Source organism: Blennius ocellaris (genome assembly GCF_963422515.1).
Source record: "Blennius ocellaris genome assembly, chromosome: 23".
Classification (NCBI taxonomy): domain Eukaryota; kingdom Metazoa; phylum Chordata; class Actinopteri; order Blenniiformes; family Blenniidae; genus Blennius; species Blennius ocellaris.
The window spans coordinates 14,515,923-14,586,064 of NC_137672.1; the positions used below are offsets into that span (position 1 = coordinate 14,515,923).

Here is a 70,142-nt window from a genome sequence, read left to right on the forward strand (position 1 = left end):
AGACAGACACCATGTTTGAGAGAGTCACCTCGTGCGGAGGAGTGCAGGGGGGAGACCGGCACGGCAAAGCGGTGAGGGAGTTACACTTTCCACGGCTGACGAGGGAGACACTGCGTCGTATTATAAAACAACTGCTTCCCGGATGCGGCGCCAAGAAAAAGCGAGTGGGAACGCAGAAACACAGGCTGGCGGAGGCACGCGAGGGAAGTGGATGAACTTTCAACAATCTGGCAAAAAAAAAAAAAAACAACAAAGTCGCGCTTTTTAAGCCACGGGTGAAGGAGAAACTCGCAGCGAAGCAAAACGCAGAAAAGTTGCTGGAAGAGATGTGAAATCTTCTATTCGCGATCGTAAATAAACCAAAAGCTGTAGAAATGGAGTGAGGGCCGAGACGTTGACTAAAACTCACGTCAAACTGGACGTGACGATTGGATGAAGGATTATTTGCAGCCAGTCCAAACATATAAGCAGATTTACTCAAAGTCGGGGAAGCAAGTCGAGTCTTTTTCCTCATGTTCTTTGTTTTTAATGCAAATTCAAACATGAGGATATATTTCCTCTGTGCAGGGAGTTCTAATCCGGGCCTGCAGATGTAAACAAGAGTCAAAGACTGCAGGAGCACTTGTTGCCCTCGTTCTGCCTGCAGATGTCAAACAAGGTCACAACGATCGAGTCGAACATGACAACAATGTGAAAAGTTGCAATTTTCGAGCTCATTTGAGTTTTTCATCATGGCGAAACAAAAACTGCTCCGAATCCCAACAACTGACATCCTGACGGGTCAACGTGAAGGTGATCGATGGTTTAACGGGAGGAAGTAAAGAGAGCAACAGTAAAATAAAGACCAGCGACCCTGAGGAAGTCTTTTTTTCAAAAAGAAGGTGTCTGACTGGGTTTTAGGTTTGTTTAATGTTTCTTCAGCATTACTGTAACAGCACCTAATTTCAACAGTAACTTATTACTTCTATGATCAAATAACACAGCTTTAACATTATTAATGTTGTGTTTCCACACATTTATTGGCTTTTTCTCGAATTAAAACCGATACTGGTTTACAAGATAGAAGATATCTAATGGTGCATAACATCTTTCATGAATATACCTGTTTTACTTTATTGCTTCTCTTTCTTGTGGTTTTCAGATAATAATGTCAATGTCTTTCAGCACCAGGTCCCATCAGACTTCACTGATGACTGATTTACTCAAATAGGCCAAAATATCAAGTGAGCAGAATTATTTAACTTCTCCAGAGAGAATCAGCTGACAGCTTAATAACATCCTAAATGAAAGACACAAATAGAAGGAATCCTTGACTCTATTAGCAAAGTAACCATGTTTTACTTTAAGTAGAAACTTCAACAACAAGTCCAGGTTTTGGTTAGAAGATTTGTTCCGAAGAAAACTGCATTACAGGATGTATCATTATAATGTAGACTTTCATCTGTACACTTCATCACTATTTTTTTTTTTTTTTTTTTTAAACCTTGTTTTGTTCAAAACATGCCTTCATGAAACATTTAATAAAAGAGGATACATGAAGATGATTTGGAGCAAATCCAAGTCCAAAAACATCGTATTTAGAAAATCACATTTACATATACTTTTTCTTTCCCTCATTAAATGTGATGCATAAAATACTATTAATGACTTGATTACAGTTTGATGTGTGAGCTTCTTATTTCTAACACGGTTTATCTCCAAATCCAACCAGTCAACCCACAAAAACAACACTGGAAAATGTGCATTTTCCCCCACAAAATATTGCAATAAAAAAAATACCATATTTTTTAATTGATGACAGGTGTGTTTAGTGTGAGAATGCTAACAGGCTAATGCTAACGACCAATGGTTGGAATCAACTGGAGAAGAATTAAAAACTCACCTGTTGAGTTGTGATTGAGAGACACGTGTCAGCGAGGAGTGTGTGTACACTGAGTACATGAGTGTGTGTGAGAGAGAGAGGGAGAGAGAGAGAGAGAGAGAGAGAGAGAGAGAGAGAGAGAGAGAAGGGGAGGAGACCAGTAGAGTGCACAAGTGTGTGCGTGTGTTTCACAATGCGTCACAGTCAAACATTAAAGAAGAGAAAAACACCATCTATCTCAATGACAAAATGACAAAAACCAGCATACGCTTGAACTGTAAACTTAACCTATTTTACCTGAGCGCTTAAACCACATCATATTACACTTAAATATGTTCTGCAGAAATATTAAATACAGTTAAATATTGCAACAATGCTGTTATTTACAATTTAAAGGGAAAGTTAAAGGCGAAAAGTCGAGTTTGAGATGAAAAGCGCCATTGAAGTGAAATCTATTTGCAATTTAGTGAATAATGATAAAGATAACAATAATAAAAAGATGTGATGTGAACACACAGTAACTTGCAGCCTAAACCAGTGATCTAAATTCTGTTAAACAAAAGAAAAGGCAATTTTACACAAACTTACATATGTGATTCGACTAACAAGTCAAAAGATGTCGTCTTGTAATTGTTCTTGAACCAACATTGCTTGAGCAATATAAGGACAACTAGTTTTCCTAAAGGGCCACATGATAAATTAGTGATACTCTTGAGACATAAGTTGACTTGCGTTTTGTTCAATAAGAATCATCTCCTGATAAAAAGGATGTTGTTTTTTTTTTTACATGATTTTTGTGAGTTACTGTTCCTCTGTGTCATGTTGTCTTTCCCAGCCTTTGTCTGGAAACCATGACTACATTTTTTCCCTACATTTCAAGTTCAGCAAATGAGTAAATGAGAACTATATTTTTCATCAATCATCCTCTTTTCCCACTGTGAAACATTAATTGTGTAAGGCGCTTGACACAAGCAATAATATAATAATGTCTGATAATGTGAAGAATTACATTTTAGATGGAATAAAACCAATAATTACACTCGGTCAAGGAGAGGTGAAGGGCTCCATATGGGATTTGGGCTAAATGCTAAATTCAAGATACTTTATTGGTTAAAAAAAACCCCAACAGAAATAACAAAATATGTTAATATTCACACATTTTGTGGAGGAGCTGTTAAAGCATAAAGCAGATTTCTGCTCTGCAATCAAGTCCTGAAAAAGCTTTCAGAGAGCTGAGCCCATATGAGGCTCCACATACGTCACTTCACATTGACAACTTCAATCCACATCAAGGAACTAATGGACACAAAACCGAGCGAGTCGTTCATAAGAGACGCTCGAGGCAGGAAGAACATGCAAACTCAGCAAGGCTTCCGGCCAAAACCCCGGGGTTATTCTGTGGCGGGAGCCGCTGCTCCGCCGTACAGCAGCTTCCCTGCAGCAGCTAGAAGAATCAACATAACACACATGGATGTGTACATGAGGTGAAGACGCTCAGTTTCCAGGTGTTTACAGCAGTTTCCTCCCTCCCCACCGCCGAGAGCATATTACCACTCGGAGCCATTATCTCTGCTCTGCCCCATGTGAAAGGTCACGTCACGTCATGCCGCCGGTGTGCGAGGTGTGTCAGACTCAGACTGAGAGCCAGTCATGAGTGTGCACGGCGGAGGTTTGGTTTCGCAGCGGCGTGGGGGCGCGACCCAGAGGTGCTGTGACGGGCTCTGGTTCCCGGTATCACTGACTTCAAATCTCCCCCCGTGACACCGCAGCAGCAACACGGCGGCCCCGTATTGTCTCAGGACTCGCTTCGGTTTCACTTGTTTGACATTTTTCATCAAAAGACTGGATTTCACCCGCATTTTCGAATATTTTCTCGTTCCCACCACACACACACACACACGTACAGAAAGTTCGACTGACGTCCTGGATATTTGCTGCACAACCTTTGTGAAACAGAGTTGAAAGTTTTCACTTTTTATACTGTGAGTTGCTATACTGAGTGTTGTTTTAAGCACTTTTGTTTATTTTAGCCACACATTTGCACTTTATAGCAAATAAACTTCAGCCAACTAAACATTCAACTGTGCCGAACTACAAGGAGGAACTTATAGTGATTAAAAACTAACCAAGGATATATTGTGTATTCTATTATTAGAAATACTTCACCTAATCTCAACATGATTACATCCTTTGTTTTAATCCTATTTTCATTCTTTACCTTCAATTGAGATTAACTGAGAATGCTGCCACATTTTATATCCTTAATGAATGACTGAAAATGATCACTATCCCTCTAACTAGGTCTATTGTTGATGAGCAAACTGCACAAAATAAAGATTTTTAATACTTCAATTATGCAATAACAATTATTGGTCTTTCAAAATCATTGGACATTGAACTAACTCCAGACCACTGCTCTCCACAATATATACGGTTTTGCATTTGGTGACTATGCAATCTAACCTTTAATAATGTTCATGGCTTTAGAATAAAAAGAACTATATTGGATCCATTCGGTCAAAGTTGTAGATCAATTGGTAGTTTTTTTTATTCCCTCGTGTTGGATATTTATATTAAATGTTTAGTTAAAACAGAATAGAAATCACTTTTTTTTTTACTCTTAAATGAGAAAAGAAAGCCAATTTATACAGAAATACATATATTAACCTCAAAGCCATTAAATTAAGTGAATCTACTGTTCATACATCAGTGAGTACTATTGTAGCTGGTAAATAATGTTAAACTCTTCTGGATTTTAATGTCACAACAGACACGTTATAGTGCAATTCATACAATATAGGCTTGGAGTTTTCATTCATAATACGGAGGTTTTTTTTTGTCATTTTTCTTAATCGCATGTAAAACTACAGCGACTGCAGATGAAGGTAGGTTAGAATATATTCATTTATGTTCCTGTGGATAGTTTTGCTATCATACATAAGCTTTTAAATTAAACATCCTCATGAAACAAGTTGTGTTTTCTGTGTAAAGTAACAGGAAAACAGTCCAATTCAACCAAATCTTGAGTTCATTCAAGTGAGGGAAGCGACGCAGAGGCGTCGGTCGAGCTGCAGGCGTTTCTGACGTCGAAACGCTTTTCACTTGCCGAGTTTGGAGCCGCGATGTTCTTTTTGTGGGATTAAAAACCTCTCGAAGTGTCATATGAATTTATAACGAGACAGGATGGTGATAAAACATAGATGTGCTTCCTTTCGTTAACATCTGCGACACACTTTCGCGCACCTGTACGCACCGAAACGCAGCGGGCGTCTCCTCCGATATCATCTCCAGCGCCGACTAAAATATAGACTGATGATATCATCTACACCTCAGTGACAAACACACAACGCCAGCGTAGGTACAGAACTTTTATTCTTTTCCACTTTAGTTCATTTCTTCCACTGAAAAGCAAAAACGGCCAAAAAATAAAATAAAACACATTGAAATTTAAAATAAAATGCCCAGAGAGCAAAGATTGGAATGTCTTTCATATGTGTGGAGATTGAAGTCAACATTCTTTTTTTTTTTTTAAATATAAGAACAAATTCTCAGATATTTGATAAAAAATAAAAACCCAAACGAAAAAGTTCTTAAAAATGACTCAAAATCCAAATAGAATGTTAATAGCCTGTGTTTTGCATTCGTGTGGAAGATTTCCTTTGACCCCAGTTCGTCGCTACAAAATAAAAAGTTCTGTTTAATTGCAGTGAGGCCAATCATGTTCTAAAAAAGAAAAGTCACCTTGCTGTGACTTTACTAGTTTGGCGCCATCCTCAGCCCGTGTAGGGGAACTGCAGGAGGACGGCCTGTCCGGGTTTCAGCGTGACTTTATCCAGGTCTATGCTGGAATCCACTGCCAGGTCCTCGTCTGTCGAGATCTTGACCGTTGCCGTCGCCGGCAGCTCGACTCCTTCTGCAGAGACAAAGACCGACGGTTTAGGGGGAAACGGGGGGGGGGGGGGGGGGGGGTGACTGGAGCAGCTTGATGCGACGGGTTTGGCGACGCGGGCGACTTACCTGTAACTGGCAGTGTTAGCTTCAGCGTCTCTGTTTGGTCGCCCCAGTTGACCGCCGTTATGTATCGCTCGCTCTGATCCCACAATCGGAGGAAGGCGAGCGACGAGGGGGCCGAGTACAGGGGGTAGTAGTGTCCGTGGAGGAGCGAGCGCTCTTTTACTCGCAGGTCACTGAGCGCTCTGAACCACTTCCGAAGAGCGACACGCTCCTTACGGGTCGCCTGCGAATGACGTTAAAAAGCCATCTGGGTTAGATTTTCTTTTTGGGGTAGGGTGTGTGTGTGTGTTTTGCGCCGAGAGTCAATGTTGTTTCCCCCGTTACCTCCGCAGCCGCGTCCGCGGGATTCTCCTCGGTCGGTTCCTTCTCTATATCCCACACCATGGCAGGATGCGCCACGCCCGGCTCGGCCTGCAGGCCGATCTCGTCTCCGTATGTGAAGACCGGCGTTCCCGGCATGGTGAACAGGAGGAGGTGGTAGAGGCGGATCAGGGCCGAGGAGTTGGCCAGGTTGGCCAGGTTGTCCTGCTGGGCGGCGCCGAGACCCCAGCCGATGCTGCTCTGCTGAGAGTGGAGGTCGTCCATGGCCTGGATGCGCCCCACACCTGCAAGACAGTCAAGAAAGAAAAAAATGAATAAAGTCTAAAAAATAAATAAATAAGAAAACATTGAAGTATGGCGAATGACAAAAGTAGCGTACCTGAAGTTTTACTGCTGAGCACGTCAGACAGGACCAGATCTGTACCGGTGGTGTTCACCAGTATCGACACTTCTGAAGAGGACATGTTGCGAACAACTCCCATCAGCACCCTGGGGGGGGGGGGGGGAACGAACGTGGTCAGTTCAGCCTCGTCGCCGCAGAACGCCTCATCACGAAACATAACATTTGTGGCTTTGAAATTGCCTGCAATAGTCTCAACTCCAGCAACTTCCAATTTGGAAAACCACACTTTCAGCCTGTTGTTCCTGAAATCGACCACAAGAGGTCGCTACAACACAAGGTGCTGCTGAAGCACTGGCCGCTCTCTGCATGAGGCTGCAGCTGACCTGTTTCCAGACAAACCCTCTGCACACTGGAATGCTTTTGATCGCCATGTTCACCTCATTAAACAATTGCACAGTGTTCAGATTCCCCAATGACCTTTTCCTCCTTCCGTTTTTTTAAGGGAAATTACGTCATCTGGGACTTGACAAACAACAAATGTCAAATGAAGTTCCTTCAAGTCACTTGGTTTCCCCCCCCCCCCCCTCAAGAGCTGTAAATGGTTGCAAGCCTTCCAATAATGCAGTTGTAATTACTTCTTCTTGGCCTCCTCAGTGCGGTTTCCCTGAACAGCAGCGCGCAGCTTGGACCAGTCCAGCGAGGTGGAAGGAATTGTGAGGTCAGATATCTTGATACCATCCACCCCCAAATCTAGCCAGTGCTCAGCTGCAACCTAGAAAGAGGGAGAAAAAGAAATAATAAAAAAAAAGAGGCACAGTCATTTCAGCAGCTCCTGCAAGCAATAAGAAAGATCAATACGATAAAACGCCGCTAATGAATGAAAAGACGAGACGTATTCATCGCATACCGTGACTTTATCCATTATCTCGTCAAGGCTGGATGAGAACCAGTGGTCGGTACCTTCGTAGTTTGGAGTCAGGTCAAGCACCACATAAATACCTGAAGAAGAGTCGAGAGGAAAGCTGAGTGAAGCCAGCACTGCGGGAATCTTCACATCATGCTGAAAATCGCAGCCCCTGCGGCTGGAGAGCGAGCTCCCTACCTTTCTTGTGGGCCTTCTCCAGGATGGCGACCAGATCTTGTTCGCTCCCCTGACTCGCGTCGATCGCTTTCAGGTCGAGGGTGCTCTTCTCGTTGGGCTGCACCGTGTGAAGGGGCCCGAGCACCAAACCTTTCACCTTTAGCTGGTTCATGTTATCCAGCTTGGCGGCGAAACCTTTGGAGAGGAGAAAGAATGAAATGCTGTCAGTGAATCCCCACGTCGGGCAGAAACAACCGAGCGCTGATGTGCGAAGAGCGGCGGTGTCAAGGGGTCGGGAACGGTGGGGGGGGGGGGGGACGACAAAGTGAGGAAGCGACAGGTTGATCACTGAGGCTCTTTTAGCTTCAAAATGACTGAAGGCGGGAGCATGTGAGCGGCCCCGCTCACATCCTCTGGACGCCATGTGAAGCCCGAGCACAAGCAGATTCTTTATGCGGAAACAATAAAGTCACGTGGGGTTTTCGGAACTCCGCTGGAAGGCCGACAGCTTTAGTAAAGCACTTGAGGAACAGCGGTACAATTTGTTCCGTCTGGTCACAAACCCTTTATTCCTGCATAGAGGAAATTGACCAGAGGAGCAAAAGCTCCAATGGCAATTAAGCAGAAAAGTGTGTAAAATATTGCGCAAGCTCTGTAAATAAGAGATATGAAACAAATGAGTTGGCGTTTTTTTTTTTTTCGTGACCTTTGAACCTTTAGTCATTCTGAGCCAGCTTCGTAAGCAGTTTGCTATCGTAAGCAGCCGATACAGACCATGCAGGAGGAAGGAAAAGACAGACGTGGTCACAAGATGAGTCTCATGAGAATGAGCTGTTGGGGAGGGGGAAAAAAAAAAGTTAAACGAAATAAAATGCTGTACCTTCCAATCCCTCAGAGAAGGCATGAATGTCAGGGACTTGGTACATGGGTCCTTCGTTCCACCAGTTCATCTCTGGGATGGGTTTGCAGCGGGGGGCCTTGACGATGATCACGATGGCTCCGGCCAGCATGCCGACCCAGCCCAGCCAAAACAGGATGAGGAGCACCCAGCGTGTTCGCACCCATCTAAAACGCAAAGGATCGGTGTGAGAACGTCCCACCGTTATATCCGACAGGCGTTTAAGAGAAAACAGACTGTGGCGGTCCTCACCCGGGCGTGCCAGCGACCTTCATCAGCTCGTCTTTGGACAGGCCAGTGAAGGTCACCTCATCTTCGGGGATTTTGAGCTTGACACTGCCGTTCTTCTCGCCGGTAGCCGCGGGGCCGTCGCCCGTCATGGGCTGCTTCTCCGGGTCCAGCTCATTCAGCTCCACTTCTTTCAAGTCGATCTCCGTTTCCTTACTCATGATTGGATCAGATTTCTGCAGAGCTGGACAAAAGCAGGCGGGAAGACCGGTTGTCAGGTTGGTTTTAACCGCGTCAGATAGATGTCCTGCAGGCCATATGGGATATTACATTACATTGTTCGGCAAGTAGGTTTTGAGGTCCCTGGTGAGTGTGCAGACCTCTTATAACATGAAACCAAAGGCCGGGGTCATTAAAAATAGCCAAGCTGAAATGCATGCTAAGGAACAGCGTTCTAAATCCATATTAGACTTTAAATAAATGCTGGGTGATGTCTTAATGAGTTCATCAGGTTGTCTGACGTAACCGAGGCTGAAACTTACAACTCAGTCAACTACCATTACAAACACTTTTTTTTTTCTGAAACAAATTCTACACTTACTTGCATGAAATGATCCAAAATTAAATAATTTACCATATCTGATTTGTTAGTCGTTAAACCACTTTATAAACGCAACAGGTTAATTTGTTCTATAATTCCATCAACCGGAAGTGATATATTTAGTCGTTTTTGAACAGAAGACGATCACCAGCGCAGATAAAAAGTCTGAAACAATAACTTTAAGCAAAACCTTGTTTAACAAAAGGTAGATATAAATCAATTGATTTCCTTCGAAGATGATGAAATTATCCCCAGTGCTACGTCACCAGACGCACGAGGCTGCCTCGCACCTAAAACGTGCCGCAAATAACCACCGGAACTCCTTAACCCAGGTTTACTAGGGGTCAAATCCTCATAAACTTCACTTTTACCTGTTAAAAAAAAGCGAAGTCCGCCTGCGTTTCCTTTGTCTCCTAATGTCGTTTCTCCCTGGATGTAATCCCCCAAAGAGCTTGAGCGTGTGTATTTGTAGTTGCCGATTTATCTCCGCCCACCCGGGACGACCCACACGTGACACTGTACACAAAGCCCCGCCCCTTTTCCCGGAACCCCAGAGCGCGTCGGTGATGAGAAGTTGGAAACTTTTCAGTGAATCGAATCTTTTGTCTCCTCCCCCTGAACAGTAAAATGAGATGAATTGTGAATATTTAACAAGAAGATGTGACAATGTTAATGATTCACAATGACAAATTTAATAAATAAATAAACACATGTAAGTGCATACAACATAACATGAATCAACAAACAAATTAACAACTGACAAGCACACTGGTAATGTTTTCAAAGAGGACAAATAGCCACATTCACATTGATTTACAGTTTAGTTATTTGATTTAAAAAAAAAAAAGAGAGAATCACCTTATTGTGCTGCATTTGTTTACAAGTTTTTATACTGTGTAGAAATGTCAACCTGACTTAGGGTTGTTTCATGAAACAGATGTAGATACCTGCACAGCAATAAAGTAAAAAATAAAACCATAATCAAAACTATAATGTGCGTTTGGGAGGAAGCTGGTAAAATACATACATACATACATACATACATACATACATACATACATACATACATACAAGAAAACAGTTCAACTGTTCATTGCCAACAAAAGCTTCATTTTTGAAAATACAAAGAGTGCCACATGGGCAGCTTTCAACATGGATTTAAAGTCTTGAAATGTCCATGAAAGGATTTTGTTGAGTGACATTTTAAGGCTTAAAATGCAACCATGTGCTGCTAGCTTAAAGGTCTCCCCTCATAATACTAGTTATTAGTGATTCCTCCCTGCTTGCACATTATACTACAATCCTGATGGAAGTTTTCCTCCAGAGTACTGGCTCTGTAAGGCCCGACTCATTCATGAACTTCACATCACTGGACCTCACAAACAAAATGTTCTGAGTAAGACCTGTCAGTGCTACTCCATTCATAGGTCTGGATTTAAAGTCCTCGTGAAAGTTACTAAATCCAATATACAGGAAATTATATTTTCAAAGGTTTACCTTTGAACTTTGTTCATAATTTTGGTCCTAATTTGTCCTGTAAAATATATTGATTGCCTTGCTTTGACCCAAAGTGACCATGAGAACCATTCTCACCTCCATCCATCTCGTTTAATCACATCTTTGTATCACTCTGTCTGATTGTCCATACAGAACTCACATTCACCACAATTAACAAAGGAACATAAACCACAATAATGCAATCACACTGTGATGCGATTATAATGCTGATCAATGCAGCTGACTGAAGTCCAATCTGGCTTCATTGTAAAAGGCCAGGCCGCTGCCGTTGATGAAAAATCTCCTTCCAGTGTCGTGAGTGTATTGTAGATCATTTTAACCCAGGGAAATGTATTTATGAGCAGCTGTTCTAAAAACGAACCTCCGTCTGCGCCGGCTTGTGCCTTTAAGAATTCCTCAACAGCTGTTGACGACCCTCTCAGACTTTCAGTAACAACAGACTTCCAGGACAAGCGCCAGCAGGAACACGTTCCACCAGTTTCACCATGTGTCATGACTGTACTCCTGCATGTGTTTGCTCACTTTTGTGACATCCTGATACATACATTTTTTTTTATCTCATGCCTTAAAAAAAAAGCAATCACACTTTTTTTTCTGATTTTGGTTATATTTCATTCACATGTTCTGCACCTTTAGAAAAGTAAAAATTGATTGTTTACAGTGTTGATGAGTTGTGGTGATTATTTTTGATTCTGCGCCCATAGCAGTGGTGGATAAAGTCATTGCGTCAACTTTTGTGCTCTTGATTGCACTCAACTCTTAAGTTTTCACTCACCTCGATCATCCTGGTGAATCTGTTTATTTCCGGTAAAGAGGAGCCTGATCCGTAACAAAGGCCTGCTTCTCTGACTATTAAACATAAATATAGATCTTTATGGCTTAGCAAACATGAGTTCCTACATCAGTCAGGCATCAACACATGACTACAGTAAGTTTTAGTGATTAGACAAAACTCTGAGGATAGAATTGTGCCTCACTTAATAAATGTTATGCTATCATTTCCAGTTTCTGCTCTTGCTGCGCATTCGAAATGTAATGTAAGTGTACACGGGTACATTCTCTTATAATAGGGTTATGGTTACTTTACATACACATGGGGATTGCTGCAGCCCTGTGGCTATTTCAGGACGGTGGTCGTAAGGCTGTGGCCTTTCCACTTCACCTATTTGGCCCGATAACGTGCCGCCAACATTATGAAACTGTCATTGAATAGAACACTTAGAAATGGAAAATGTAGAATAAACTGAAGAAAATAAATAAATAAATAAACAAAGAAAGAAAGAAAAACTTCTTCCGCCATCAAAGTCATCGCAAACAAGTGCAGTTGTGCATTTTCTCATCTCTCTCTCTCTCTTTCTCTGTCTCTCTCTCCCTCTCTCTCTCTCCGGCCTTAAAACAAACTCAGACACGCACCATCTGCCTTTCATCACGCTCTCCTGGTCACGTGCGGGTTTGGCAGAGTCAGGCCGTAATGGAGACGCCGACGTAAACATGCTATTCTGTCTATCCGTCTCTCTCCTTCAGCAAGAATAGTTGACATGCACTCTGCTTCTCGGCTCTACGTTCAGTCCAACCTGGGAAAAATAACATTTGTGGAAGTGTTGGGACATTCAGGTGAAAACAGGAAGAAAGAAGCGAGCGGACGAGAGGAGGGGCCACAGTGGGAAAGAAAAGTATAGGGGCGGGTGGAGTCGGAGGAATCAGGGGAAAGGGGAGACAGAGAAACCGAGGAGGGAACACGGATGTGTAAACATGTTTTCGAGCAGAAGGTGAAGCACATTTTGGAAAAGCAACACGGACGGCGACGTGCAGATATGGAAATGCGGCCCTGAGCAAAAACCGTCCTCCCTCATGTTGTCTCAACCTTGTGGAGTTAGTTTAATAACAGGGAGCAATAAAGATGACAAGCACATCGAGGCTGCTGATGGAACAGTTCATCCCTGGGCTTGATATACGGAGGTGGTTGTTTACATTGTTCGTGCCCTTGGCGGCAGGGGGGAGGACGGTATCACAATATCAGTCCAATAAGCCTGGAGACACAGGAAATGATGTCTGGGTTGCTTCATGACTTTGCCTGTTTCCTCCGAGGCATGAGGGGAACCGGTAGAGAAGATCTCACACTCCACCGAGAGTTGTTTGAATCATAAAATAGAGGATAAATTCAGTTGATCTGCACAAAAAAATATCCAACAACAGCAAAAAAAAAAAAGTAGGCTGTGCTGAGGGGTGGAAAGCAGTTGGGCTGGACTCCCTACAAATCCTCGTCTGATCCCGTTGCGAGTGTTTATTTTGCAAGACAGCGTGTGCTTGAGAGAAGAAGAAGAAAAAAACAGAAATGCAGAGCCGGACCAGTTCAGACCAGTCTGGCTGGGGCCTTGTGCTTTTCATCTCATTGTGTCAGGATCAGTGCAGGAGGCGCCCACATTTACAGTCCAGACTGAACCCGGCGAGTTCAGTAAAACGCGGCTTTTATTCCTAGAAGGAAAGCGGCACCATGTTTCTGTATCTGCAGACTGTTTTGTTCAGCTTTAAGAGATGCATAAGCATGTGTTTAAATCAGGATATGTAGATTTATATTGATTTCTGAGTATAGTGAACCACGCCACCTGGGGTAAAAGCATTGGGAGGCCCGTTTTTAAGGTAATAGATTTATATGATAATCCAGTCCCTCCACACTGGCTTCAGGACAATTTGTGGCAAGTCACATATTTGCTTCTGAGTTCTCTGCTGTCAGTATTCTGTCTTTTAAGCATCCCCTCCTCCTCGTTCTTTCTGTGAAACTGACAATGTATGGCCTACTTTTCTCTCAGGAAGAAAAGCCTGTTCTGCGTGTAAACGGGGCTAATTTGCATAAAAGGGGAGCGCCATGAACAAAGCAAGCCCAACACTAATAAGCAATTGACACAGATTGTAATTCAACTTCTTGTATCACGGTTTTGAGTCATAGATAAATAAAACGTGTGTTGATATGATTGGACTCAATTTTAATTCAAAGTTATATTCGGGTCAGATTTACGTTTTGGATCAGAAACAGGGCACGTTGTCATTCAGCCATTACTGATGTGGCGCGATCACTTTTTAATTCATCACCTGTTGCTGCTTCAGCGTGTGGATATTTAGTACCTCGACTGCTGCAGCTTGTCTTCCTCTCCTTTTCACTGCCTGCGCTCCCCTCCAGAGCCCCACTGTATAACTCAAACCCCTCCTCCTCCAGTCAACAGGAAACAATGGCCGGGCATTATATAAGAATGATCCTTTATGTGAGGATGTAAATCAGTTCAGTGATGTGCTGTAAGACTGGTTTTTCAAGCAGCAGGAGAGCAGAGTGGCGCAGCGGAAGCGTGCTGGGCCCATAACCCAGAGGTCGATGGATCGAAACCATCCTCTGCTATTTTAAACAGCCTCGATTTTACCCATGTCTTGTCCTCAGATGATGCCGCTTCGCTGTCACGCCGAAGCTTTCCTGTGAAAAGTCAACATGAAATTAATTATTTACCTCATTTGTGACCGCCATATACTTTCCCTGCAATTTAACACGCACCAGTGATGAAAGCAGCCAAGACAACTTAGAGTTAACCTTTGAACTGTCTGCTATTATCTCCTGCCGAGGCCGCCCGCACACAAGCCAACCAAATAGATACTGCATGATCTTTTTCATTTACTATAAAATAAATCGGACAAAAATGTGAAGTAGCTGTTTTTGGGAACCTGGTGAAGGGAAGCGTTTCACAATCAGCAGACTTGGATTTCCTGGTCTAAAAATAAGTGTTTGTTGTTAGTGTCTTTGTTCTATTGTCTCGAACGGGGCATGTCCACAGCTTGTATTTGCATTTCAGTTGGTTCATTTGAAGAAACACGGGTTAACACAAATATACTCTGAATACTGGAATCAAAAGGAAAGATACAAAACACACCGAGAGGTATTCGATTGAAGTGTCTTTCATATGTATGATACTGAATGTGACGGATTAGCTGAGCTTGTAGCACCTCCTAGTGTATTCCTGGGTTTATGACAGTCCACTGATCGTCTTAAGCTTTCCTTACATTTTTATAACTAGTTATAAAAACTTTTATGGATCCGCCTTATTTTTACGTGACAAAAGTTCTCAAATAAATGCATCATTATTTTTAGAATGAACGCTGAGACAGATGTCTCATTTTATTCAATTGTGTTACATAATATCCAAGCAAACACTTTTAACTTTAAGAATTGTTTAACCAGTACGCTCAGATGAATCCACCTTCTATGCATATACTTACTACAATAATTCTTCATATGAAAATAGGTCAACAAAACTTAATATAAAAAGATATGAAAGATATTAGAAAGCGAGAGAGAAATGTTTTATTTCACTTATTCTATAGAAAACTGCTGTATTCTGAATACAAGGTTATTAATAGAGTGATAAAGAGGTGCCATACCTTCGTAGAGTGACTTTAACTGATTGAAATAATGCTACTGCTCTATACAGCGTGGATGTGGCTTGCAAAAAAATAATCCTCATATTAGGATTAAACATGTCACCATCGTGAACTGTCTGTTCCTAAATAGGTAAGTCCCAGCTGCTGTATGTTTCTGGTTTTTCATGGCAGTATTTGTGGCTGTCAACATTTTTCCACTTGGCAGAATAAAAATGTTTTGGAGTCTATATTTTATTATGCCTTTTTAATGTAGTCCAACAAAACATGATATGTCGTATTACTAGTGAAACTATGCTACATTTTAGAACTCGAAAGGACAAAAGCTACTGTTATCAAAGCAAAATACATGTTTTGCTAGTTTACACGCATAGTAGCAGTGTTGTGAGGTACATTTGGCCTCATTGCAAAAACAACACTGCGACTATGAGTGTAAAATGAGTTAACCAATACTGTAGTAAAAACTGAGAGGTGTTCATTCAGCCAAAGGTTAAGACATGGCAAGTGTCAATGAAAATTGTGTGTAGATTTATGTAACACAAAAGTTATATAAAATAGGAGCCAAATGTTTATTGGAAAACACTGTGCTGAATATCAAAGGAAAACTATTGTTCACATGGAGCAATTTTCTAAATATTTTCAGATAAAGTTCAATAGAATACAAATATAGTTGACACATTCTCATTTATGTGATCCCTAATGTAGACTTGACCATTGTGGATGAACATTTTTATATTATTTGTATGTTTTACAGGAACAATGTCTCAAATATGTGTATTTTCATATGGTTAGCCGAATTACCTTTGCAATTGTAAATAATCTCACAAAATTCACAAATATTTGGGTATGTGGATCTTCAGGTGACTGCTCTCGTGGGTTTTTTGACATTTGTTTTTCAACAGAAACGTTTCCCACACTTCACTAGCAGTCCAAAGTTCAGATGTCATGATTTCCAACTCAATTAGTGGCACATGATGGATTTCTGTGGTCTAATCAATGATGGAGAGGATGGTATAGGAAGTGAGGAGTGTGAGGTGGGAAAAACTGGAATACCTATTATTAAAATCAAATTTATGTGACTGTGGGTCTAAACAATTAATAACAATCCGATTTTAAGCTCTGTGAACAAAACCGCTACACATTGCAAACTCATGTTTAATTAAAAGTGATGCCTGAATGGCAAATTAAATATTAAAACTGACGACTTGACAAATTATGGCAGTCCCGCAGACTTGTTCTCCCAGATTTGATACTTATCTTGACACGCGCCCAAACGGCGTGACGTCATGACGTAATTACGTGAGGTACGTCCCCAAACAGGAAGTGTCCACGGAGAGCAGGGTGTGTGTGTGGATCACAACACAAGTGTACTTCACAGCCTCTCCGCGGTTTTGCTTTGCGGTTTGTTTGTTTTTGTCGGGTTTCTTTTTGTTGCTGTTTGTTTTACTGAAAGAGGACATGTCACGGAAAGCAAAAGAAGAATATTATCGGTTCTTTTCCGTCAGCGAGCCACGAGCACACGAGAAGGGGCACACCGAGTACAAAGTGGCAGCCAGGGTTAGTTTCCACTTTATACTACTCTGTTTCGACAGTGTCATTACTATTTAAGAAACGTGCCAGCAGGCTTATTAACCGTGTAATCAGCTGATTTTGTGACAACTTTCCAAACCGTGTAACGCCTATACCATTATCTAATATATCTATGTCAGTCCCTCTTTCTGTCAAACTCATTGGAGCCACAAAGGTTCTGCAGCCACCTCACGCAAATGTATGAATGCACAATGAGCCTTTTCTTTGACTGCAGTTATGTGCAGAGGTCGTTCCAGTCAAACACGGAACTTGTGATCCAGTTCATGAGTTCCAGGACCCCCCATGACCACCCTGATGTCTCGCGCTTCAAGCAGTCATGCGTGAACAAAACCACAGCGGATCGTGTCTTTTGTGGGTTTAGCAGATTGCATGCATTCCCCTCATAGCTGCTCACAAATCCTCCCTGTGCCCTCAAAAAGTAATAAAATCACATTTTACCCACAGTCACAAATATATTTTTTTAAACGGCTGGAATTGAAATTATGTGGAAATTCACTTGTATATTCAGTTTTGATTTATTGTTTTCGTGCATAACAAAGAAAACGTTAAAAAGTAGGTGGTGTGGTGGGAGATGTGTGACTGGAGCACGTTATACCCTGGACAGATTACCAATCCATAACAGGGCAGACAGACACAGATATCCACACACTATTACACTTTCTGGTAAGATTTTAGGCTGGAGAAAACACATAAAATCGAGCCCAGAGTCAAACCAATATATTACTAATCCCACATTCTAGCTGCTCGATGAGAGTCCCACTCCAACTCTGTCGATACAAATCTAATAATCAACCTACTATTATTGAAAATAGTCTGCTCTATGTCGTTTTCTTTGAGAAGTAAACATCTTAAAATAAACTAAGTATATGCTCTGATCACATCTATCTTGGTTACAAGTTGTCTGTTTTCTGTCAGTCTGTGCACACGACGGACATTAACTAGGTCGCCTTGCATCTCATGAAACTATCTGGTCTTTTCTCTTCTTCGGTTTGTAGTTTGTGTCGAAGCGTCACCCAGAGGATGTGAAGGAGGTGGTGGTGTGGAGGAGGTTTTCTGAGCTGAAGAAGCTGCACGGAGAGTTGGCTTACACACACAGGAACCTGTTCCGGCGAGAGGAGGAGTTTCCGTCTTTCCCCCGTGCACAACTCTTTGGTATGACTCGAGACGATTGTGATCGCGATTGTGATTCACCAGGCTTTAAAAGAAAATTATTCTGATAAATTGTTATTTCAAATGTGTATATGTGGTTGCTTATTGGAATGTGGACTCGTGTTTCAGGAAGGTTCGATGAGGCTGTGATTGAAGAAAGGAGGAAAGCAGCGGAGACGATGCTCCTGTTCACTACGGGTATACCTGCACTGTATAACAGCCCACAGCTGAAAGACTTCTTCCGAGTAAGACACATTCATATAATACAGATCATACGATATTGAGAAAAGTTATATTCTTTAGGGTTTTTTATTTTCTTTTTTAGTGACTGGATTTAACTTAACAAACATGTCTTTGGATTGTTGGAGGGTGACTTACACTCTCGTTTGACCATCTCTCCTCTCCTGTCTCTTCTTCGTTGGTTGTTCTCAGGGTGGGGAGGTCACAAGGCCTCTGGATCCCTCCCCTCTGTCCTCTGCCGGCCCTTTGCCTCCCCCTCTCATCCCTCTACCAAAGCGGAGGGCCTCGGACTGTGAGCCAGCCGAAGAGGAGGCGGGAAAAGAGGCTCCCATCTTAACACAAGACCTGGGCAACAACCTGGGCTTGGAAGTGGGGGAACCGGAGGTGGCCACTGAGGCCTACAGCGAGATCGGAGGCTCTCCCAGAGAGGAAGCGGGAGAAGAGCTTAGTGACACTGAACCAGATGACCAAGGTATGGCAGCAGTGATTTGCTTAAACGTGTTCTTCTCTCTTTCCTCACATTCGCCTTGTCTCGTCACACAGTTCCGTGTCTCGGATCGTCCCCTGCCGAACCTTACCAATCACAAGAGACCCAGGAGGAGTTTGATTCACTGTTTGACTCTGTGGCCGAAGAGCAGGTCCCTTCGCCAAAGAAAGACGCTCCTCCCCCGCTGTCTGATAACGACATGGCTGCATTTGATCCCTGCCACAAAGAAGGTGACCAAACGAGGAAGAAAAATAAAGAAATTATCGTAAATGTTTAATTTTATGAGGAATTTATTAATTGTCTTGATACTGATGGTTGCTGGACGACGAGAAAAAGTGTGTTTGAAACCTGCTGGAAATGTTCCCGAATCTCATTTCACTCTTATTTTAGAAACATCAAATGCCTCCACCGATCACTCAGAATTGTTCTCGCTGCCAATCGCCGGTCTGGATGGAGTGGAGGGAGGCTACTTGAATCAAGCGGCCAATGAGCTGACGGCTGCCATGGAGCGGGAGAAGGAGGGGGAACTCAGCTCTGCCATACGTGGATACAGGACTGCAGTGGATATTCTGATCACGGGGGTGCAGGGTAAGAAATAACAGCTATCGGTGGATTGATTGTGGGGGGGAGGTTAGATAAGGGAGGTGGAGTATGATTGAGGTCGCCAACATTGTAAAGAAACCTTCACTGGGTTGCTTTTTGCAAAGGAAACAGGTCAACGGAAAGTTGACGAGATGATAATCTGTGTTTTCAGACTGGTGATAAACCTCATGTATTTCAATGTAATCAGCCAAACACGTGCTGGATTAACACACTGCCTTTAAAGCAGAGGTTGTAAATAAATTGTCTCAAGGTGTGTAGAATACCCTCTGCAGCTGTTTCTCCAAATGAGAATAATAATAAAAAAAAAAAAAAAAAGCTGAAGCTTTATGTCATTTGTTAATGGAAACCAGATCGTTGCTTGCGTTTGGAAATGTTGAGCTCCACAACAGCTGTAGCTTGTTCCCCGTCCTGTAAACAGCTGCGATCATTGAAAGTGTGTATAATCATCACTTTGCAAAGGTTTTTTTTTTTTGGGCTTACCGTACTACAACGTTGCACTTTGTGTCAGGTTTTAATCCACAGTTTCGTCGCTGCAGGATGAGCGGTGTTTGTCAGCTCGGTGGCCGAGCTATGTGTCAGGGTTAAAATCAGCGTATCAATTTCAGCGTTCTGACATAATAATCATCACAGCATCTTATCTGGGCTGATTTTCTAGTTCTTGAATCGATCAGCGATCGCTAAATTGAGCCAATTTGCTCGGCCAAGCTACTGGAAACTGAGTCACTAAAGGTGTTTTCACACATATTTCAGTCAGTTGAGTTTTTGGTACAAGCGCAGTGGGTAGCTTTGGTGGGTTGAAAGCCGAACTGAACTGTGGGACCTACTTTGGGAGCGTCCTGAGGAGGTGGTCTAGGAATAGCTGCTGTGGCCTGAATGCGGCGTGAAAGCAATCTCAGTCGAGATTGCTGGTTCCGGCTGCACGTCTTTTTAAACAACAGAATAGAAATAACTGATCATTTATCTCGCTTCCCCCCCATGGCACTTCTGAGCCCCTACTGGATGGATTTGGACACTTTTCAGATAAATTGCATACACACCGGTCCCCTCCAGGGACGCGTGAAAGAGGGCATCCAGGAAATGATGGACAATAAGGGCAATAAACAAATAGGTAAAAAAAGAAAAGAATCGGATCAGGGGCCAAAAATGTTGATTCTATACAACAATGTCGATCAGATACAATTCAAACTTCACTTCACGGACAAACACAACTGTCTGTCATCTGATACTGCGCTAACAGGTCGTAACCCTTCAACGGCTTATCTATGTTTACCTTGTTGGTGCTTTTCTCCCCCCTTTGCACAATATCTATTCTTAGAAGAGTGACTCGACAACTCACATGATCTATTTTTTCCTGGCAGTACGTGGTAGCGTGGCCGAGCGGTCTAAGGCGCTGGATTAAGGCTCCAGTCTCTTCGGGGGCGTGGGTTCGAATCCCACCGCTGCCAGGAAAGCATTTTTTGCTTACGTGCTCATTAGACCACAAATAGATAGACGTGGAATCAGTACCGTGTTTCATCTGCTCCGGCCTTTGGCAGCATTGATCCATCTTTAAAGTGAAGGTGAAGAATTCCCACCGCTAATCGTCTTAATGTCTCGGCAGGAGATCCAGACCCAGTACGCAGGGAGTCCGTGATGAGACGGACGGCGCAGTACCTGCAGCACGCCGAGATGTTGGTGGACCAGCACGCCTCGCCCGCACACAAACACGCACAGGACCCGTAAGACGCACACGCGCGGCACATGCCTGCAATATTACAGTGTTCACACATGAAGACCGATCAAAGATGGGAGACGCTCAGGGTTGTGCCATGAATACACAGTTAAATAGGACTGCACATCATTTACTGGACAGGCACGCATTCGCACGTGGTTATTTGGACCACGGCGTTCCCAAAAACGCAGTGAAACTATATTATACGTGGTACACACAAATATTGAGCCCTGATGCTGTATTCTGAATTCTGTCGCTGCCTTTGGAAATGTACAAAATCGGAAGTAATTTATTGGATATATGTTTGTGTTTGTCATCTCTTTACAATGTTTGCCTCTACAATACACTGTGTGTGTGTGTGTGTGTGTGTGTGTGTGTGTGTGTGTGTGTGTGTGTGTGTGTGTGTGTGTGTGTGTGTGTGTGTGTGTGTGTGTGTGTGTGTGTGTGTGTGTGTGTGTGTGTGTGTGTGTGTGTGTGTGTGTGTGTGTGTCTTCACAAAAAACCCCACCAAATATCACTCTACATTCTTTTAAATATACACTTTTATATCACTTTAACGCCTCTTTTACTTCTTGGGGTCCTGCCTAGGCGATTCCCTTAATCCAGATTAACTGTCAAAGAAGTGGTCAAACACTCATTGCTGGGGAAAAGTGGGACAAACTGAAGACTGGACAATAAAAGGCTGGAATAAATGAGCATTTTCTGTAAGCTTTAATGGGATTTCCCCAGACTACAATTTGAATTTATTGTCAATATAAAATCTTTTTATGTGTGTTTTCTACTAATGTTTCCAAACACTACTACTTAAATAAAATATTCCCTAATAATTGTGTCATTTAAATCTTGGAAGAAACGTTGTTTGGGTTTAATGAAAACAGTTCCTGGTCAGTGTTTTATTTGACTGAAACACAGTAAAAGAAGAGAAGCTTTATATTCTGGCGTGGTGTCTAATTTTGTTTCCAAAACTGCATATCAGTGATTTGCATTTTGCACAATGTTTTGTTAATAAATGTGATTTTTTATTCAAGAAAACGGATCTGTTTTTTTTGGTTTTTTTTTACTGTATTACTCTTAATAGAGCTGATCATTTTCTGCAAATCCAAGGGAACTATACAGCTTTATCCAACTCAGACGTGGTGGAGCTGATCCCGGCTCACTGTGCAGGATGCACGCCGAATGCCTCACGCAGCAAACTCCCACCCCTACGGTCATTTTGAAGCCACCATCCGTCCATCTTGTGCACCGCTCATCCCATCCAGGGTCACCCTGGACAGGTCGCCAGTCCATCACGGGGACACGGACAACCACACACACTCGCGTTCACGCCCACGGGCAATTTAGCGTCACCAAATGAACCTCGCATGCATCATCTTTGGACCAGTGGAGGAAAGCGCGGTAGTGGCGGCGATCGTTTCTGTAGTGTGACTATCCAGAGGGGAATGCTGGCATCCGTCTGACACGCCGAAGCCAAAAACAAAACATGAAACCGCCGCTGCGGTTCAAGGTTGCGTGTCTGATCCTTTGGATGAAACGTACTTTCCTATATACATTTCCAAATGCATCACAGGATGGAGGAAAGCTTTGCAGACAACAGAAATACGAGCGGAAGATGCATACCTGTCTCGACACTTCCTCATTAATTATCACCATGCCATTAAAAAAAAAAGAGACGATCATTGTGATTTACTTCACTTGGCTATAATATTATGGCTGATCAGTGTACGACAGCTGCTCAACTGGATTCTGGAAGGTTTTACAGTTTGGCAGGTTTGCAGTAGCAAAGCAGTGCCTCTGAGAGGTGCTGCTGGCTGGTAAATAATCTATATTACACGTCTTCAAGTGCAAGAACTCCTTGTCTCCTCTGGTGAAGTTAAAGTCAAGGAAGATGTACTTTGCAGGAGGCGCGAATATTTTCACTGCTTTCAATGGTCAAGAAAAGAACAAAGCTGCTTCTGCTTTAGTCCTATTTATTGTAAATGGCTTTACTTTCAGAGTAATAACACTAGAAATATGAGTTGAATGGAGGTAAACCATAAATAATAATTACTTGGGGAGCAACTTGAAATGGGTCAAATGCCACACTTGTCCTAATGCTGCACAATACAGTTAAATATAGGTAATGCATGTATTGCTCTTAAGTCACTAAGTTTCTGCGATCTTAACTTCCCATCATTTTAGAAATTGTGTACTACTAACGCCTCGTCGCAAACTGCCTTTACTTGCCTTGCATGGTACCTGGATAAAATACATAATAAGAGTCGTATTTGACTATTTTTGAGCGTTTGAACAAGCCGGGATTGTGTTTGGAGGGAATGAAAGGAGGAGAGTAAAGGCACAAAACACCCCAAAAAAAGAGGAAAGGATCAGAGACATGCAGCAGAATCCCTTCTCTGGAGGGGAGACAGAAATGGAGGGAGGACTGGAAGGACAAACAGATGGAGAGGCGACAGAAAAATGGGGGGAGGCCAGTGAGAGGAAAAAGGCTACTCTTCTCTCGCACCAGATGAGGAAAATGAGGGGTTGCAAGGGAGCGAGAGATAACAGGGAGGATGGGAGAAGAGGCAAAAAAAGAAGGGATGAGATTAGAGGATAAACAGAGATCATCCCTCCATTGTTAGAGGGGTGGAAAAAAGAGACCCTCCCTACTCTTTCTCTATTTTCATCCCCCTGTACCTCTTTTTTCTCCCTTTTTTTTCCCTCACATGCTTTGTTTTGACCATTGTGGGGAGCTTGAAGTAGATGGAGGGATGACAGTGAAAGCAAGAGATAACATAGCTCCATCCTGTTATATATCCCTCTTTTCCTCTCATCTGTCCACCTCTCCACCTTTTCTATCCATCTCCCCCTCATTGTGGTGCTCCACCTGTGAAATGCAGAGGATGCTGGATGGAGAGGAAGATGGAGAGACAAAGAGACGGAGGGAGGGAGGGAGGGAGGGAGGGAGGTTTGGAATCAGAGAGGGGGGTAGAGCCTCACAACATTAGCATGCTGAGAGTGTCAGCACTCTCCTCTTTTTCTCTCCCTCCATCCCCATCCCTCTTTCCATCCCTCCCTCTGTCTCTTTCTCCTCACTGGTCACTGCAATTATACCATCAAAACACTCCAGGCTGAGAGCATAATAGCTTCCCCCTGTGTGTGTGTGTGTGTGTGTGTGTGTGTGTGTGTGTGTGTGTGTGTGTGTGTGTGTGTGTGTGTGTGTGTGTGTGTGTGTGTGTGTGTGTGTGTGTGTGTGTGTGTGTGTGTGTGTGTTGTGTTACCACACGAGAGATCAAAAAGAAAAGAGATGTGTGTGTGTGTGTGTGTGTGTGTGTTTGTGCATAATTTAGTGGCATACATGGTGCATTACGTGTGCATGTATGACATGAAGGGCAGCTGTTGGTGTGTGTGCCAACACTGGATTTGCAGCATGTGTGTGGGTGCAGAAGAGAGAGAGAGAGAGAGAGAGAGAGAGAGAGAGAGAGAGAGAGAGAGAGAGAGAGAATATGCACGCACGCATGTGTGCGTCTAAAGTATCGCTTTGAGTCCTACCTGCTACAAAAACTGCTTCTTCAACCTCTGACCACTCACACTCTTAAACGCACTCTGAAGAGACCCACTTTACATGTGTGTGCGTCTGCCGGGGATTGTTTTTGTGTGTGTGTGTTTTTTCTTTCTTTTTTTTTCTATTTACACGCTCGCAACGGACTCACACTAATGGACGCACGCAGGCATGCAGCCATGGCTCGGAGACACAAACCGTTATGACCTACATGCCCAATGGGTCATCATTAAGCCAAACAGCACACTGTGACACCTTCGGCTGTCTACACACAAGCTCACCGACCCTCTCGCTGTTTTTTTTTTGTTTCCCCTTCCCTCAACTTCCTCTATCCCTCCTCTCTCTCTCTTCCGCCCTCGCTGTCTTCCTCTTTCTCTCTCTCTCTCTCTCTCTTTTTGTCTGTAATACAACAGACACTCGCTCCTCTATGAGCTTGTTATTCCTCTCTGTCCGTTGGTTACTCGCTGTCACCTTGCCCTCAGCTATTTGAGTACACTTCTGTCTCTCACACTCCCTCCCATCTCTCTCTCTCTCTCTCTCTCTCTCTCGCATAAACATGCTCATTCTCTTTCCTGTATGTCTGCCTCGTTCCCTGCTTCAGCCCGTCTCTCTATTCTCTCACACGAGTTATTGGTCTCACAGCATCTCTTCCCCTCCCCTGGCGAACGGCCTCCATGTCGGAATGACAAAAGTGTGGCAGTTGATCATTTGTGAATTAAGAGAGGAGACGTTTTTGCTATTTGCACATGAAAGTAACTCTCAGCCATATTCTGGACATTCGTCTCAATTAGATGGCTGAGAGAAAAGCCAAAATAGTGTGAATGTGCTTTTTAAATCAAAAGGGAAGTCGCTTCAACAGTGTAAAAGTTTAAACATATGTTGCTTTGATCACAAATTGTTCTAATTATCATCCAGTTTTTACAGTTGCAATTTCCAAACGTGTAGTACATATAGTAAAAAAAAAGTGTGTATTGTACATTATAACACTTCTTGACAAATGACCAATGAAACACTGGAAACCGTGACCGAGCCGAATCAAGAATAAAGATTTATGATGCATTTCACATCGTGCTGATTACGAAACTTTCTTTTTTGGGGGGGAAATAACGCAAATCTTCAAAAGTTAAAATGGTCTGATTACTGAAGCTTTGTGTGTCACTTGAGGTCATGTTTGTGTTTACACTCACCTGATTTCAGACGTCCAACAAAAAAACCCTGTAAGAAAACAAGAATATGTCGATATGTCAAGTTGTTTCTTGGTTCTAAGACTTTTTTTTCCCCTTCATCAAAAGGCAAACTAGTTCTCCCCATCACAGCACTTCAAGCTTCAATAACAAAACTGGCTTTTAACATTGATGATCGTGTTGCAGAAGGATTTTATGTATATTTTGAGATTTTATAATGGAAGAATCCCATTGATCGTTTGCACACTTAAAGGTTATTTACCGCACTTTTCTTCTTCTATTGAAAGTCTTTGCTGCACTTGCATCGACTAAATCCTTCACAGGCAGTGAATTCTTACTGGGTTTTGTCATTGAAATTTGCCTGATGTTTAAAAAAAAAAAAAAACCTTCTATGTGTGATAACCAAACCGAGTGAAATGAGACTAAACCACAGCAGAAGTCTGATCGTCCTCTGTCAGTTTCCCACTTCGGTTGGCCTCTTTGACACTGAAAATGCTCATTTGACCTCCTGTTAATACAAAAGTATTGATTAATGCAGCTTTAATTGGGGGTTTTAAACCTCTCTTCCTTGCACTCCTGCCTCCCCCCCTCCCACTCTCTCTCCCTCCCTCCCCCTGCACCACTCTCCCTCTCATAAGTGAATCAATGAACATACACTTTATGCCATTTATTGATCCTTTCATATCTATCTGTCCTCACCCCCCTCCTGTTCTTTCCCTCTCTCCGCTCCTCTGTTTCACACCCAACTCTTTCTCCCGTCCCTTTTTCTCACCCCCTCCGTCTCCCCTTTGAATTCATAATCTCTTTTCTCTCTCTTTCCCTCCCCTCTGTCAGTCCCTTCCTCTTTATATCTCTCGCTCTGGGATATCCTATTTATATGGCTGGCACCTTCATGCTTCCACTGAAGTGTGTGTACGTGTGTGTGTGTCTATGTGTGTGTGAGAGTGAGAGAGAGAGAGAGAGTGTTTGATGTTAGTCTAAGTGGTTAACATAATATAAGCCCTCGGAGAGATGACGTTCAGGCACTCACACACACACACGCACACACACAATTTTAGGCTTTTTGGTGGGCTTTTCTCCGAACAATTTGTGCTTTTTAGTATTCTCCAGCTTGTGCGGCGGATCCATGTATTATCTATCAATTGCATTCTCCCACTCTGCCACTCTGTCCAAATACATGCACACACCTTTGTTCCTCAACAGCCTTCCTCGAACGACAAAAAACCCAGTATTATCTTTTGTTATTTATTATTGCAGATGGAGCCATCATTTCGTGACCTTGCCGTCTCTTGTCCTCCTCCCTCCACGTATGTTTTTATTTATTCAGACCTCTTTCTCTCTCTCCTGCCCTCCACCCCTCTCTGCATGTTTATGTTTATTTAGAATCCTCTCTCTGTCTCTGTCTCTCCCCCTCTCTCTCTCTCTCTCTCGCTCTCTCACTCTCTATCTGCCCCCCCCCCTCACCACCCACCCTCCTTTCTCTCCCTCTGTACCCATGTGTCCAGCTTTTGTTACCAGCCTTGTTTCCATAACAACTGCGACCTTTCACTCAGTGCATAACCATTTTTAATCAGAAGTGGAGAAAGACCGAGATGAGATGAGACAGGGAGGCAGCGAGGGGTAGTTAAATGGGAAGAGGGAGCCAGTTACTCAGGTGATGCAGCAAATAACAAGAACGTCAACAACAAAGAAAACAAAGATTCTCACGGAGAGATAAGTGAATGAAGCCACTTGCTAAAATGGACGCTGGAAACTGGCCCCGGCCTCCTGCTGACATCATGTGAGCATGGATTTAAATTAAGCAACAGGTAACATCAGTGAGGCCAGTCAAGCGGGCATGTTTTCCTAAAAAATGAGGACGTCTCTGTGGTTAAAGCGAGAGAAAACGAGCTCTGAACGAACAAGAGAATGTTGTTTATGATCAATCATATAATGATCAGTTACATTCTTGTTGCTTGACACTTGTTTAAAAGAGTGAAACGATCCCTCCCCGGAGTTCGAGATGTTTTCCCGGTGTTTTTCTGGGTACACGTCCTCCAGTCCAGCAGCATGTTTGAGTCTAATTGCCTGAATGTATGTGTGACTTTCTGTCTTTCTGTTTGTCCTGTGGTGGACCGGTGACCTGTACATTGTGTACCCTGGCTTCAGCCACAGTCAGCTGACCAGCACATGCAGGAAATGACATGATTTGATGTACTGTTTTATTGTTTGGATCACTTCTCATGGTTTCTGATTACATTAATCCTGCTCTTTGTGACCGCTTATGTTAATTATTAAAAAAAATGCTAGTTTCTGCTATACCCCATATCTCCTAATGTCTTTGTTGCTTATATTTATATATGTTGTTGTTTCTTTATTATCATTCTGTCTTGTCACTACAATTGAACAACTTATCTTATTATCAAAGATTTAAGTAACTTGAGTAAAACGTAAACTGCGAAATCAATTATTTTAGCTTATCTAACTTAACTAATGATCATTTCTTCAAACAGAGAGGTTGCAAATTGTTGCAAACTGCTGCATTTGAGTTTCAACGCTGGATCCACAAAGAAAATTCCTGTGATCAGATAAAACTGTTAATGAATAACTGGGAGACCTTTTTGTGCTGAAAGTTGTAAACTTTTAAAAATGTGCTACTGGGAGACTCGGATTTAAATATTGTGACAGAAGTAATGAAATACTGCTCCTCAGCTGGGAATCAAATTTAAATATTTCAAATATCTTCTCAGCATTCTGTAAAAGTCTTTTGCTACCATTATGGAATTGTTTGCTTTCTTCTGTAACAGTTCCCAGAAATGACTGTGTTGTATTTGACACTATATAGATAAAGTTTAATTGAATTATTACTTTTAATTACTAATCAACCCTTCACAGGGCACTCACTGGAAAACATTGGACAAATAAAATGATAGAAACTATGATATGTAAGGATAAGACACCAATGTATATATATATATATTTTTTTGCACAATCAACTTTGCTGGATAGTGCAAAAGTGATGCAAGTAATTGCACTTTATGGTTGAAATAGTTGTTGAAACACACACACACACACACACACACACACACACACACACACACACACACACACACACACACACACACACACACACACACACACACACACACACACACACACACACACACACACACACACACCGGATACACTGTGACTTGTGATTAACTAATATTTATTTTGCAATGTGGAAGTTAAACCTGTGAGTTAATTTAAATTGAATTAATATGTTAATGCGTGTGTGTGTGTGTGTGTGTGTGTGTGTGTGTGTGCGTGTCACTGGGGGTCATGCCAACATGGGAGGGACCGGACCGTTAAGTGGACAGCTCTCCAGCCCGCCCGCCCACCGAGCTCCACTCCGCACCGGGAGCAGCGCGTCAGGTTGATGCCAGCCGCGGACAGATAGAGAGACAGATAGATAGACAGATAGATAGATGGACGGATAGATAGAAGAGGGAGGGGAGGGGGAGAAATAACTGCACGGTGACACACAACTAGAGTAAAGAGGAGGCGTTTGATGAGTGAGAGTACAACTGAGAGAGTTACCGAGAGAAGCAGCGGAGCCACGGAAACAGCCGGAACTCCGCCGCTTGGCTGGCTCCTCTCCGCCGCCGCTGATGTCCGAGGCCCGGCCGGTGCCTGCTGAAGAGACCCAGCCGAGACTCGGCGCTCGGACCGCGGCCGCTGGAGTGACGGACGACCGGGGGGAGGTGGGTGGAAAGAGTGGACAACGCTGGAGCGCGTCACGCTGTTAACTGAGAGTGAGTTCCTTTTTTTTCATTTTTTTTAAAATTCTTAAACTTCGCTCGTTTTCCCAGACTGCGCTCGTCTCTCTGCGTCCGTTCGTCTCCTCGTCCGTACTGCGACATTAGAACCACCGCTGCCAATTAGTCACAGGACGCGGCGGGGGCGCGCCCGTGCGTGCGTGCACGTACGCTCACTAGCGGTGGCGAACCTGACAGCGCGTGCGCGTGGACTCCCGATCGCGTGGCAGAACCGGCAGATGTTGCCACGCGCGGGCATTAAACATTATTATGGATTATTCAAAGTGACGTTATATTACACTATGCATGTGATAGATAGATAGATAGATAGATAGATAGATAGATAGATAGATAGATAGATAGATAGATAGATAGATAGATAGATAGATAGATAGATATTCCAATCCTCTGTATTTTACATATTGCTGAAACGTTCCTCTTTTGACATCCATAATACACATTTATATGCATCGTATATATAATAATCCACATATATGTGGGCCCCAAACATTATACTTGCTTGCATGTGCACATTAAATATATGCTGTGTCAACCTGTTGTCCTTTATATTCTTGTACTCTAAGGTAATGGTGTACAATTGTATAATGTAAAATAATGCAATATAGATCAGGGATGCCAATTTCATCTCAAGTGGGCTGTGCTGGCACCATAACCTACATCACAACTGTTTAGTTTTTTGTAAAGAAGTAAGAGAGCATTCTAAAAACATGAATATATATATATTTTTAGCATAACCTGAAAAAAATGTAAAAGACACTATAATTGGAATTTCAACATTGTGTCATTTTATGGTGAAAGCAACAGTGACATGTTTTTTTACTTTTATTTTGTTGCATCCAAATTGCAACTAATGATTTGTCTTGCCTTTAAAAAAAAAAAAAAGTCCTCAATAATCACTGAAAGATCTAAAATCCTATCTTCCACAGTGTTTCTCAGCGCACCCTATTCCTGCAGCTCACACTTCCACAAATTCACCACCACAGGATGGATTTGATCCTCGTGCTACACGATAGCTATAGCTTAACCTGCTGTACCCTTCAGCACTGCTTTAACTTAAATTACAAACCATTACTATTAGGGTTTTTTTTTTATAATAAAATAAAACTGATGTTTTCTGTTTAATGTTTAAACCTTGTAGGATCACCCTGCTGACTCCAGTTGAGCTTGTGTTTGACCTATTTTAGCCCACGGGCCTTAGGTTTGACACCACTAAAAGCATCAACAAGTATCAACAAGTAATTTGTCCTTTTTTTTTTTTTTCTTTTTCCAGATCCATTTATCTCCTTTTTAGTTCCCCCTGTGCGGAGGCAGCTCCAACAGTCCAACAGCACCATTCCTAAGCCTAATCTAGTGGTTAATAGCTTTCATTTTCATTGCTTGGTGTTCATATTTTGTGCAGCTTTCCGCTGGCTTTGAAAAGCTAATCTGTCCCTGATATAAGCGCATTGGTTGGCTTGCCATCTGGGCTGTATTATAGTAGAGAGGAGAGGGCATTTGAATAATTGATATTTAGCTATTTATAGGAGGATTATTCTCTTCATGTTGCCCCTGGGGGGGTGTATGCCCATATCTATCTATCTATCTATCTATCTATCTATCTATCTATCTATCTATCTATCTATCTATCTATCTATCTATCTATCTATCTATCTATCTATCTATCTATCTATCTATCTATCTATCTATCTATCTATCTATCTATCTATCTATCTATCTATCTATCTATCTATCTATCCATCTATCTGGCGGTCAAATGGCTTACATGATTGCTGTCCCGTGTGGATTTGTGCAATTATATATTTGTTTTCTACCTACTGTACAATATACCTCCGTCGGTTTGTCCTCACATCTGTCCATTTTATCATCTGTCCATCTTTCTGCTCGCTGAGCTCCAGTGTATCCATCTGAAGTGGATTAGGGGTGTTATCAAAGCTAAGTAGGACTACTGTTCACACACACCCTCCCATGTGCACACACTCCCCCCCCCACACACACACACTCACACACTTATGCACGCTCACTACACACACATACATGCAGATGCTCACTCGCGTTCGCACACGCGCATGCACGTACATATGTGCTGCTCTCTCACTCCATTTCACTCCACGAGGACCATTGACCATTGTTAGCCCTCTCTCAAGCCTCTTTCCCTTTTGTGTGAAAGTGTTTGCGTGCTTGTGTGTGCGTGCGTGTGTGTGTGTGTGTGTGTGTGTGTGTGTGTGTGTGTGTGTGTGTGTGTGTGTGTGCGTGTGCGTGTGTTTGACAGTAAACACTCTGATCAAACAGTGCTTAACAAGCTGCCTGAACTGATAACAGAGAGAGGAGGAAGAGAGGATGAGAGAGAAATGGAGAGGAAGGAAAAAGGGGGCATCGGGAGGGAGTGGAGGTTACACACAAAAAAAAGGGAACAGGCGTGTGAGGCTCTGATCTTTGATCTCAATCGAGAGACGGACTGTTATTCATGAGCTTCACATCTAAAAGTGTCAACTTTCCCAGCTTTTCCAGGTATTGTAAGGAGAACGTATAAATTATACACGGTGTTTTTAAACAACCAGAGGATTCCAGTAATCAGCTCTGTATTTTTTTTCTCCCCCTCTCAGTGTCGTTCATGCGCTTCATGCCAAGATCCACATCCAAACGCAATCGTGTTTTTTTTTTTTGGTTGTTTTTTTTTTTTTAACCCCCCTCCATTTCGTCATGATTTTTCTGCGACGATTGCGCTTTCTTAGACAGCGCTCATTCAAGAGCAACAGGAAAGACATCGCGAGGCGAGCAGGGGCGATGTGCGACAAAGATCATGAGCCAGATGTTAACCCAGGACTCGCGCTGCACGCCGCCCGGCACCGGCATCCTCTTTCTCCCCGTCGTTCAACACTGTGCTGCTGCACTTTACGACATATTTTAAAGCCGTGGGAGATAACATTATTATTTATAATTAGATTACTGTAATTGCCATCGATTTGCGATATTTTTTGAAAGAACTGCAGAAGTTAATAAATGAATGGTCACTCTGCTGTATGTAACGTCGTTATAACTGCCTGTTTTTTTTTTAATTTTTTTTAGCTCTATGCAAGGACTTTACTGCTCATTTCCATTGCTATCAAAGTGGAAGTGGCTGCGTCCTGTGATAGACCAGTGACCTGTTTTGCTGCCCAAGTAAGTCCACGTCACGTTACATCACTGTGGGCACCAGTTCTTTGTCTCGTTTCAGTCTAGTGTTACTTGTGAAGGCCACACAGAGGCATTGAGTATTGAAATCAGCTTCAATGGCCTCTCCATTCAACTTGCTAATAGCACAGATTTTCACAGTTGTACATCCGTCCCTGAGATTCATGTGAGGAGGTAATTATAATAATGTTCATTAGAAATTCATTGACATGAAAAATGAAGGTAGCTTCTCCCATCATCTTTTTTTTTTAAATATTCCAATATATTATTTAGACAGTTTTATTCTACTTTTTTTCCCCCAGTATTTCATTCATGGTGGCACCTAAGAACCACTGCATCTTTAAATGTCACAATGACAATAAAGACATTCTAATTCTGATTCTTTCTTTTTTTTTAAGTGATTTAATAAGGCCTTTAATTTGTGTACAGTAGATCCTTCTATTCAGTAACACTGCAACTGATATTATCTAGTATACATTTACAGTACTCCATAGACACTTTACCCATTTACTTCTTTGATATATTAGTTGGTGTGAACGTTCTTTCATACACAGCAAACGACACAACCTAATCCCCACCTTTTCTTTTTTTCTCGACAGCGATGGATTCGCCCACAGACCTTTTCGATGACTCCGCTGCCCAAATGCACACTTTTGCCTCTGCTCTAAACTCCACAGACCTCCCGGGAGTTCTTCCTCAGGGGAGCTCCGGCCGCCCCACTCCTCCCTTTCGGCCCCCCGGCTTCCCACTCATCCATCACCTCCTCCAGCCGGGCGGAGGTTCCCGGAGGATCGGAGGGCTGCTCAACGCAAACCTGAGCTCGCACAGACACCTGGAAGACGGGAACTTCGAGGCGGACGAAGGAGGCAGGGACGGGCATGGGGAGCAAAGGGTGGATGGAGAAGAGGAGGGCGCGATGGAGGGAGAGGACCTACTCGGGGTGAAGAAGAGGTGCAACGATGCCGCCCTCGCGTCCGAATGGAGTCAGGACATTTTAAAAGTGAAGAGGATGAAGCTGGAGAGCCGACAGAGGGACGGGGAGGCCGAGGAGGCAGGCAAGAGGCGGGAGGCCGGGAGGGAAGGGAGGAGGAGAGAGAGGGAGGAACTGAAGGAACAGCTGGAGGAGGCCAGGGAGAGACTGAAAGCGCTGCAGGAGAAGGTGTGGAAGGCTTTTGGGGAAAAGCACATAGCAGACGAGGAAAAGAAGAGGAAGCACAGTAACGGAGACGGTGGCAGAGGCGGTGGGGAGGAAGGAGACGTAGGGATGATGGAGGAGGAGGACATTGCTGAAGTGATGTATGACGAGGAGGACATCGACGGAAGGGAAATAGAAAAGGAGTCATTCTCCCTCCTGACTGCCTCGACTTTTGACAACTTCCAGAAACAGAAAGAGGAGGCGCAAAAAGACCGAGACAGGAGGATGGAGAGGGGTGGGAGAAGAGGAGGGCTGCACTTTGATGGCTTGATGGAGGGATCGGGGTTGTGGCTGGACTCCGGGGGGCTGGTGAGAGGAGACTGGGATGTGGGGTTGGAGGATGAGGGTGAGGAGGGGGGGCAGAAGTTTGCCCAGGCACTGAAGCTGGAGTTGGGCAGCGCCGTGGCCCGAGTCATCGACCGAGTCCTCCGCCTCTACACGGAGATGACAGATTTCACACCATCCTCCCCTTCCGAGGCCATATCCTTCCTCCCGCCCGATCCAGGAAACGACGGGGGGAAGGACAGGGGAGCGGTGTGGATGGGGCTGTTGACCAGAGGAAGGCAGGAGGAGACGGCGAGAGGCAAGGAGGAGAAAACCGGAGGGCAGGAGCGAGAGAGAGAGAAGCACAAGTTGACCAATGGCGGCGCCGTGCCTCCCGGACCGCCACACCGAGCCGACCCGTCTGACCTCTCAATGCCATTGACTGTCCAGAGGTCGCCCGACACACGGAAGGCCTACCAGCTCCTCGGCCCCCCTCTGTCCGCCCACCTCAACCCCTCTCACCCGAACCTCTCCCTGCATCACCCCTCTCTACCTCGTCCCCCGCCCCTCTCCCACCCGTCCCTTCTACCTCCGGCCTCACAAGCCAAGGACCCCTCCTCCTTTCACCAATCCTCCTCCTCCTCCTCGTCCTCCTCCTCCTCCTACCCCGCGCCCCCGCCCCCACCTCCGCCGCCACCCCCACCCCCGCCGCTCCCCCTCCCATTGCTCCACTACTCCATGCAGCAGCTCTTCTCGCGCTCGCTTCACCATCCCCAGCTCTCCCACCTCCCCCCGTCCCGCAAAGATTACCTGAACGCCGACCCCTTCCTGGAGTTCTCGTCTCACCCCTCCTTCCCCCCGCTGCCCCTGCTCGGCCACCTGGACCCGTCGCTCGCACGCCACGCGCACGGAGGCAGGGAGAGGGGGGTGAGGGGAGACGGCGGCATGCGAGGAGTCGGAGGGATGGATGGAGGAGAGCTCTACCTGACGGCTGGAGGGATATCCTTTTCTTGAGAATGGCAGACGGAGTTCGGTGTGTGTGTGTGTGTGTGTGTGTGTGTGTGTGTGTGTGTGTGTGTGTGTGTGTGTGTGTGTGTGTGTGTGTGTGTGTGTGTGTGTGTGTGTTTAAAAGGACACGTGTATCTCCTTGACTGTTGTTTACACCCAGGAGGGCTTGTCCCCATGTCATCTGAAGAAAGCCAAGCTCATGTTCTTCTACACACGCTACCCAAGCTCCAACACGCTGAAAACTTACTTCCCCGACGTCAAGGTGTGTGTACCTCATCACTGTCCTGCAACAAGTTATACACACATTAGGTTCATATTTTTTTTTAGTATAGTTATACCGTCTTCTCAAAGGTGTCAATGATTTTTCATTGTCGATTTAATTACTGACTCACAAATCACTTGGAACGATGACAATTTCCCAAACGTCTATTCAGTTATACGGAAATCCAATGAATTATGTAAATGAACCACGATGACATGATGATGGCTGATGATCTTTGACAACAGTAAACTGCTAAAAAAAATTAGCAGGACAAAGGGCAGACCTAATGCTTCTCTCACACCAAATATTTGCATAATTAATTCCACATTTCTTTTTAAAGGTTATTGATTACAAACAGATATTTGTGGGATGTCTGTACTTAGTTTAAATATAAATATATTTTATGAGGAATTTTCACTGAAGATATACGTATTTCAAAAACTTTAAATCCTCAAATTATTACACTAATACATTTTGTATTAACAGTCTTTGTTATTACAAGTCTTTTTGGTTTGAATATTGATTTATTTCAAATATATTTGATAATAAACGTCAATCACTTTGTGTATGTATGATTTTTTTTGCAAACATTATGCAAAGATATTAATTGAATGTGGCGTCTGAGGTGGAGAGATCATATTCATAATTATGCAGGAATTAAAACATGTATTAATTACAAGGCTGATACTGTTTACTGATATTCCTTGATAAGTCAAATTTAAGTTAATTAAACCGACTCATTCAACAGTTTTTCAATATGCTAAAAATCTTCTGCATTATATATTTAAAGGTCTATCAAAGACATCTCAGATATGAATGTCCACTGATTTATATATATTATGGAAAGAATAGGTCAACAATCCATGTTACAAAATTGAAAGCGAATATATTGAAATGATAAAAACAATGCCACTGTGGTGAAACTGAGTTTCCTGGTCCAGAGAAGGAAGACCAAGAGTTCCCTCTGCTGGAGAGGACACAATTCACTCTGAGCTTCACTCCTCTTAACATTTCCCGTGAGTTTCATTAGTAAACACATTACTCAAAAGGTCAGTGGCCCGTACGGGGATCGAACCCGCGACCTTGGCGTTATTAGCACCACGCTCTAACCAACTGAGCTAACCGGCCTTGAGTCTCTCGTGACCGTAGCAACAATTGTGGGCGGAGCTTATACCACAGCCTGATCTGCTTGTGAAATCTTTGAGATGAAGTTGCGTCCGGTTTAACACCCATGAGCGTAATTGTGGATGTCATAAAGCATCTGTATGTATTCAGAATATTCTGCTTTACTATGACAAGAAAGAAAGTGAAATTATTTAATCACAAACCTTCAAAACAAGGAATGTTTCTTTATGTCACATTCCAGCAAAGTCTGCCACTACCGTTATATTTCAAGCATTATAAGTAACATAATTTGATTACTCATAAATTTGGAGAGGTCTCACTACATGATTGTTCAAAAGGTGATTGGCCCGTACGGGGATCGAACCCGCGACCTTGGCGTTATTAGCACCACGCTCTAACCAACTGAGCTAACCGGCCATGCAAGGCTCAGTTGCAGGGCTCAATTTCGGATCTCATGGTCCCAAATTGTGGGTGGAACCTAAAGCCACAGCGTGCAAGTTCTTTGTGTCTTTCTTTCAGTAGTAATTTATTGATAATTGTCGAATTCACTCCTCATATTTGTAAAATGTATAGTGTTTATGTGTAATTCTATTATGTTGTAGGGCAGGTGGCTTTGTTTTGGTTTTAAGGCATTTATTTTAAATGTATCCATTTTGTACTGTTTGTTTGCATTTTTGTTTTGTTTTGCAGTCTACTTTAATGAACATGTTTTTCCTCTATGCTTAAGTGCAGGTGTGCTATTTCACAATTTTAATGGTTTCATACTTTTGTAAAATGTGGGAAATGGTACAAAATCTGCACACACACACACCAAGGTTCTTTTTCCTATTTTCTATTCTATTAGAATCAAATTCTCGTGGATCAAACTCACCATTATCAGCATCACTTGCATACGAACTGACCATCCTGGTCTTAGAAAAGTGAAAGATTTAGACTTTTCGTCTCGGTAGTACACAGCAATGTGGCCTGTCCATGATAAGACAAGCAGAAGCCTCTTTTTTGAGTCCAATTCGTATGTTATCATGACGACTTACTGAAATCTTCTCTCCCTCACCTGCTCCCGTCCTCCCCATCTTGTCCACCGTCCAGTTCAACCGCTGTGTGACCTCCCAGATGATTAAATGGTTCAGCAACTTCAGAGAGTTCTTCTACATCCAGATGGAGCGGTTTGCACGCCAGGCCGTCCGCGAGGCTCTCACCCGGTTCGTTTGCATCGGTCCAGCATTCGTGAATTCCTCCCTTGTTCTCCTGCAGTCAAACAAGATTCAAACCATAAACAAATTGTCACCGTTGTATATTATTATGATTAAAATGGTGCTTTTGTGTGTGTAACCCAGGGATGGTGCGCCTCGTCTGAACCGCGAGAGTCAACTGCGAGTGGGTCGTGATACAGAGCTTTACCGCATACTGAACATGCACTACAACAAAAGTAACATCTACCAGGTGAGAAGATGTATGTCGCTGTTGTTTTTAACTGCACATGCACCGTGATTACATGCATGTGTCTGTCATCAATAATGTGTAATGCAGGGAATGATCTTAATAATACACCAGAGTTTTCTTCATTCTCACGATTTATACATTGCAGAATGGTATGGATGTAAATATAAGTTTTGATTACTCATCAAAATCAGTGTTAAATACCACATCAAGGCTTTCACAGGGAGTAAACACATTGTCTTAGGTCTATCTGTTCCAACAGTTTCCTGGATGGATGTTTTCTGTTCGTCAGAACTGGAGGATACGTTTTGAGGGTCACGCTGTGGTAATTAGATCACACAGTGACTAAAATTCTTCCAATGAAAAGCTTTAAGTCTATAACCCAAATAAGGATCTTCCTATAGAGTGAGCAATGCAATCATGGCTTTACTAATCTCATGGAAATCTAATTTTAACTAGAATTTCTTAGTAGTTTTGTCTGGAAGTTTCACAAAAAAATTATATTAGAAGTAATGCTCAAAGTTTAGACAGTATAGTGAAAATGATCATGGTAAATGGACATTAATAAATCTGTAGAATTACTCCTTACTATATTTTAGGTTATAATTACAGGAAAAGTAGCATTTATCTTTATATCCACAATATTTTTGTTCAACTTAATTTGCATTCTGCAGTGGCTATTATTAGTTGTAAAAGTTTAAAATAATGACCATCTTTTTGGCTGCTTTGTTTGTTATTGAACTTTTCAATTAAGACAAGAATTGCAATAAATTCAGATGATCTTGGAATTATTTACAATGGCAAGAGTTAACAATGAAGTGCCTCATTGTATTGAGATATTTACAGAGTTTTGGGTTAATCTTGGAGTGTTCAAAACTTGTTCAAACTAAACACATTACTCAAAAGGTGGCCCGTACAGGGATCGAGCCCGCGACCTTGGCGTTATTAGCACCACGCTCTAACCAACTGAGCTAACCGGCCATGCTTCATAGATCACCGGAAGTGACGTTCTCGACGGAGCTTACACCTCGATATCAAATCCGCTTGTAAAATCTTTCTAAAGAGATGAAGTTGTGTCCAGTTTTTAAAAAATGAGCGTAAGTGTGGATGTAATAACGTATTTGTGTAAATCCAAAGAATTTTGAAATACTATGATAAGAAAGAAAGTGAAATCATGTGATTGTTCAAAACTTAACTGGCCCGTACGGGGATCAAACCCGCGACCTTGGCGTTATTAGCACCACGCTCTAACCAACTGAGCTAACCGGCCATGGAAGACATGGTTTCGGATACGAAATTGTGGGCGGCGCATATACAAAGCTTTTTTACAGTAGTCATTTTTTGATAATTGGTGAATTCACTCCTCATATTTGTAAAATATGTGTAATTCTGTTATGTTGTTTGCAAAAGTATTTTGATTTGATCATTTAATCCCCTAAAGATGACCCCCCCCCCTTAATTTATATTCTTTAGAACCAAATTACAGAAAATAAAGACATAAATTCTCCCACGTGGTTGGCTGTAGCAGTAAGGCTAAGTTCTGATGTGTTGATTAGTTAAAAGCAGAAGTACAGACCCACTAAGAACACAGTGCGTATTGTAATGTGCCTCCAATGACGGCTACAAGTGATCCACTGTCACCAGTCATTGTTGATTCGCCAATTAAACCTGTGAGATCTCATTTCCTGTTGAAGTAATTTGTGTGAAAACGGCTCACGTCGCCGTTATTTCCAACAGAAGGGTCTGATTGGTGGAAAGACTTTCCAGGAGTGCTGATGCTCTGTATAAACAGCTCAGGGACGCCTCACAGCTGGTTTATTGTACCACAGCAGCTGATTCATTCTGCTTTATGGAGACAAAATTAAACAAATACATCTTAATTTTTCTTTTATTCCTGTCGATCTATGAATGGTGTTAGTGTAGCTGTCACATAAAAGCAACGTAACATTCGAGGTTGTGCTATTGTACTGATACTATTATTATTATTTTTTTAAATTTTATTTTAAAGCGTTTAATTCTCGGCCTGCAGCCTTGCGCCGACAGCCACAGCTGCGCCCATATTCTCGACAACAGCGGTCCCACTTGTGGAATAATACTTTATTATAAGCACGATTTGCAAGGATTTCTCTCTTTCAGTGTGACAGATATTTGAAAGTTTCTTTTCAAAAGCAACCCGAGCAAGGGGGCCGGTTTAATAATGACAAATACGCCAGTGAGTGGGTTTTCTCCATGAAAATACCCGATGGGTTGAGTTTATCTACTGGTGGTTGCAGTAAGAGTCTCCGACAAGCATTTTTATATGAAATTATGGACATTTCACTATATTCTTGCATGAAAACATAGTGCCATTTGGAATTCGCACTTGTTTTCACTGAAAGATGTTTAATGTATTGTGAGTTCTGTAACAGGACATGAAATTAAGTGTGAAATACGTTTGCCCTTTAAAATGAGCCTCATAGGGTTTCGCGCTTTGAAACACAAAATAAAAGCTGTATCTTATGTTGCATTTATGAAATTTCAATTGCAATTTGGAGTAGTAAACATTTAGAGACAATTCCATATGTTTTTGTACCTTATTTTAGTGGTTTCATCCTGATTTTCGTGCCTTCTTCAGACAATTTTCACATTAAAGAATACAATGCAATACAATACAATAGAAAGAAATACTGTATTCATCACAAAGAGAAATTAATTTAAGCATTGCTCCAGACAGTAAGAAAGGAAGTCGAATATCAAATAAGACATGATGAAAATGTAATGAGTGATTTTATATATTACTATATTGCCTCATTGCCACAAAAAGGAAGGGCATTTTCACCATTCCATCCCTTTTCGAAGCGTCTTTTTCCCTTTTAGAAAGTTAGTTGGTTTGACACCATCAACCTTGAACGTTCCAACATTTCATGCAGCCCTTCAGCCAACACTTCACGTGCTTTCGTTTCTATTTGTGCGCGCAGGTTCCCGAGAGGTTCATCGAGGTGTCCGAAGTGGCTCTCAGAGAGTTTTACTCAGCCATTTGGACTGGGAGAGACAGCGACCCCTGCTGGAAGAAAGGGATCTATAAAATCATCTGCAAACTGGACAGTCCTCTCCCGGACGCGTTCAGGCTGCCCGGCTGTCCGGTGGGCTGAGGGTTTCATGCGCACAGAGGCACAAACCCGAATTCTATTGTACTTTGAAGGTGAAACCGTTCAGAGACTGAAAACAGAGAAATAAACAAAACAAAAAAAACAACAACCCCCGCCCCCCCCCCAAACTATTGGAATGATTTTGCCTCACATACATGCCCAAATCAACACAGGCTCAACAACACACAGTGCTGCAGTGAGAGTCTTGTGACTGCACTTATGGAGGAACGTGACTATTGAATCTAAACGGACAGGACAGGAATTCTGTGTAAAAACATTCCTCAGCAGTCATCTGACCTGTGCAAACGCTCTGCTTCAACACGAGTTGGACAAAAAAAAACAACCAACAACTAGGAGGCGAATATGAGCTGCCGGGCCGGGATGGACTGTTTAAATCACAACAACGTCATGCAATTATATACAGAATTCTGTGCTGACAAGGAGGTGGAGGCATTTTTTAAATTTTTTATTTTGCATAAAGGGAATCGAGCTCACGTTCATACGTCACGCAGCAACTTCCAATCTGATAAACTCAAATATTTCTCATACTTTCAGACAAAGAGCCTACAACTTTGCAACATACCACATTTTTTTCGGAAGTAGATTATTGACCTCAGTGGGGACGATTAATCTGACTTCAACACGCTGGTTTAGCTTCGCTTCCATTAACGCCTGGGAGCTTTATTCTTTTTCTGGTTGTCTTTTCTTTTTTTTTTTTACTATCAAAGTGTGTGTAATTTGACATCAGCCTCACAATCTCGCTGGCAGCAGTTGACCATATAGTGAAATCTATAGACACATTATATATATATATATATATATGTATATATATATATATAAGCATTGACTTGGGATGCAAACTGGAGAACAAAAGCACAATAAATCAGATTTAATCATGGCTGGTTTTTTTTTTAGAAATCACCCTTTTTTGTTGTTGATGTTGATGTTGTTGTTATTGTTGTTGTTGCCTTGTGTGTGGTGACATCTTTTAACTGCTATCCAACATCAGGATCAAGTCGGGCTGGTTCACATGTTAATAAGTAATGTTGCACAATGCATTTATTAGTTCAACTGTAAGATTTCAAAAGATATGAACAGGCCCTTGTTTTCCGAGCTCTTGCTTGTACATCAACCTCTCTGTTTGGTATTTAAAGCTTTTTTGTACATGATGGCATCAAAATAATCAAAGTGTAATTATGATTCTCTCCGGAGGGACAATATAATGAATATACGATTAATGTTATGTTGTTTCTTGGGTGTTACTATTATTGTTGGAATATTAACTTTCTTTTTTTTTTTTTTTTTTTGGTATTCTTTTCATGTAACGCAGAACTTAATAGGCCACTTGCACAAATATATCAGTGTTTTCTGAACACAAAGGAGGAGACGTTCACCTGCTGTTATATCACCACTCTTCTATCGGTTCCAAACGGTGGGTTTCCTCAAATGACGACCCGCCGTCTATTTGTGACGTGTTTTAAGTGCATGTTTCCTAGATTTACATTTTGTATTGTACTCTTGTTACGTTTGATCTTACTGGCTTTCTCTTCTTTTCTTTTTTCTTTTTTTTATAGTGTACATATTGTATTCTTTACTGTAGATCCGTGCCTCATTCCAACTTTAACTGGATTTGTGATGTTTAAAAAAAAAAAAAAAAATGACCGGCGAAATTAAAGTGACACTGCTCCCGTAGCGTGACGCCTGAATATCTGCTCACGCACGCACACGCACACGCACACGCACACACACTAAAGATATATTTTAGGGTTTTCAAAAAGAAGCAACATTCAGCAAACACGCTGATAAGGCGTTTGATCTGAGACCATCATATCACATTATATTATCACGAGCTCTGCTTAGCGTCCATAAAAACACACGTGAAAAGTTGATTTGCATGTTTCTGGACGGTGGGAGGAAACCCATGTTTGTGTCACGGGAAACATGCAACACCCTCTAATAACCAATGGAGTCAAACTGCATGTCACCACAGCGAGACACAGACAATTTGATCTAATGGAAAGGGATGCGGGAAAAGGGGTTTTCTATCAACCAAACTACGGTTTACGACATTTGTTATTGATCACTGTTCCAAAGAAGATCCAGTGTAGTTAAAACGTCGCAGTTCCAAAGGGACCATGCGTGTTTACGTTTGACTGTATTCCACGTTCAGGATGGGTTTGTAAAGAAAGTACTGGTCGAATCACATCAAGCGAAAATAAAATGCTTTATTTAATTCAGTCTGATGGTATGTGGTGGTACATTTGGACGATCTAACAGCGCGTATCTGTCAGGAATAGTGAGCGCGTGTTTATGAATGAGTGCATTTGTAACTCCGGAGTAAATTTGACACATCTGGAAACTTTTCCACATGAGTACGAATGACAAGATCATATGACATAAGTCACAAGGTTTGATAGGCATGCTGGGAACGAAGGCACACACACACACACACACACACACACACACACACACACACACACACACACACACACACACACACACACACACACACACACACACACACGCACACACACACACACACAATGAAGATATTGTATATACAATTGAATATTTCCATAAAAGAAATGTGAATCAGTTTTACTAACCGTACTCTGTGTTTCCCTGCTGCTTCCCACAGCCCATGGCTATTTTTATTTATTTATTTGAATCTTTCTGGGTTATCTGATGAGAGCAGCTGCTGATCTGCCGATAACTGATTTGCGGACTGTGACGGACATGTACATCAGTCCTGCAGTGTGACACGCGAAAAACGATTCTTTATGCATTTCGAGGAGGTTGGCAGAAAAGTGGCGCGGCTCAAAAGAAGCAGAAAAGGTTTTGAAACTAGGCTCAGAAGGGCATCTGTCAGTGGGGGAGTTTGACGGGGAGTCGGAGTCGATTTAACACAAGACATCAGGGGAGAATCAAACATTTCCACCACCACAAGAGAAGCTTGGCCCTCATCCTATTACCGAGAGAACTGGCAGGTGAGTTGAGAAACACGAGGCACTCGAAACTTTTCCATTGGGCTTATATGAAGTTGGAACACGTTTTTACAACAAAATACAAATTGAAAATCAATAAAACAGTGTTATTTTTAGTCCCTTCTTTATTAGAAATCACAGACTGTTGTTTTTTTTTCCTCCAATAGCTTCCCAATGATTTAGCTGTGAAGACATTAAAAAACACTCTCTATGTTGATTATAAATTAATTATACAATGTTTGAAATGTGTATGAATTATTACAAAGTATACGAGTATATATAATACAAATGTCTGAGTATATTATTGAAGAAGACAGCTGTGAAAAATCCAATATTAATTATCAATAAATATGTCACTTCCGGAGAGCTTTTATTATGAAGCCTCTGGCAGGAAGCGGTGCGCGTGGTTGCTGGGAGCTTTACCTCGTGTTTCCTCTCGATGCAGAGACGGGACCGGGACCGGGGGCCGCTGCCGGGCGAGGATGATGATGGCGTTAACGGGGCTGCTGCTGCTGCTCGAGCTCAGCCTGTACGCGTGCTGCTTCGTCTGCGGGATCGTCACCGCCGCGTCGCTCACCATCGTCCAGGTGACTGGAGACCAACATCTGTCCACATCTGTTTAAACATTTATCAATCTCTTCCGGGTAGACTTAACTTTATCAGCGTGTATAAGTTTTTAGTTTTTTTTCTTTCCAACTTTCTTCATCTATTTAAATCTTTAAAAAAATAACAGTTATAATCCTTCGAAAAGTAACGACGCAAATACTTAAATCAACATTTGAATGTTTTTACCTTTCTGTCGATGTGTATGAGAAGTGCGTAGCACGTGCCACTTTTTTAATCACGTTTCGCATAAAATTACACGAAAGCAACACGAGCAGTATATTTTTCACACGCATTGTTGGTTTGGTGCAAAAGCAGGAACAACAACAACAACAACAACAAAAAGTTAAAAGTGTAATCACTTGTCCGTTAAGGGGTTAAATACAGTTTTTGCAGTAATATGAAATGTGCAAGCAGCGACAAAGTTTGGACAATGTTTTGAGTTACACGGTAGAAACCTGATCAAATCAAATGTGTTTCACGGTCGTTTCACGCCGCCAACCAAAGGCGAAAGTGAAAACTTTATTTTAGGCGAAAACAAATCTACCAATCACGTGAAAATGCTGCTGTTGTCACGTGACCCAGCTGCTCGTTGTGCTCAGTTATCCTCCCAGCTGGTCCTTTTATAGGAGTCAGATGCTGCAGTTAATGTGTGCAGAATGATGCTGTTTGTCACCTTTTTACTGTGGGGTTTTTTTTTTTTTTTTCTGACAAAACTGTGTCACAGACGCTGCTCACTCTTTTCCACTCTCTATTTATTTTCAGGGTAACTTTGGAGGCCGGTGCATGCTGTACGGACTCGTCAGCTACAATGCGTCCGCAGACGCCGTCGAAATCCAGTCGTCCAGCTCCTCCTCGCTCTGCTACTTCGTGTCGGCCATATCCATCATGGTGGCGGTGGTGTGCTTCTCCCTGTCCCTGTACTGGGCCTACTCCTTCTGCATTGACGGGGACATCAGAAGGTACGTCGAAAAATCAGCATGCAAAGGCGCAAGACTGACCAAGATGTGGATCTATTTCCTGTTTTGAGACAAATCGGTGTTGACAAGGTAACACAATCACGTTTCTGCAGCGCGTTTTCATTTTCCTAGAGGTTTAACAAACACGTTTGTGTTTTTTTTTTCCCCCTTTCTATTTCTCACTCACAGGGAGCGCCTGTGGATGAATCTGATCGTGGTCGTATGCGGCGTCTTCCTGTTCTTCCTGCTCGTCACCGGGTGCATGCTGAAGATCGGACGCGACCAGCTCTGCAGCTCCGTCACGCAGGCCGTCCCGAACATCACCAGGTGGCGCCCACACGGATACCAACTGGGCGTGCATGCCCGGACACGCAGAACTGTTCACAAACAAGTCACAAGTGCATCTAAAAATCAGAAACTTGCTTTTACAAACTCTAAAGAAGTGATTAGGAGAGCAAAAAAAAAAATTAGACAAATAAGTTATCAAAGTTCGCTGAAGCCTGCTCGCTGTTGTATATTTAGAAGTTTTCTATTTCTCTTGCTGCAGTTCCAAGAAAAGCTCCGTTTGGGGAAACTAAAAACAAGAGGAACAAAAAAAAAACAAACATTCGACACAGGCCCCATGACTGTTGTTCCTTTCTCTCTCAGTGGAAGTGAAAAGTGAAAGCAGTGAGATGTTTTTCCCCTTCAGATGACTCGCCCCTGCTTCCTCACACATCTTACTGTAAAGCAGATGTGGGCGACTGGTGGCCCGCGGGCCGTTTGCAGCCTCCATCTGCCTCCACATGTCGCTGCGTCAGACAGGAAGAACCGAAGTTATCAAAAATATTACCCAATAAAGGCGTAACCACATTGCAACGCATACAATTGGGATTTCCTGCAAATATTGCTGAAGTAAATGCATTTTAAGGGTTAAAAAAAAGGGGGATAAGTGATATTTCATAATGGTTCAAAGCGATGTTTTCTATCAACTCTCACGCAGTCCGTCTCTGTTTTTCAAGCTGTGAAGACGCCCAGGCTAAGAAGTGGGCCAGTCCTCTCAAAGGAGGGAGGTTCTACAGCAGTCTGCTCAAAGCTGAGGTCAGTATCTCCTTCACCTTCACGGACCACAGGTGGAAATGAACCGAGGGTGTAGTGCGTAGATCGCAAGGGTCGTGAATAATAATAACACAAATGCGATTATTCATTTGGTAAATTCATCTAAAGTTCCATCCAATTAAAAGTCATTGTTGTCCCACCCCACCCAAATAAAAACCATTATTTGTCAATAAACTGCCAATCAGACATGTGTGCTGTGCTGCAAATAGAAATATTGAGATGTACAAAATGCAGAAGCTGGTGAATATAAACATTTTTAAGCCATTTTTTAATCTACTTTAAATTTAAATGTTTTTAATGTTATTATTATTATTACTATTATTATTATTATTATTGTATCAGCACTGTATAATCATGAATTTACAAACAGTAAAAGAGGTCCATGATGAAGAGGAGGGGCCCCAGGACAGAGCCCTGGGGCACACCTGTCGTGATGGAGAATGGGATTGATTTTAGAGGATTTAGATTTTAACTTTGTTGAAATTTTCTCAAAGAACCTTTTAAAAATATGTTTAGGAAACCAACATGCACCTGCATGCTAATATACAGATAATGTGTTCTGTGATTACACGTTAATAAAAAATGTTCTGTGTCTGAAAACAAGCGCATTTGCTTGTTCTTCATGGAAATTGGCTTCATGAATAGATAACGACAATAAATAAAGCTTGAGTAGCTCTCACAAGATATAAGACACCCCTGATCTACAGTCTGTGTTGCTAATTTGCATACTGCCTAAATTTGCACACATATCATGTATATAATATATGTGCTGTATGTTTAATATTCCATTTAACAATCTTTTTTTTTTTTAACTTTCTTTTTATTTATTTTTGAACAATCATTTAACAATCTTGACTTAATGTAGCATTGTCTTGCAAATTGTGAATACCATTGGCCAGTGAAGGGTTAATGGTGAAGGGGGCGTGTCATGGCTTTGAGTGACATCTTCAGTAGCCAATGGCGCAGTGGCTTCTGGACACACCCTCATCAGTTCACATGAACTCTGACCAGTCATGTCAGCATGAGTTCTTTCAAAACCTGTCAGGTCTCAGCAGGAAGAGAAAAAGGACAGAATCAGACGTGAAAAGTCAAGCTAGAAATGAGTAGCGTGATTATAATCTGCTCAGACGGATTACGTGAGATCTTATTTTTTGTTTGTATCCTGCCTCAGACTGCAGCCTGGGTCAATTTCTTCTTCTGGATCATCATCGGCGGCTTGGTGATCTTTCAGCGGCGCCAGAGGTCAGAGGCCAAGGTCATCGCCGGAGGGTCGGCCGGCGGGCTGTTCGGTGATCCGGGGGTGACAGCTGCAGAGACGGAGCCGTTTTTCAACCGTCCCGCAAGACCGCAGTAATGGCAGGGCGGGGGTGGGGGGGTTTAACATGATGATGTGGAAAATGGGTGACAGTGAACACGTTCACGATTGGCAGAAATACTAGTGTTCAGCTTCCAGTGTGTTTGTGGGCGGGGGAGTCAATAGGAGAGTTCCACCTCGACGAGGATGGGATTCGAACCCACGCGTGCAGAGCACAATGGATTAGCAGTCCATCGCCTTAACCACTCGGCCACCTCGTCAGGCTGATCTCCTGAGGGGCTGCAGACGCTCCGTGTGCCTGTCGGAACGCGTAAAGAACAATAACAACAAACAAACAAGTTCAACCTGTAATACAAACACTAAAGCGTTCACATATTCATTTCAACATTTTCCCCATGAATCATCTCCCGGGTTGTTTCACGTGGCCGTGGCTTTCTACACTGAGGAAAATGTTTCTTATAGGCATTCCTTTTTTAGTTATCACACATTTTATAGATTCGTAGAATATGTTTTTGGGAGGCGCTCAACAGTTGTTGTTTTGTTTTTTTTAAACCTTTTCTTTGTTTGTGCCGTCCAAGTTCTTTCACTGACACCTTTTTATTCATTATTTATGATGGACTATTTAAATTGATCGGCGTGATCTGCTGTTTGTTGATGCGGTCTACTTCCTGCTGTAACAACACGTCTCACCCAAACTCTCTCTGTTCTCCGAGGCGCTTATGAGGCACTTATCAGACGCCTTCTCAGATATCTTTGAATGTTCGACTTTAGAAATTAAATTGCTTGTCAACCCCTTGTGATTCGTGTGTTGTGCAGTGTCTCCCTCTGCTGGAGGATTGTTTGCATGAGATGATTTGAAATGTGTGGCGGGAATGTGACTTCAGGGCTGATGTATAATTTTACACAAAACTAAATTAATTCCTTCAGGATTTGGCCAAATCTAAATTAAATGAATAGATGAATAACCTGCAGGGGAAAGAAAGAAAAAAAAAGCATTCTGACCCCCGAACTTCCACAGTTTGAACCCTTACAGCGTGGAGTCGCTTCACTGTGAAGTTTGACCTCATGGGGACAAAAATGCAGCTGAACCTGTCGACATTTCACAGATATTCAAGGTGCAAACATGTGGTTTTAAAGACTGTGGTTAAAACCAGCTGTTTGTTATGATAGTTAAGGGACTAAGGTCTGGATTATGACAACAATGTGCTTGTGTGTGATAAGTTTTATACAACAACAGCGCAGTATTTGTATTTGTTGTGATTCTCACTGCTCTGTTCTCTTGCAATGCCTCTTAATTTCAATAAATGTGCAATGCACTGGATTATTCTCGTGGAAAACATTTTCTGTGCACTTATATCACCACATTGATGATTTCCACCTGCACTTTATATACTAACAAATGCATGTGCGTGTGCGACGGTGACAGATTGAAATAGATCGATCAGGCTTACTCCCACGCAGCTCCCTGTCTCTTCCCTTTACCGTCTAATCTCGGTGGATTACCTGACTCCACCTGAGCCCCGCGGTCCAGGATTTATGTTCATCTCAGACCGAGAGACGGGAGCGTGGAGATCGGCACGGGGGAGCGTCGATGGGGACGGAGAAGCGGAGGGGGAAAAAAAAAAAACGTAACATCTTTACTTTGGCCCGTAAGTGTCGCGTCCAACGTGATCCACGCTGACGGGAAGGAGTCTTTCTTTACCAACTGGCTTTTCACCTTGTTTTACACGCAGGAAACCGCCAGCGGAGGGAACGAGCTCGCACTCTGGAGCACGAGCGCCGCCTCACACCCGAGTCTCAGAGGAAGACCAGCAGACTTGAGATCAGTTTGACTTTGGAGCCCATGGTAAGATACCCGATCGTCCGCTACGATCTTGGACAACGTGAGAGAGATGGAGAGACCGGTGGCGGGAGAGGGATGAAGGAAGAGCGGTGGACGCTGCAGCCCGAGCTTAAGCCACCAAAAGCCTCTTTAAGCTACTTCACTCTCCACAGATCAAATGTCCTGTTTTAAACCTGTTGATCTCTGCTGGACGTCTGACAGCCGGCTATTGATTCACTTGATCCGCTGTTTTGGCGGCGGCGAGCTCCACTTTGCTGCCAAGTGACATAAAAAGTCCTTAAATCTCGCATTTGCATCATTGAGAGCTCTCCAGCGGGACGCTTTAAGGCGTTTATCCATTTTTTTTTTGTGTGTGTAGGACATGTCGGACGACCAGTGCGACTCGGTGGCGGTGAGCGTGGAGTCCCTGCTGAGCGACGCCAAGAGGATGCAGGCGCAGTGCCGCGAGCGCAGCGAGCAGCTCTCCATGGCCGCCACGCAGCTGCGCGTGGAGTCGGCGGCCCTCAGGGAGCAGTGCGAGGCGTCGCAGCTCGACATGGCCCGGATCCGCCGGCAGCTGGACGAGCTGCTGGACACCAAGGCCGCCTTCGAGGCCCGAGAGAGGCAGGCCCGCAAACTCAGCAAGCAGCTGTGAGCAAGGCGAAGGTGAAGGCGAGACCAGCTGACCGGCGCCCGAGACGAAGGAGGAACGCCGGGGGTGAGGAGGAGGAGGAGGAGGAGACGAGAATGGGAGGAAGCAGATACACAAAAGGGGAGGCAGACGGTGTCGCCTCGAAACGCTAATAAAGATGTCATTTATGACTCACATCCAGGTCGTCCGCTGTGAAATCAGATTTATTTGAATATAATTTTCACTTTCTGACTCTCCTCAGGAGATTTATCTGAGGAGATTTGTGATATTCAGTCATGATCTCTAAAAATAACCAAGTTACAAGTCATTGCTCTTTTAAAGTTTTGACATTTTCAGGGATTGTTGGATTTCATTTCATATTTTTGGAGCCAGTGACAATATTCCGTAACTTCATTTCTTCACATTTTTCCCCAAAGCCAAGTTAAAAGTAAAAAAAAAAAAAAAAAGTACTATAAATTCAGGCAGGTGTAGGATTTTGTCACCTCTGCTTGAATGTTAAAAATGGTGCAGCATGTTAAGAAAACAAACATTTGTTTTGTTCCAATTATTGGCGCATCCTATTAAATCATATTTTCAGTGATATATACTGAAATGAGTGCAACCTTGGTCATTTTCAAATTGATTTTATTATATTTTAAAATGCCTATGTAGAAAAACAATTCGAGAAAAATATTCCTTTAAAAGAGTAAAACTTCTGCATTTATTATCCCAAAGCTGCAAAGTAGCCTTGAAAACCTGAGAATAAAAGAACTTTTTATTTTGAGATTTGTACTTTAAAAGATTTATTTTTTTTAAAAAGGCTGTCGTAACATTTTAATTTGTGAATGCACAAAATATGAAGCCTATTTACTCAATCTTAATGCCGTAAATCTATTTGAATAACTAAACACAGTGGTGTAGACTGTAGACATCTGATTTCACACAGGATGACCCAGGTGAAGTTTTCAGAGATTAGAGGAATTCAGACGCCTGAGGAAAATCAAACTTTGTGTGAGTTTATCCAGCAGGAAGGAGAGACGACAGGAAAGACACTTTACCAACTTCACTGCTCCGTCTTGGCTTTTTGCCGCTCTGCGAGACCTTCACATGTCAATATGCACACGGATCTGTCCGGTTCCACCGTCGTGTCAAATAAAAGCTGTCCAATAGCACTTTCTGTCCTGACGTCTTTCACCATTTGCGATTATTTATACAGAGAAAAATACGGGAACAGACAACAAGCTGGTGTCATAAAAGATTAAAATTTTATTCATTGTTATAAATCATTCTATAAATACACTGTTTTCATCTCAAAGAACTTTTAAAACTTTTTAAATAGCAAAAAAAAAAAAAAAAGCAAACGAGCGGTACAGCTGGCAGTAGGGAGGGTCGGAGATAAAAAAAAAAAAAAAAGGCAAGTTTGCCGAGATCAGTTGAGAGGAGAAAAGCAGAGCTGTGTGTGTGTGTGTGCTGCTCCTCATATCACCGCTCTGAAAGACAGAAAGAGGACGGGTCAGAGACAGAGCCACGGAGTGTTGGCGTCTCTTGCAGGCGACAGGCAGACTTACTTTCCACCTTCTTTTTGAGAGGCGACAGGGCCGCTTTAGCCTGGAAAATTTTATTTAATTTAATTCCATCAGTTGGATTTAACAACGTGGACATTACTTTTTGTTTTTTAAATGCTAAAATAGAAACCAGTGATCCTTTACCTTTTTGATCGCCGCCCAGTCTTCAAGGACGTCGATGTCCCTCAGCATGTAGACGATGAAAGGCCCTGCAACACACACACACAAACACACATATTTACCTTAACACAAGGTGACCAAACCAAACACCCTCTTTATCGAGGAGCCGTCCTCGTTTCATCCAAATTCCGGATTTTTTTTTTTTTTTTACCTGAAACCAGAGCCACTTTCTTTTTCCTCTCTCCCCGACCCAGCAGGTTCTTCCTTTTACACTTCTTGCTCTTCATCTCGTCGCTCCACTCTGGGAAGAGACGACTTGTTAAATCGTGCGTTTCTTTCCGTGGGTGCGTTCGATAACGGCCCCGTCGTGACCCGTCGTGTTCACCTGAGCTGAGGTCCATGTTCTGTCTGTCCTCTTCCAGCCGTCTTATCTTCTCCAGCAGCTCTGTCTTCATGGCATCGAACAGCAACGTCCGCTCACTCTGCAAAACACACACACGCACACACACAGACTGTGTGAGGTCTGCTGCTGTTTCACTCCACCAAGAAAGCTTGAAATATATGAAAACAGTTCATATTGATCATCAATCACCCCTGAAGGTTCATCAAATATGTGAAGTTGACATTTTTGACGGTTAAATGAGGCCATTTCAAGATTGTCACTAAAACCCCCATAAAAAACCATGACATTTTTAATCTGATACACACCGACTGTGCGTGTGTGTGTGTGTAGTACCTCCAGGTGTTGCTTTGCTCCTTGGATTTCACACTCATGCTTGTGTTTGATCACCTGCAGACACAGCTCTCTGTACACCCCTGCAGTGAAGATGCGGTTTGATTTACTAACAGACTTTATTCCAAGAAGCACATTGTCACCAATGTCATCCAACAACCACACACACGTTTTTTTTTGTGTGACTTAACGTTTGTTAAGTAAAGGTTTGGGGGTTGCCCAATATTGATCATTTTGCAAACTCTTTCTTTATCGCGTTTCTTTACCAGCCACTTGTGTTCGTATCTGCATGCTGTTCTGCAACGCAGCCAGTGGTTCTCTGTACTCGCCAGCCTTCCCCGTCAGCACCTCGTCCAGCTTCACCTTCACCTGGTTCAGACGCTCCCGGAACAGCCTGCAAAGCACAGGGTGGACTCAGTCCTTCTTCCCCCCCCCCTTACAAACAAACCCCAGCAAACTCCATCCCCCCTTGCTTTTGAAGTACTTCTCCTTCAGCTCCTGGAATTGTTTCTCCAGATCCGACATTTCGTCGAGACACTCCCCTCGCCTTCGCTCGCAGTCTTCGTCGTCCATCTCTGCACAGACGACCCAGAGTTAAAACGGGGACAATTTAAATGTACACAGACTTGCATTTTCATCTCTTCTCGTGTTCTTTTAAATAACCGTGGGCAAGTACTTGGACTTTTTACCTGAACTCTCCTCTTCCTCCTCCTCACTCTCCTCAGAGTCGGTCTCCCTCTCCTCCGTGCTCTCCTCCATCGTCTCCTCGCCTCCCCGACCTCCTTCACTCTCCCTCGGTTCCTCCACCTCCCCGTTGGCCTCGGGAAGCTGCGAGTGTCCCTCGATTTCCATCTCCTCCTCTGGCTCTCTCACAGGGGGCTGGGCCGGCATGGCAGGCTGGAAACGCACAGATATATAGCGTTAGAGCCACAAAATGGTCACAAACAGAAGAATAAGTTAAAGAATAAGTTCAAATAATTGACAGTAATGTGTTGTTTTTTTTGTACATACATTCAATTCTTCAGATACATACCTGGTTTGAGGACAAGCTAAAGACTTATCATTGATACAATTCACCAGTTCTGCTGATGCCATCAACTCATTAAATGAAGTTAGGGCCAATCTAATGCGAACACGTTGAATAAAGCAGTGCATATTGAAAACCTGTTAGTGCAATAACAGTAAAAATATAACAATTTGCAAAAGCAACCACATATAAAGCTGTTCAGTGTGAATGCCGCCTATGGATATGAGCTGGGAACAATATTGGCATCATTCATCACAAAGAAGACACGGACAGCATTTTAACCATGTGCTTCTGCTTAAACCCATGATAAATCAAAAGCTGGACAAGAGTAGGTATGATAATTGTCTTGCAGCAGTAAAGTGACCGATCTGATATAAGATAGAGATGCAACAGTCAAAAAGACATGCAAGTGTCAGAAAAAGGCAGATGTGCGCCTGATAACGCTGACTCTGCAGACTCAAGACGTCTGAGCCATGTCTGCCATGTCTCTGTGAAGACAGCGACAAACACGCAACACACAACCGGAAGTAGTTAATTTCAAAGAAATTAAGCTCGAGGGGGATCATTCTCAACCGTAAAAAAAGTAGGAAATAACTATGACTGTATTATGACCACCTAGATTAAAAAAAGCTATGTTTTCATACTAATAAAATGCAAGTTTATACTTGTATTCTGGTCCCAAAGGGGATGTCTCATCTGAATCTCGCTACCTTGACTTCCAATAACCGCCGTGATGTCATCCAGTAAAATACAGACCAACAGCGGTGTTTACACAAAAAATAACCACCGGAAATACATCTGATGCATTTGTGTCGAAAGTGCGCGAACTTATAAACCTCATCCAAACTTACAAAAACAGGCTCTGTCTCATTTTATTTTAAAATTACGGGCAAACGACGCGCAGTGAAGTCAAGTGCAACACTAGCTAACGACTGACTGCTCACAGACAGAGAACCGTCCAGCACTCTGCCTCAGTGCCCTGCCGAACCCGGCAGCATGAACTCCGCCTGAATGTCACGGAAACCCATTCAGTTTGAGGTTCTATGTCACCAAAGGGAATCACTAAAGCTCCATGTGAGCAGCTCACAGACTCATCCTCTCCTCCTCCTGTACGCGGATTAACAAACGCTGCCTTTCCGTGCGCGCAGCCGGTGCTGCTCGTGAGCCAAGAAGTTGACAGTAAACAGAGAAGTCCGCTCACCGTGTGCCTCAGTTTTAGCTGGAGAAACTTGAATGAAGAGTTACTATATTTCCATGTTTTGTTTTGTTTTGTTTTTTCTTTAAAGAAAAGTACTTCCTCTTTGCTCCGGTCTTCTTCAGTTCGACACTTTGCCGGACTCTACAATCCGTAAACTCAACCAATCAGCGTTGAGACAAGCTCCTGCAGCAGCCAATCAGAGCACAAGTCCTGAGGGTCAGGCAACCAATCACAATCAAGAACAATCCCGGGCCAGCCACTCATTTCCTAGATAGTGAAATATTATATTATAGTTACTCTTTTTATTGTTTACTATAGTTGTTTGTATTATTCTGCTACTCTTTTTACTGTCCACTTGATCCACTCTTCCCCACTGTGTGACACATAAGAGATGATCTTTTCAGTGTTTTATTTGTGAAAAACATTTAAAGTCATGCATAATTTTCTTTGTACTTCACAATTGTGTGACACTTTGTGTTGGTCTTTCACATAAAACTCCAATAAAATATGTTTATGTTTGTGGCGTGTAATGTGACAAAATGTGGAAAAGTTCAAGGGGTATGAATACTTTTGCAAGCCACTGTATCAGATGTATTTGCACTCAAGCCGAATTAGTTGTTATTTTTTTGCTTATTCGACCTTATGTGACAATAAACTTGGAAATACTGCAGATATGTATGTCAGGCTGTGTACAATAGGAAATGCAGTACATATTAACCCCCCCCCCCCCCCACACACACACACACACACACACACTCGCTTATATAAGGAAATTCCTGCAAAGTTTCTTTCCAAGAACACATCCTATAAAAACACCTAATTTTTTCAAGTGTAAATTGTGGCGTACAGGCAAACAGCCGCAAGATGGAGCCAAACGACCATGGTGACTGAGGACTCATGGAAATTGAGAAACTCAATCGTTTTGGAACAATGGGACCTTTTCACATGTCAGGGCAAAGGCAGAACAGGTGGTAATGAGAATTCAATTATTAATGGTAACCTTCCATTTATCTGTGCCAGGTTCAGTGTTCTGGACATGGTTCACAATGACCCTCAAAACCACTGCGAATATCTCCAAAGGCTTTTAGACAACTATAAGTAATAGACATTACAAATGAAATAGAATTTGAAAGTAGAAAATTGTTTGCAATGACAATAATAAGCAAAATATTGTATCCTTTGATGATCCTGTGGATCTAATATGGTCTGAACTTGACAAAAAAAAGACAAAGGACAAGAAAATAGTCCATTTTACATGTTTTTATTAAAGTTGCATAAAAGTGTAACAAAATTGGGCAAAAACAAGACCTGTTGTTGATATTGCTACATTTGTTTGTTGGTTTGATCTAATCATTGTCCAAAAAAACCCCAAAAGACAACAACCCACCACCACTTCCCCAATCTGCATGGTTTAGCTCTTGTATTTAGCCCCGATGATGATGATCGGTATATATAGAATTTTTTTTCTTTTTTTGCAATTTTCCCCAACAGTAAAAAAACAGACTTCTCAATAACAGTCTAAGAAGGTAGAACCCAAACCTGGATCTAGGAATTAAAATCCACTCAAATTCAGGTACTGATTGAACTTGCCTGGTGCGGCCTGACCAAACAAAGACACAGCGGACTGGCGCTCTGTTTGGGAAAAAAAAACTACCCCAGGAAAGAAAAGAAAAAAACACTCATATCAGACCGTATCCAAACGGATTTTGATTCAACTACATATAATCCCAGGCCTGGCATCAAGAAGTGTCATGATCACAATAAAAACAGACCAGTATTCAAATGGTAAATGTAAAGAACATTGTTTATCTAAACAAAATCACTGTATCAAGGCCTAAGTATTAAACACTCACTTCTAATAAAAAATAACATAACAGAATCTCATTGTTTCTCAAAAAAGAAGGAGCGACAGAAGATCAGAGATTCTCTGCACGCAGCAGTTCGGCTCAGTAACACACACCTTTAGCAGTTTGCGTTACTTATTTAAAAAAAATGAATGTCTCCTGTTTATTTGGTTTGTGTAACATAAATAATACCTAAGGCAACATCTGTTGGAAAAAAAGGGGTGGGGGGGATGGATGGACAGAAGGATGGGAGATGACAGGGAGAAGTGAGAGCAGCAAAAGGGTGTGTGTGTGTGTGTGTGTGTGTTGGAGAGAGAGAGACGGTGAAGGTCTGCTGTCGCCACAGGTGCTCTCAATCGGTCACAGGAAATTACAGCCAGTGCTGCTGCGCCCAAAAAAAGGCTTCGGTCTCTGATCCGATTGGCCCGGGATCAGAAACAGGCGGCTGATTGTTAGACGTGATTGGCAGCAGCAGCGAGGAGGCGGGACACAGATCCTGCGACATCTGTGAACCTTGTCTCACTCTCCCTTTCTCTCTGCAGCGCCTGTGTGTGTGTGTGTGTGTGTGTAACTTTGTTAGAGGCAGCTGTGTTTGCTGAAGTGGTTCCGTTTCCTTCACCCTCAAAGTACGGCCTGTGAATGAGTGTGTGTGTGTGTGTGTGTGTGTGTGTGTGTGTGTGTGTGTGTGTGTGTGTGTGTGTGTGTGTGTGTGAGAGAGAGAGAGTGAGGATGTAAAAAAAACAAAAAAAAACTGGGTGAATTAATTTAAACAGCTTCAGTTTGACAATGGCCTCCCTCCCTTCCACACATCTTATTGGTGGGTGTACAGAGACGACAGGCAGGAAGGAGGAGGAGCTCTGAGCTGACCCCCCCCCCCCCAAAAAAAAAAATGAATGTGGTGGTCTCAATCATGTCTTAGAAAGGAGTGAAAAAGAGATGAGGATAGGAGAGGAGGGAGGAGGGGGGAGGGGGGTGAAAAAAAAGGCAGCTTTGTTCTGGGTCCCCTATTGGACAGTCAGTGTGTATTTGTGTGTCAAAATGCATCCAAAAGAACACATTTATAAACAAAACAAAACAAAACAAAACAAAAAAACAGGAACCAGTCCTATACTAGAAACCCCCCCCCCCCTCTAAAATAAACCTAATCTGTCGTACAGAACAGCAGAATATACAGCCCCCCCCCCCCAACCCCCAAAAAAACCCCTCTCCTACAACAGTTGTTGCTGTACATTATGTAGCAACATTCACACGTAGCGTTGAGCAACACAGACACACGGAGGTACTGTATGTGCAGGCTGGACAGCAGTGGCTTCTCAAGAGCCCCTCGTCTCCACACTATGCATTTAGGGAAAGAAACACTCCAAATCCAGCTGAAGAGAGTCCACACTTGGAAAAAGAAACAGACTGTCTAAAACAGTCTGGCAATATGGCCACTACTACCTACGAGTGACTCTTTCCGGGAATCGGAGATTTTCCTCTGTACTAAAGATAAACTCGACGTTACTTTTTTAGTGGCCAGAGGTTCAAGATTTTTCCTCCCGAAATAACATAGTGCAGATTTTTTTTTTTTTCAACAGACACACATAAGAAGAAAAGAAGAAAAAAAAAAGAAAAGAATGACAGTCTTTTAAAAGCACCACTGCAGCAATACCTCTCATTTAAGGGATTTTAAGGGGGTTAATTAGCAAAGACTGTACTGGCCCCTCCCCCTCGTCAAAAAGGTACTTCATTAAAAAAAAAAAAAAAAACTAAAGCGAAGTGAGTATCCTCGTGCCCTCGAACGGAGCCAGGGAAGCAGCTGGCTCTTTTACAAGTTTTGAAAGAACAACTTTTGGATTCTCGTTGTTCTCATTCGTGGAGACGCAAGCAACGAACCGGGCCCTGCTTCAAGCTGATTGGCTGCTTCCTCCCTCGCCCTTCCAACTTCATTTTCTATTTTTTTGGCAGCCCACAGACTCTCTCTCCCTCTCTCTTGTTCTTCCTCCCACTCCCGGCCGCTCTACTCTGGGTTGTAATTAGGGTACTCCGCTCCTCTTCCTCCTCAGACAGATGGAGGGAGCTGCAGAGGAGGGGTGGGAGGAAGAGGAGGGAGGAGGGAGGAGGGGGGGGTGGGGGGGGATTGAAGAAAGGCCCAAAAGAGGAAACAGAGTGCCTGGATTAAGGCCGACGAATCGCTTTCAGAATGATTCCTTCTAATCGTTTTCCTTTTTTTTTGCTGTTTGAATGAAAGGACAAACCCGATCGGTCACAACAACAACAACAACAAAAAAGAAAAATCCAGGCGACCTCGAGGGTCAACTAGACGCAGAAACAAGGTCCAGGTTTGACATTTTAAAGTGAAAGAAAGACTTTGACATAATCAAAGGGGCGGCAGGAAGACGACAGGTGAGGGCTGGAGTGGAGGTGGAGGTGGGGGTGGGGGGGGCGGGGCGGGAGGGGGAGAGGAGAAGAGAGGAGGGGCGGGGATCTCATCATTTCTTCTGAGGCGTGGAGAGCTTCTGCATCCCCCGGATCTTGTCCAGCAGCTCTGAGACGAAGTCCTGGAGGAGCGAAGGGAAGGAGAGAACCGGTGAGAAGGACACGCCTGAGAAGCGATGGATTTTTTATTTATTTATTTTCCTCTCACCTCAGTAGGTTTGAAACAGTCAACCAGCAGGTCCTGTAAAGCACAAACGCAATAAAATGAAGGACGGTCCTTCTCCTTCGCATCCATACCGTCCTTTCTTCACACAAAGAGGTCCTACCTTGACCCTGGCTGCCCGCTCCACGTCACTCGGCATGTCCAGCAGTTCATCCACGTCGATCTCCAGCTCGGGGATGGCCTCCTCCTGCAAGAGGAGGGGAAAAGAAAAAGAAAAAAAGAACAGAGGTTTATATTTATAGCTGACCGTCACTGTGAAACCTGCCCTCGTGGGACGCATGGAGAGAAATCCTCCTCATCCTTTCTATTCCGAGCACCAGTGTTTATGTTGTGTGGTCGATGGCGAGCCGCCATCAGTTCTCTCTCTCTCTCTCTTTGCATGATGTGGTGCAGCTACCGACGAGCGTCTGCCTCTGGACACTAGAGGGTGATGTGCTCCCACCGGCCCACGTGTCGGACATTACAGGAGGCCAAACAATAGAGACAGGAACTCACCTCAAGCAGTGATTTCACTGAGAAGGATCGGAAAACACCAATAATGACTATTTGAAATTATTCCCTCAATTTTTTTTCCTCAAAATGCTCATATTTAACATTTTTTTTAACTAAATCTATCACAGACAACCTGAATTGTTCACAGCGAGTCTCAGTAAAGCAATTCAGACTGTCTGGTTTGGCACCAGTGTCCCCTATAAAAAAGGTTTCTCTGCTGTCATCCACTTCTGTCTTCACCTTTTACTCATAAAAAAAAAGTACAAGTCCCGAGAGGACATGTTTTATTTGACACCACTGATCTAATAATACTTCTGTATTTATCCCACTGAGCTTTGATGATACAAAGCAGAATGTGAATGGAGTCGACGAAGCAGCAGGGGGCGCCACACTGCAAAGGGCATCAGAGGAAACCAGCAGAGCATCAATACGAATTTACTTGATGATTAATTGCAACAGACAACTTAACTTATGTCGCCCTCATTACACTGCGTGCCGAGAATCCCGCTTATAAGTGGTTTTGAAAGCAGATTAAATGAAGACGGTCAAATATTAGGAGGAACAGTCAGCGGTACTAATTCTTCACTTGTGCAACAAAGGATATGGAGCAACAAGGTTTCTTTGGGAGGGATTTTGTGGTTTGTGTGGAATGAGAGTGAGCTTCCCCGCGTAGCAATGAAATCCTCCCAGGAGATGAGTGGTGTCTGTCACAGTGTTGTTTCAAGTGAGTAAATCCTCCAGGGGGTTAATTCTGCTCTTTGGAATCAAAGATAATTTCTGTTCAAAATGAGCCAACAGGGCAGCAACACAGTTAAATTTCAAATGAGGATTCCTCGTTCTTGTGCTCTCCCGACACAACTCAATATATCCAATCAGCTCTCTATTCTGATTATTCTGTGGCTGCACGAGAAGTGGCTTAATGGCCTCCCTCCCTCTCTCTCTCTCTCTCTCTCCCTCCATCTGTCTCGCTCGCTCTCCCTCGCGCTGTGTGGCCTATCAAAGTGCTCCACCGCTGGTGACAAGAGCTCATACACTCGTTTCCTCCCCGTCTTTTTGCAGCTGAATTGCTATATTCATGCCGTTCTCGAGGAATCTCTCGCTCGGCCTCGTCCTCCCCCTTGGTTAGAGTCGCCCACACCAGCTGTCTCTGCACCTGCCCCACTGCCCCCTGTCTCATCTCACACACACACACTGGTCATGGTGTGTCACACACACACATGCGTGGCATGCTGTGTGTGCACATTTGTGTGCCGCATTAGCTGACATGTTTTTTGGGTTGGTTTTTTATTTTTTACTGCAGTACTCCTGAACATCACACACATCCGTGGATTAGGGAATTATAAAAATGAGCATTAATATGTCTAAGCTGGATGAATTTTGTGTGTGTGTGTGTGTGTGTGTGTGTGTGTGTGTGTGTGTGTGTGTGTGTGTGTGTGTGTGTGTGTGTGTGTGTGTGTGTGTGTGTGTGTGTGTGTGTGTGTGTAAGGATTTATTTTGGAGCAGGACAGTCTGTGAGAGCGAGATAGAGATTGGAGGTGACAGACAGACTTACTGTCAGCAAAGAGGCATGTTTGTGCCCGCACACACACACACACACACACACACACACACACACACACACACACACACACACACACACACACACACACACACACACACACACACACACACACACACACACACACACACACACACTCTGATACTTGCACGAAGACTAACAAGAGGGTAGGAAGACGACGCCGCGTTAAAGCCTTTCGTCATCCAAACTGTTATTTCTGCAAACGTTTCAAAAACATCGCTCTAAAAAACAGGGTGTCCAAACATTTAAAGACACAAAACGCTCCTGCAGACACGACGAAGCTGGTTGTGAGTCACACAAGGCGACAGAGAGGCAGCGAGGTCTGACACAAAGACAGATCTGCACAACATGTGGGCTCCATGTGCTACAACATGCATTAACCAAAACACAAAAGAAGAGGAAGCTCAAGGACAAAGAACAAAAAAAAACAAAACAAAAGCACCAGGAGATGAAAATGAAAGGCTTTTCCATCATGATGGCTCGGTTAAAAATATGTTTTTACTCTCCATTAATGATCTACTGGAGACTCTTGCGACTTAACAGTATTGAAAAGTCTCTTGAAAATGATTTAGCAGATGTGGGTAAATCTGTGAGGAGAGTGGGGGGGGGGCAATGCCGAGAGGAAGGAAGGTAAGAGGTGAAGGAGCGTATCGAGGGGAGGCAGCAGCTGAGTGGAGCAGACTGAAAAGAGAAGACGGGGAGGGAGAGGAGGGAGAGGAGGGAGAGGGAGGGAGACGCTGAAAAAGGCCGGAAGACAGCCTTCAGAGAGGAGACACAAAGAAAGCGGGGAATCACGAGGGAGGATTTCCAAAACAATCCTCCAGACTGACTTACTGAACCAGTCAGCAGTCTGGGGGGGGGGGTGTTTCGCTGCTGGCTGCAGATGTGGCCGGGAAGAAAAGGTGTCTACGAGATACTGGCAGGTTCACAAACAAAAAGTGGTAAAGCGCAAACAACGCGGAGAGTCTTCAGGCGAAGGAAGCAGAAGATCTGCTCTGTTTGAGTCTGAGGTTCTTATTCAGGCATGAGGCACCTGGGAAATCTGTAGCCCAGTCATCAACCAGTGAAACTGAGTTAGGCCAACAACAGGTAGATAGACAAGCACTGAGACGAAGTACTGAAGTAAAAATGAATAATGTTAATCTGGAATAATAACATCTTTCAAATGAGAAAAAAAAAGCACATTATTTATTACACAGCCGGCACCGAGTGTAACTCAGAAGCAAAGCCAGAAAAAGAAACAGATATTACAAACGGCCTTGTTCTTCTATTGAAATCGCATGGTCTTTAAATTTAATTACACTCTTCCAGACAAACTCATAAATATGATTTGCACAGGGGCGAGAGAGAGAGAGAGAGAGAGAGAGAGAGAGAGAGAGAGAGAGAGAGAGAGAGCGAGAGAGAGAGGGGAGAAGGCTCTTCATCTGGAGGCTTCCTGCAGTCCAGAGCAGGATGAGATGTGACAGTATGAGAACATGGTGTGTGAATATGAGTGTACAAGAGTGTGGAGGGCGTAGTACTACTCCTCTCACTGGGGAGGCGCAGTGGCTGCAGGCCTGGACAGATCAAATGCCGAACTGCAGCTCCTTTCACCGGAAAAACAGAAGTTATGCACACAAGTGGGTCAGCGTCCTCGCGTTACAATAGCGCGGCCTATCATGGCTACTGGAAATATCTCTGGAAAGGGAAGTAATGACACAGAGAGGCGGGGAGACAAAGTCAGTTTTTCTTTGGCTTCTTTACACGCGGCTCAAGTCGGACTGGAATTGCAAGCAGTGCCACTGTGGTTAGTTCAGAATGCGATAATGGCAAAATCTTTACTGCAAAAGAATCCCCACTGCTGTCAGTCAAATGAAAGCAGTGCCATCACCCTCGACTGATGAAACAGAGGTTTACATTAACAGAAGATCACCTCTGAACACGTGGGGAGCTTCACGTGAGCAAGTGGAAGTAGGTCACAGTAGGCCCCCTACCAAGATCACGCGGAATGTCTTTCAGCGATACCACTCCGCGTGAAAAATGCGACGACTTGGATAAAAATCTCCGTTTTACCGCAAGCTGGACGAGAGACGAAAAAAAACGCTCTACCTACCCTGCGGTAAACGAGGATAAAAATAACAGGACGTCAGAATGGCCGATTGCCCGTCCTGCAAGAAAACACAAAAACAAAGAATGTTTTGGCTGGGTATGACATGGGGGGGGTGTGATGGCTTTAGCCGACAGGATGGAGGAAGGAGGAAATGGAAGAAGTAGGAAAAGTGGGCCGCGTGGCTCCGAACAATGGCGCTCACTCCGAACTTCCCTCGTGTGCGTTTGTTGCAGTTCGTCTGGCAAACCGATCCTTTATGCAACCGTCAAGAGTAGAATTAAGCGGATACACCTCCACCGCTCCTTCTCCTGTCGACACTCTGGCGCAGAGATGTATGGAGATATAAGACGTTTCAATTTAATCTGGGAGGACTCGTAATGCTTCGTGCAGTGTTTCTACACTGTGTGTGTGTGTGTTTGCATTTCAAAGAGTGAGTGAGTGAGTGCTCCATTAAAGCTATTGCTTTATGCTGGGTGCCCCGGTGCAAAAGACGCGTGAATGCCAACACTGACAAGCTGCAGGTGAAGTGTGCACTGGCAATACTGAAATGGATTAGTTCTGACTCGTTCTTGGTTGTCACAGAAGAATACAGTCCACATGTGTCACAAACACTGCAGTGCTTTTCGTCCATTGAAACTGATTATTCATAAGGTTTTGGGTAACATGACTGAAAGTCAGTGTTCGCCGATGCACCGGGTTGCAAAAATGTCAATTTCCCGTTTTGAGTCGAGAGTTGTAAATTGGACAAGTGCGTAGTTTGAACATGAAGGACTCATTCGTCCACTGAGTGTTTTAGATCACTTATGACCAATGGAGGAAGACCTCAACTTCACCTCCTGCGGCAGCGACTCCACCAGACACCAAATCCAGCTCCACTGCATCTTAACTCCACTAAAATCATCCACTATCTTAGAATTTTTTTTTTTATATTCCAGAACTTCTACAGAGCAATAAATGTCCATCTCAGGTTAAAAAGCAAGTCATGCATCACAATGGCTGATCCTAACTCGACCTATAGTTCATGCATGTTGACACTGTCTATGCTGTTTTGAACTCCATCTTGATTTTTTTTTTTTTTTTGAAATACCGACTCATGGGGAAGGCTCCCGATAGGGTAATAGGGAAGGATCCTAAATGGGTAATTTCCACTATTACGCCAATTGGAGAAGTTAAATTCTTCTGGCAGAAAAAAAAAAGAAAATATCCCATGACGATTACTAATGCGCATGGGCTTGTCAGTGTGGAAATAAATTCGTTTATAGGATAACTAACTCTCTGAAGAAATTAGGACGACTTTTTCTTTTATGAAATAATAAACTAGGATGTCAAGGGCTGCTGGGAAGCCACGTCAGGGGTAGTAATTCATGACACCCCGATGACTGATCTGGTCACTTGGTCTACGGCCATGTGATCAACGAAGATAGAGACAATACACACGGACAGGATGGAAATAGTGGAAAAACACTGGGCCTGACCCTGCTTCCTGCCTCTGTCCCTTTATCTCTACGTCTACTTTGATGTCGTCGCTCCTGATCTGGCATCGCCGGTCTGCGCCGTTCTCAAACACTCCTGCTGTGTTTGTAATAATTCCTCGCATCTGGGTCACCTCGCTGCGGGCATGAAGCCACTTATGAGGAAAAAAAGCGGGAGTCACTGGGGGGTCAACAGAGGGTGCCTGGCATCGGGGATGTATTGCGTCTGTCATCGCCTGTTGCTTCCCGTCCACCCTGGTATCTCCTCCCGTCTCACACACGGCTGCCTATCGGGAATCTGCAGGTCTTACAACAACAAAGAACAAGCCTGCTATTGTCAGGGTCTCCTCCGTGTTGAAAAAACAAGAGCCAGACCAGAAAGTGCAGCATCACAAAGCAGCTTTCTCGTTCTCGTCAACGGCGAAGGGGTTAAAAACCCCAGCGTACCCAGCTACTTCCTGCCTGGTCACATGACCTTGGGAGATAACGGGGGAGGGGGAGCCGTAATGATATCTGTGGGAAGTGGCTGGATGGCTGTGTGTGTGTGTGCGTGTGTGTGTGTGTGCTCAATTAATCTAAGTGGTGAATGGCTGCCGTAATGAATATGTGGCCACGAACAGGACCACGAACCATAAAACAATCCATAATCAATGCAATGGACTTAATCCAGTCTAATGTCCTGAGTGTGTGCATGTGCCTTACTGTGCACCTCTGACTGACTGATCTTCATCTCCATTGCTGATCAGTTGGATGTACTTCCTCACAGGAAGAATATAATGTCCTGTTTTGAATCTTATGAAAAACAGAGGGAAAGAGCTGCAGGCAAAAACAGATCAAGTGAAACAGCCACTCTGTCGACGCTTTACAGAACATCCACACGTTCTTAAACACCGAATCCCTTGTAGTTTTCCAACGCGCATCTGTTGAAAGTACGGTCAAATTGTCTCCTAAAATAACATGTACGTGCATCCATCTGTTTTGTCTCTGCTGCCCCGTCAGCGTTCCTGCTATCGGACTGCAGATAAAATGCAAGCGGCTCGGTCATGTGAAGTAAAAGGATGCCGAGCCTCCAGAGTCTTGCGGTACTTGATGTGGGCATGCTAATGTGTGGCCCGCTGCTGTGTGGGCTGCTTTAGACTTTGTGCAGCAGAACGCCAAGGCGTCACCAGCTCCAAGTACACGGCACGAATCTCCCAAGCGAAGCCAGGAAACATTCATTGCTGCAATTAGGACGTGGGCATGGCAGTTCGGGTCGTACACGCACTGCAATTAGAGGACAATGGAAGTGATGTCAAAAGACGTATACTGCAATATAAAGTAAAGTGATATCCGAGGAAAGAAGGGAACGGCGAGATGAAACCACAGTCACGAAGAGACAGGGATTGGCCCAGTTAGAGAGTTGAATAGCCAACGTTGTCCCGAGTGTCACGTGTCTGCAGACAAATCAGTCATTTTTTGTTTTTTGTTTTATTTTTAAAGCATTTGTCATCACGAAGCAAATTCCCAGGGTATGACTGAAGGTCTCGACCCAGTGCAAACAAACACCTATTTGCAATGAGACGTGTTAACACGTAGATCGCCACCCAACCTTGACTCCCACTGCAAAAGCTGTCCGGAGACACGGCTGTTTTGTGGTGCAGCTGAATGATTTCCACATCGGCCTGTTTGGCCTGGCCGAACGGTTCAGTGGTTTCCGCGTGTTGACTGGCTGTGTCTGCTGCTGCGGCCTCCCTGGGGAGACACTCTGCCGGTCCCTCGGGGTCACAACCAGCCCTGGGTGGACTTGTACCGCTGGCGCTGCCAAGGCTGGAGCTCAGCTGCACTCCGCTTTCTGGCCATGACATGGCGGCGCAGTTTGTCGGGGCTGTTTACCTACAACTGTCAGGGACACTAAAGCGTCAATCTGAAGTGCACTTACATAAACCAATGCTTTTATGCATGACCTGTGGATTCTCTTTCATCTTGCTCTCATTAATAGAACTTATATAGTGAACGGCAATAACTTACTTTGCCAGTTATACTGCTTTAGCAGTCTCAATGGCCATTTCATGATTATTCACATTAAACATGCTCCATGCACAAATGGATACAGACAGCTGATTTGATTGTTAGTACATATCCAGGCACGTCACGAGCAAATGACGTAATACCATTGATGACCTGTAGGGGCAGTGGTGTGCCGTGCAGCACATGTGCAAAGCGCAAAGGATCGAAGAAGGCAACATAAATTGGAAGACAACAAAGATGACGATCAATTCTAGGAAATGCTGCACGAATGTGCGTGTGGATACGAATATATCTTTGACATTCAGACAAAGAAGCTTCAGATAACTTGCGTCAAAAGCAAAATTTGAAAACAAAAGATAATAAATTAGTCCTCAGACCATTTTTTTTGCACTGATGTTTCCCTGAAATTTCTGTGCAGGATGGGAGCGTCGACGGGCCTTTATAGTCACACACAGACCTGGCGGACATGCAAGTTTATTAGTTATTATTAGTTTCACACATAACAGTTTCCTTCTCGCAAGTTTTTTAGGTCTACTTATGAGATTTGTGATCAGACTGGACGACAGCTTACATTTTGAATTAGTGTGCGGTTTAAATATGAACAAACTCTAAATTTACAGACCAAAAGTGCCAACAAATCTTGAGTTGCCAGCTTTTAACCATTGCATGTCACTTTCACCCCGATTCTCCCTTTCTCACGCGCTCCGTCACATCACACAAAGATTATCCATCGCTTACTTTCTTTTCAGGTCACCCTAATTAGAACAATCCCTCATCTGAAATGTGTGAACCAGACAGTGTCTCCAATGGACGCTTTCATCTTCCACCTCCAGGTTTTTTTTTCCGGTGTGTGATTTCTGCAGCAGATAACAAGGGAAAAATGTAATTTAAAAAAACATCACGCTCCACTCAATCATTATACACAGTAGGTGTTGTGTATGTAAGGAATATATATACGTTGTGTATGTGGGCAGGTGTCTTGGGTAAATTGGAAATAGTAGCCTCTGGGTTTCTCAAAATAGATTTTTCCATCATATTCAGTCGATTACTAATTATCACTGGTGCAAACATGTAATAGCCAGAATATTAAATAACCACAGGGATAAAAAAGAAAAAAGAAAAAAAGAAAAGATACAAGCAGACTCAGACTGTGAAAGTCATTATCACTACAATTGAACTGAAAGTTGAGATTATGTGCAGATTAGAACAAGAATGCACACAAACAAGGATTACAGCCGATTATCATTATGTCACTGTTGGCGGTTGCCGCCACAACCGCTTAACATGCAGCCATTCATTTGCCAGGTGACTCAAAGAATGACTTTGTTCTGCCATTTTTACTCTGACGATGAAGGACTCTTGTGGCTCGTTTGAATAGATTTACTTACAGGCAAGTTTCTGCACGGGAGGCAAAAGTGTTTGTTTGCGCGAGTTTTAATTCATTCATCTGTTATTAAGCGATAATCCTGATGGCTTTCAAAAGGGGATTAGAGGACGTTATTACTCTTTCATACGGCTCCATCATCAACATGCGCCGACCTCTCGTACACTGGCAACTCATTGGCTAATCTAATCACTTAATACTTTGGTTCATTTCCATAGTCAGTCAATCAGCTGCAGGATTAGCAAACTCAGAATGTGTGAGATTGCAGCAGATTATCACAGCAGCCGAGGCACCGTCTGAAACGAAATCTACCAAGAAACTTGGATCATGACTTTTTCTATCCGTTACCTCTTTGTCCTCGTTGGGAAGACATTATCTGTCGTTTATAAAAGCAACCATTCAGACATTCGAGTAGATGAATTGTTAAAACCTTTATGATGGTTGTAAAAAAAACACAAGAGCACAGCAGCAGGAAAGCGAGACTCTCAGGATGTTGTCAAACTGAGCAACTAAAAAAAAACAGTGATTGATGCGATCAACGTTTGCTGAACAGAGACCAGAACAGGTGTCTGAACATCTAATACCATTCTGTTGACTCTGAGTGTGTGACGGAAATAGAGTGAGACTGATGTGCTTCCTGACGAACCAGCTTCTTGTTATCACTCCTGCCACTTACACATTGCTCATATATGGTTTTCAAATAGTAGTTTTAAATGTAAAAGAATATTAGTGAGCCAAATATGAAATTGATATTGTACAATAAGCTGACAAGAGTAACAAACGGTTATCATTCTTTGATTTTGATTAGTCAGTGTGTGTCCCTGCCTACCAGCTGCCCGTCCATCTGTCCACACATCCTTCATCCCTCCATTTGTTCCCACAGACGTGTGAACCAGAACAGTTTTTTTTTTTCATGACAGGCCACATTTCCACCGCCGCATCGTTTTCGCCATCTCCTGCGTCGTTGATCTTAAGTTCCACAGCGGTTCACGTCAGAGGGAGCACGGGGGCCAGCGCGGCACCTGTGCTTTAACCTTCCACGATCGCTCGCTGTCGGCCGACCCGAGACCGACTTCAGGGTCAGAAAGTCTTCGGCGCAGCGAACGGAGCCACTGGCCTCTTTCTGTGAATGTCTGAAATCACTTCACAAGTCTGACATCATCTGTGTATGCAGGGGAAACGCTGCAGAGAGCTCCTGACAATCTGTTGGTGGTATGTAAACAGCACAACACATTACACACGCACACGCACACACCATCAGACTGTGAATAAAGCCATAAACTGACTTCTGCCTCGACGCCGCCAACCAACAGCTGAACTGGCGTCTGCTCTAATGCACCTCCTGGGACTTAAATACCCTCCTGAGTGGATCTGTGTTTCCTCGCCCCGACCTGCAGCCA

The 70,142-nt window shown here is 43.4% G+C and overlaps 6 protein-coding genes across 8 annotated transcripts in view; 3 read left to right on the plus strand and 3 right to left on the minus strand.

Moving 5' to 3' along the window:
- Window positions 1-5,215: 5,215 nt before the first annotated feature.
- On the minus strand, window positions 5,216-9,810 carry slc3a2a (solute carrier family 3 member 2a). The gene is made up of 10 exons (XM_080518879.1): window positions 9,719-9,810; window positions 8,771-8,990; window positions 8,501-8,685; window positions 7,642-7,815; window positions 7,447-7,538; window positions 7,175-7,311; window positions 6,576-6,685; window positions 6,200-6,480; window positions 5,879-6,098; window positions 5,216-5,774 (listed from the first exon to the last, which is right to left on the minus strand). The coding sequence occupies exons 2-10, from the start codon at window positions 8,965-8,967 to the stop codon at window positions 5,635-5,637; spliced, it is 1,536 nt and encodes a 511-aa protein (XP_080375005.1). The 5' UTR covers window positions 8,968-8,990; window positions 9,719-9,810; the 3' UTR covers window positions 5,216-5,634.
- A 6,836-nt stretch (window positions 9,811-16,646) lies between these two features.
- On the plus strand, window positions 16,647-21,427 carry snx15 (sorting nexin 15). The gene is given in 7 exon segments (XM_080518998.1): window positions 16,647-16,841; window positions 17,870-18,026; window positions 18,153-18,268; window positions 18,456-18,726; window positions 18,729-18,980; window positions 19,141-19,338; window positions 20,954-21,427. Coding segments are annotated over 7 exon segments (1,215 nt in total). The 5' UTR covers window positions 16,647-16,742; the 3' UTR covers window positions 21,076-21,427.
- Window positions 21,428-29,285: 7,858 nt separating this feature from the next.
- On the plus strand, window positions 29,286-41,961 carry prox3 (prospero homeobox 3). Its single transcript, XM_080519332.1, has 7 exons — window positions 29,286-29,562; window positions 32,653-32,745; window positions 33,357-35,215; window positions 35,379-35,486; window positions 37,701-37,813; window positions 37,949-38,054; window positions 41,009-41,961. The coding sequence occupies exons 3-7, from the start codon at window positions 33,359-33,361 to the stop codon at window positions 41,180-41,182; spliced, it is 2,358 nt and encodes a 785-aa protein (XP_080375458.1). The 5' UTR covers window positions 29,286-29,562; window positions 32,653-32,745; window positions 33,357-33,358; the 3' UTR covers window positions 41,183-41,961.
- A 2,656-nt stretch (window positions 41,962-44,617) lies between these two features.
- Window positions 44,618-50,393, plus strand: tmem179ba (transmembrane protein 179Ba). 2 transcript variants are annotated; one of them, XM_080519203.1, is made up of 7 exons: window positions 44,618-44,750; window positions 45,532-45,728; window positions 45,915-46,052; window positions 46,727-46,805; window positions 47,995-48,173; window positions 49,872-49,984; window positions 50,340-50,393. In XM_080519203.1, exons 1-6 carry the CDS (start codon window positions 44,646-44,648, stop codon window positions 49,957-49,959), a joined length of 786 nt encoding a protein of 261 aa, XP_080375329.1. In that variant the 5' UTR covers window positions 44,618-44,645; the 3' UTR covers window positions 49,960-49,984; window positions 50,340-50,393. The 2 variants fall into 2 exon arrangements, with proteins under 2 accessions (XP_080375329.1, XP_080375330.1); XM_080519204.1 differs by lacking the exons at window positions 49,872-49,984; window positions 50,340-50,393 and having other exon boundaries at window positions 47,995-49,459.
- Window positions 50,394-51,950: 1,557 nt separating this feature from the next.
- brms1 (BRMS1 transcriptional repressor and anoikis regulator) lies at window positions 51,951-55,356 on the minus strand. Its single transcript, XM_080519333.1, has 10 exons — window positions 55,238-55,356; window positions 53,699-53,906; window positions 53,494-53,584; window positions 53,276-53,403; window positions 53,013-53,092; window positions 52,662-52,758; window positions 52,488-52,577; window positions 52,301-52,365; window positions 52,160-52,199; window positions 51,951-52,081 (listed from the first exon to the last, which is right to left on the minus strand). The coding sequence occupies exons 2-10, from the start codon at window positions 53,898-53,900 to the stop codon at window positions 52,074-52,076; spliced, it is 801 nt and encodes a 266-aa protein (XP_080375459.1). The 5' UTR covers window positions 53,901-53,906; window positions 55,238-55,356; the 3' UTR covers window positions 51,951-52,073.
- Window positions 55,357-58,288: 2,932 nt separating this feature from the next.
- Window positions 58,289-70,142, minus strand: part of ppp1r14bb (protein phosphatase 1, regulatory (inhibitor) subunit 14Bb) — a 20,056-nt gene continuing 8,202 nt past the window's right edge. For both annotated transcript variants that reach the window (XM_080519308.1, XM_080519307.1), the window contains exons 3-5: window positions 59,823-59,906; window positions 59,705-59,737; window positions 58,289-59,618 (exon numbers count right to left, since the gene is read on the minus strand). In XM_080519308.1, the coding sequence (XP_080375434.1) occupies window positions 59,550-59,618; window positions 59,705-59,737; window positions 59,823-59,906 (186 nt within the window). In that variant the 3' untranslated portion in view covers window positions 58,289-59,549. The remainder of the gene's footprint in view (window positions 59,619-59,704; window positions 59,738-59,822; window positions 59,907-70,142) is intronic.

Coding starts and splice junctions, on each gene's coding strand:
- slc3a2a (XM_080518879.1), bottom strand. CDS start 8,967: ATGAGTAAGGAAACGGAGATCGACTTGAAAGAAGTGGAGCTGAATGAG. Junction 6,481..6,575: donor GCTCAGCAGTAAAACTTCAG/GTACGCTACTTT, acceptor ACTGTCTTGCAG/GTGTGGGGCGCATCCAGGCC. Junction 5,775..5,878: donor GCTAACACTGCCAGTTACAG/GTAAGTCGCCCG, acceptor TTGTCTCTGCAG/AAGGAGTCGAGCTGCCGGCG.
- prox3 (XM_080519332.1), top strand. CDS start 33,359: ATGGATTCGCCCACAGACCTTTTCGATGACTCCGCTGCCCAAATGCAC. Junction 35,216..35,378: donor TCTACCTGACGGCTGGAGGG/ATATCCTTTTCT, acceptor ACTGTTGTTTAC/ACCCAGGAGGGCTTGTCCCC. Junction 35,487..37,700: donor CTTACTTCCCCGACGTCAAG/GTGTGTGTACCT, acceptor TCCACCGTCCAG/TTCAACCGCTGTGTGACCTC.
- tmem179ba (XM_080519203.1), top strand. CDS start 44,646: ATGATGATGGCGTTAACGGGGCTGCTGCTGCTGCTCGAGCTCAGCCTG. Junction 46,806..47,994: donor GCAGTCTGCTCAAAGCTGAG/GTCAGTATCTCC, acceptor ATCCTGCCTCAG/ACTGCAGCCTGGGTCAATTT. Junction 48,174..49,871: donor AACCGTCCCGCAAGACCGCA/GTAATGGCAGGG, acceptor TTTTACACGCAG/GAAACCGCCAGCGGAGGGAA.
- brms1 (XM_080519333.1), bottom strand. CDS start 53,900: ATGCCGGCCCAGCCCCCTGTGAGAGAGCCAGAGGAGGAGATGGAAATC. Junction 52,578..52,661: donor GAACATGGACCTCAGCTCAG/GTGAACACGACG, acceptor GTCTCTTCCCAG/AGTGGAGCGACGAGATGAAG. Junction 52,366..52,487: donor GAAAGTGGCTCTGGTTTCAG/GTAAAAAAAAAA, acceptor TGTGTGTTGCAG/GGCCTTTCATCGTCTACATG.